Here is a 72,089-nt window from a genome sequence, read left to right as displayed (position 1 = left end):
AGTTACACCACCTCTGACTGATCATTTGAGGGTGCTAGGTTAAAGTGTGGGGAACCAAATGCAGCTCATCATGAAAAGGGCCATGATTGATTAGTAATGTCTGTCAAGGGAGCCAGGTAGCTTGCAGGTGGACCAGAAATTGTCAATTCTAATCTAGTCCAATACTTCTAACACCATGCTCCCCCTTTACATCAAAGGTCAGCAAAACACAACCCAAGGGACAAATGAGGCCTCTTGTCTCTTTCCATAAATAAAGTTTTATTGAAACACAGCTATTACCATTATTTGCATATTTTTTATAGTTAATTTTCTCTATCACCACAAAAATGAATTGCAGAAAAGACTATGTTGTCCACAAAGCCTAAACTAAGCCCTTTCAGAAACTGCTGTTCTAAAGAAACCAAACTGAATTGAATCCAGTCAAGTAATGTGGCATTCATATTTATCTAATATGTGTCGATACTGTATAACTAGTTTTACATGTAAGGTGTGTGTGTATGTGTGTGTGTATGTGTGCCTCTGTCTCTGTCTCTGTCTCTGTCTCTGTCTCTGTCTCTGCCTCTCTCTCTCTCTCTCTCTCTCTCTCTCTCTCTCTCTCTCTCTGTGTGTGTGTGTGTGTGTGTGTGTGTTTGTGTGTATGTGTGCCTCTGTCTCGTCTCTGTCTCTGCCTCTCTCTCTCTCTCTCTCTCTCTCTCTCTCTCTCTCTCTCTCTCTGTGTGTGTGTGTGTGTGTGTGTGTGTGTGTGTGTGTGTGTGTGTGTGTGTGTTCCCATTCATGTCACCATAAAGCTGTTTCCCCTCATGGCCAAAACATGGCTGCCAGAGGCATTCTAAGCTACACTTTTCCTTGTTCATCCCCAGCAAGAGAGAAAGAAAATATGTTCCTCCTTAAGTCTTGTTAAGCCACTTGGGTCATAAGCCTAATCCCCAACTAATGCTGTTTGCTGGGAATATGCAATGCCCAAGTCACTCTGTCAAGCTACTCCTAAACTAGAGATGGCAGCAGCTTCCTTTGAACTGTATGGCCACTAGTGTTCACCACAGTGGCTACTAAATCCTGTAGAGGGACAGTGGTCTCATATTATAAGAGATCACAGAAAGGGAAAGAGAAAATAATGGAGACAGAAAGTTCTGTAACACAAATGTCATAGAAAGGTCTAGAGAATGAAATCCACCTCAAATGTCTGGCTTGTGCAGCTGGCCACTGATTTTTATCAATAAGGTATTGTGTGAGTAGTGTTGGGAAATCTACACTAGCCATCCTCAGTTCTTTCAGACTATCTGAATCACTACAAACCCTTTTAAAAGCACTGTGCCTGCTGGGTGGTAGTGGTATATGCCTTTAATCTCAGCATGGGAAGACAGAGGCAGACTGGCCTCTGTGAGCTCAAGGCCAGCTTGTTCTACAGAGTGAGTTCCATGACCACCAGGACTGTTTCACAGACAAACCCTGCTTTGAAAAACCAAAAAGGAAGGAAGGAAGGGAGGGAGGGAGGAGGAGGGGGGAGGGAGGAGGGAGGGAGGGAGGGAGGGAGAGGAGGGAAGGAAGGAAGGAAGGAAGAAAATACTATGCCTGTGCCCCTCCCCAGAGAAGCCCCCAAAAGATAATCCCCTGTGTGAGTCTTGGGAAATCCCCCAGTTCATAGCCTGAATTGAGAGTGGCTGTTCCCAAGCAAAAGATCTCCTCACCAGCACCCTTGTGTTAGAAATGAAAACCGAGTCCCGCCTAGTGCCCCACTCACCTCAGTGTCCTTCCTTTCCAATAAGTTGTACTTTTGGATCCATGGTTCCCAGAAACTAGGTTATGTTGCTGAAGCTCAGTATTGTCGGAAGCCTGCCCAAATAAAACCCAGAGCGGCACAGGAATCATGGGGAATAAGGAGGATCAGGACCCTTTCCCCAAGTGTGGTACAGTGAAGAGGAGAAACTAGAATCAGGGAAAACAGGCTCCACTTCCTGGCTCCACCTTCTCAGGGTCCTGGGGCACCACTTACATGGATGTGTGTGTGTCTTTTTTATATTACCTGTGTAGAGGGAACAAAAGAATCCATCTCATGCAGGTATGGAGGGGTTAACTTGATCGGAAGGTGGTGGAGAAGAAGATGGGCACTGGAAAGTGTTAGCACCTTTTCAGCAGTGGGGGTCTGATTAAACTCAGAGTCTGGCTGAGAAATCACCCTGCAACTAACTGGAGCCTCAGCCAGAGGGTCTCTGAGGACCAGCAGCTTGTGAATTCACAGTTTGATGAGTTATTATGGTTTTGACTCTGGTTCTTGTAATACATTGGCATCTATCTGAGTAGACTGATCCCAGAAGAGAGCCCCATCCACAGAGGGTTATATAATTCTTCTGAAATTCCTGAAATGTAACTTATCATCAGACTACATAGCTTCCAAGATCATTCATGGTGCAAGGTGGCCATTGTTCCCTCTCTCTAGGTTTGGGTCAATGAGTCACTATGTCCCTACAGTCCCTTTGGGAGCTGAGTTATAGACTTATCTGGAACCTCCATCCCATTGCCCTCCATCTATCTGTGGTGACTGATCATCATGAGCAGAAGACGTGAGTCATGAGGAGCTAGCACAAGTGCACAAGTATGAAGAACTCACTTATTCTTTCAACACCCATCACCAAGAGCTACAACACAGCCATGAGTGGCCTGGGCTGATGATATCAAGAGAGGTTAGGGCCTTAGATCCAGAGACTTGATTCAAGATCATTAGTCAGAAAGCTTAGAACTTACTTGCCTTATGACTCAGAAATATCTTGCCTAGACTTTCCCAGCTGGGTGAAAATAGGTTTCCCCCTTAAGAAGATAATCCAAGCTTTATACATAGGTGAAATAATGAAGTTAAAAACATAAGAATAAAGAATGTTCTCTAAGCATGATATAAGGCTGGGAGTGCCTTTGATTCAAAGTAGTGAAGACAGACACTAGCACTTCCTACATGTCATATGCAGAGATCACATGCAGACATATCACATATCACAATTGTATTAGTTAATATCTGAGCACTGGCTTATCTCAGGTTCTACTCCATGTCTCTTAGGTTAGTCTTAAATTATAAATTATTCAATAATAATGACAATCTATCAAGCATCCACTCTATTCCAGTCTCTGTACAAAATATGAGTGTTCTCTTGATAAATAATGTCATGCTCCTATAAAGGTGGGATAGCATAGGGCACAAATAAGAAAACTAGGAGCTCAAACTGAGGCTCATCCACACAAGAGTAGAGTGAGGACTGGAAACTGTTCAGCCCCAAAGTGCATTTTTTGCCCCCCCCAATGATGGGGCATGTCCTATATGCTGTGAAAATATGCTTCTTTTATTGATTGGTGAATAAAGGCTGATTGGCCAGTAGCCAGGCAGGAGGTATAGGCGGGGCTACTATGTAGGGGAAGCTGTAGCCACGCCTACTTAGGGCTGGCTACAGGTGTGCCTGACCACGCCCTCACAAGCTTGTGAGGGCGTGGTCAGGGGACGTAGGGTGACTGCATTTGCTCTTTCGCTTTCACTTTGCTTCTTGCTGTACAGACTGCTGCCACGCCCGCTGGCTAGGTCGCTCTGTAAGGCTTTTCCCTATTAAATACCCTTATATCTCTACCTGACTCCATATTGGTAATTTCCCACTATACTACTAGACTAAGAATACTGGGGAGAAGACAGAGACAAGAGTCACTAGGGAGATTCCATGTAGCTTCCAAAAGAGAACAGGTCCGGGCATTCTCCAGTAAGCAAAGACTACATGGAGATACATAGATTAATAGAAATAGGTTAATAATTAAAAGAGAGCTAGCCAATAAGAAGTCTGAGTCATTGGCCAAACAGTTTATAATTAATATAGCCTCAATTTGTTTATTTGGGACTAAAGGGCTACAGGACCAGGTAGAACAGAAACTTATGTTTTCAAATGGCACCCAACTTCTGGCAACTATATCCACATAAATCCTGAGAGAGATTGGGAAGGGATTCTAAACACAAAATAACAGAGGCAAGCACGGCTTCTTGATAGCAGCATTTTCTTAGGTGGTCTCTGTTTGCTAGAGGCAAGCAGAAGCATGGTTGCTTTGAGAGAGGCTTCCTGACTCAGCATTAACAGCAAAACTGCATGGTTCTTTTAAGAGACCTTGCTACCAAACAATTAAATGGTGTTTATGGGCTGTGGTTGGCATGCTTCTTGGTGGTGACATGAACCTAGAAACTTCACAGAGTTATGGCAATAAGCATGGCTTCCACTAGTACCTCTGAAATGAAGCTAGATAGACTCTCATAAAGCCAAGGAATAGGGTGTGGCCAGTTGCCACTTTAATTTTAGCAACGCTGTTCAGCAGATTAAATACTTGTGTGATCAGAAAAAGATAGAGATACACAGTAAGACTGATTCAGAGGGGAAAAAACCTCTAAATGGTTTACAGTGTGTTTAAAAATATATGTAGACTTGGAGAGAGAGAAAAGAAAAAAAGACAGAGAAAGTCCTGAAAAATAAAACAGAGTAGCTGGGTCTGGTGGAATATGTCTTTAATCCCAGCACTGCAGAGGCAGAAGCAAGATGATCTCTGTGATTTCAAGGCCAGAATGGTAAACAGAGTGAGTTCCAGGACAACCAAAAATATACCGAGAAACCCTGTCTCAAAAAAATAAAATGAAAAGAAATAGAGTAATTTAAAAAAAGCCATGTAAAGACGGAAACTGCACAGAGTGTCTGGGCACCATATGTTATTGTGTTGTCTTTTAATTGTTTGATTGCTGGGGAAGGAGCAACAACTTTAAAAGACATTTGATTATAAATGCTGCTGGATTAATCCAACCTATATATTTTGAAAATTCCTTGACTTCAAAATTTAAGTCTAAGAACATGTTACATTGGAAAAGAGGTTCTACTTCTGTTTTCACAGAAGGTAAAAAACTGTGGATTCCTTCAAGACTAATATTGTTTGATCAAGCAAGAACCCCTGAAGCAATGGCCCAGGTGATTAAACATCCAAAACAGCTGAGATGATTCAGCCTGAGACTACTACATCCAGGATTTGGACAGGTTTCTGGATTTTCTCAGGATTCCCTTGGGATTGAATGTGCCCCCAAACAGCAAGAAGCAGTTTGGAGAGGATTATGCCAACATTCCCAAATATTGCTTATAAATGTTTGTTTTCATTTAAATGTCATAAATGGTTAATGATTACAGTCAATCTTCGTTTACAGAAAAAGAAGGAGAATATGATGTAGAAATGAATACATTGTGTTGGTATGGTTTATTGATACAAATTTAAGGTCAATTTTGTTATATTATATTTCTACTCTTGTTTAGGTATTGTGTTTATACAGCTCTTTTAAAAATGTAATGTACAGTAAAATACAGATTACAGATAGTAATCTAAATAGTTAAAATTTATGTTAGGTTTTCTAGACATGCAGAGATAAATTTCAAATGAATAGTTATTTTTCAAAACCTTTCAAAGACCTTCAAAATACGACATTTAAAATGGTTTGTTGGGGTTTTTCATGACAAAAAGACACTACTGTTCCTGGCAACACAAATTACATCACAGAGGAAGATGAGCATTGAAAAACTCATTATAGTGTTTGCCTTTGACACAGAAAGACTAGCCATTTGGGCAAGAAACTGCTCTTGCCTGGACTGTTTGACTGTATACTGTATAAACTGGGCATGCAGGATCCACAGGAAAGTGACTGCTGAACTTGCCAAAACAAGATGGGACAATCCTTCAGGGTTCCTGTTTCATGGAAGTGTCTGCAAGACATTCTGCAGGACACAGAGAAAAATGATTGTCAAACTGCCAATACAGGCATGACAGTTTCAAATTTCCTTCTTCACTGAGAAGTCTGCCAGACACTTTAGGCCTATAGACTAAAGATGGATGACCCACCATTACAGAGGAACTTTGGGTGACTGTCCAGGCAGTGAGATGTCTCTGTCAATTCTAGAGTTTATACATTATCCTTCTGAGGTCTTTGATGGAGTTGAAGACAGATAGTTATGGTTATGTTTTCCTTAGTTATGATAAAAGATAAGTTACATATAAAACTCTATATTCACAAAGACAAGATAGATGATAGAATGGTTTCTTTAAATTTTGCCAAATGTTAATGGACTAAATATTATTAACTATAGTTCTTGCTTGATAGCTGTTTTTATTATATATAATTTTACTATGTTAAAGTAAAAAACTTCCATTTTAGTTAGATAGAAAAGAAGAGATGACAGGGCATGCCCTTTTGTATGCTGTGAATATATGTTTCTCGTATTGATTGGTGAATAAAGGCTGATTGGCAAGTAGCCAGGCAGGAAGTATAGGTGGGGTTACCAAACTAGGAATGTTGGGAAGAAGACACAGAAAGAGAGTTTCCAGGGAGATACCATGTAGCCTCAGAAGGAGTAACAGGTCAGCATTCTCCAGTAAGCAAAGACTACATGGAGATACATAGATTAATAGAAATATGTTAATAATTAAGAGAGAGCTAGCCAATAAGAAGTTTGAGCCATTGGTCAAACAGTTTACAATTAATATAAGCTTCAGTGTCTTTATTTGGAACTAAAGGACTGTGGGGTCAGGCAGAACAGAAGCTTCTGTCTTCACCCCAAACTGTAACTTCCCAGAACTTTAACTTTTCTGAGCTCAAAGTACCGAAACACAGTCTTGAACTTAAGGTTTTTGGGTTTCTGATCCATCATAAATTCGCATTTCTGTCTTAACATGTTCCACAGAATAAGAAATGGGGCCAAATGGCTGATGAGGCTGAGCTAGCTCCTTGGAGTTCCAAGGTTTTGGATATCTACTCTGCCAAGAAACTGAGAAGAATCCTAAGGCAAATACGGCAGGTTAGCCTTGTGCCTGGCAACTTGTTGACCACACATCCTCTGGGTACCCAGTGCTGTGAATTAGGTTAATTCTATATTTTATAGCAAATGGAGACCCACAGCCTAGAATGATTTAACCAAGGTCACTTAGCAAGGATGTGACAAGATTTGGAGTAGAACAACAATTTATCTTTCCTATTAGGCTGAAATTCTTTGAGTTCAAGAGCATATTTTGATATATTTGTTTTCCAAGCACTTGTCCCAATTCCTGGAACATACTGAGCTTTAATAATTGGAAGATCATGTTGCTCTTTGACACTAATAATAACCATTCAAGTATGTGGTTGGCATCAGAATAAATACTATATTTTGCATTATTTTTCACTGTTCAAAATGAATCTAAGAGATAAGTTTTAGATGCCCTTTGTATTTGTGTGTGGTGTAGTGTGTTGTATATGTGTGTGGTCCATGCCTGTGGTATCAGTGCCTGTGGAGACCAGAGGAGGATGTTGGGTGTCTTCCCCCATTACTCTGTGCTTAGTTGCTTTGGAACAGCTTCTCACTAAACTAAAGACTAGTTGTTTTAGCTAGGCTGACTAGCCAGAATGCTCCCAGAATCTGCCTCTAACATCCTCCACTGCAGTGTTACAGGTGTTTGCAGCCAGCCCAGATTTGTACATGGGTTCTGGGGATTCAAACTCAGGTTTCCATACCTGCGGAGCAAGTGCTTTCATCCACTGAGCCATCCTCCTGCTCCTTCTATGTACTTTGAAGATAGAGAAACCTATTTGGAGAGACTAAGGTTAAGTTATGAGCACACAGAGAATTTAAGTCTAGGCTCCACCACTGTATGTTACCCAAAAGTCTAGTGGCATGGACTTCACAGGATACATGCTCCAGGTACCATCATCAGGGCTTCCATGAGCACCCATCTACCATGAAATATGAGAAGCTGGGGCTTTCAGGTAAGAACTGTGTTTTCCAGTATTTTCCCAGTATCCTGGGGTTCCCAGAGTCTGAACCATGAATTATTTGAGCTCAGTGTTCCTTGTGAACTATGTTTGTGCCTGATGCATGCTGAGAGCCAGCTGGCTGCCGCCACAGCTCAGATGTCACCTGGAGCTTTCTTGTGAAATAGGTGAATAAATCACATGCACAGTGAAGCCAGACTGTGCCTGTCTGGGTCTGTATCTGATAAGGGGCTCCAAGCAACAGCTGAACTGTGTTCTATTTTCTGCATTGCTGGCTGTGGGAAGGGTGATAAGAATCATCAGATTTCAAAATGGGAAAGCCCATCCGATCTCTTGCTTTACCGGTCAAGGGACCTGGAGCCTTGGGCTAGCATACTGGGTTACAAGATGTGGAAATCCACTGAATTTAACAGAGGGTGATGCATAGTAAGTATGAAAGAGCAGTGTGGAGAATTTATAGGAAAGAAAACTAAGAGTGCTAAAGAACTGGGAAGTCTTCCCTCTTGTGGTAGACACAGGGGTGTACCATACAGATCCCATTCCAAGAAATCCTATGGCTCATCTGAGGGCAACAGCAAACAGCTCACTCAGTTTCTGCCTTAGCTATACAGATCTACCTGGCTCAAGATCCCAGCATAGACTTTCGAGTTAGCACACAGTGATCCAGTCATTTCAACCCCATCAGGGATTCTAATGGGCAAATTCACTCCATATCACCTGGTGGGTTGGCTGAGGCCATCAGACCTTGTTACAATTCTACTTTTCCATGTCCCTAATACTAGTTTTGCTTGTATCTATCCCACACTGCAAACCTAAGTACCTGTGTCAGTATCAGTGGGTAGTCCTCTTTTCCAAACTGGCTGCAGTAACATCTCCAGTCCTCTAGTTTTTCCAGGAACTGACCACTCCCTATTAAACTGCCTTTCTTACTGTAGCTCTTTGAGATAAGAAGCTTCCTTTGACCTATAGTAGCACTGAGCTCATGGCAGGAGTGTCACAGAAGTTCATTAGCTAAATTAGAGAGCCACTGTGTTCTCTTGAGCCAGCTACCTCTCCACTTTGATAGTTTTCACCCTGTCTTCTAAAACAACCATATTGGTATCCTTTTCTTGGTTTGCTGAGGAGCTTAAATGAGATAACTATATGTGCTAAAGACCAGCTGACTTCCTGTCTTTTGGAGTTATGGAAACAGCAAAGGTCAAGGTGGCATGGGAGGTCAATAAAGGTGTGAAAAGGTGTGTGAATAGAGGCTCCTGTGAGCTAGAAGTTTGGGAACATCCTCCTGGTAGAAGCACAGTTAAAACTGGGTCCTAAAGGGTAAAGTTGAACTGTTCTAGCATGTAAGTGGATTCTGAATTCACAATGAAGCAACAATGATGGTATGTGTCATCCCACCTATGAGAGACCCTGTGCTGATGAGAGACCCTTTCCTGGAAGTATTTTAGGTTACAACATCTCAGGACTTGGCACAAACCTTTCAACTGAAGCACTACTTTCCTACATGACAGAAACCCATCATAAAGCTTTGATCTCCCCATGTGTACGGTGGGAAGCTTGAGAGCTGAGTCCAGGCTTCTCTCTGGCTCTGAAACTCTCATGTCCGAAGAGCGACATCAGCCATGGTTCTCCTGACGATTTCAACAAGTGAAAATTATGCAATTTCTTGTGCACACGTGGCCTAGTATTTAATGTTTGAGGCAAAACCTGGAAAGAGGCCTACACTGGTTTAATTGGTGACACAGTTTGGGATGGTAGTCAATAAATATAAAGCTAATCCAGAAAAAGAAAGAGCTGACTCTTGGCTTCTATGGGTCTTACTCATCATCCGTCACAGAGAGAAGATGGGTGAGTGAATAGAGGTGCATAAGAGACCTGACTAGCAACTACCTGACTCTTGTGGGTGAGGACAGCAAATGTGATGCTGAGCCCCTCATGAGCCTGCTCACTGGGCACTCTGTAGGGCTGTGGAATCCAGGCCCATTTCTGCCCATACCAGAATGCCCTCATTATTGACGTCACTCTGTTGTGATAAATGTCTTAATGTGCAAAACAACAAGTCCTTCCCTTCATGAGAGGCATAGATGAAGATCATCCAAGCTAGCTTCAGCAAACTGCCTAAATCTCCAGGATCATTTTGATTTGAGCCTGCACCAGCAATGGGGTGGAGGATAGATGGCAATGGCTCACAAAACACGGCAATGAAGATAATGCAGAGATCACTTATTCTGCAGTCAGGAAACCTGTGGGCACATGCCAGACTCCATCCCAGCAGTTTGTTCTTAGGTTGATGACTATTCCTTCTCAATATGCATTTCTATATTTCAGAAAGGTTCTGGGCTTCTGCATGCTGCAGGATGGGCTCAGGAAGATCAGAGGCCAAAGGGGTGAGCCCTATAAATATTATTAAGCCCCTTGATTTAGGAAAGGTTGTCTTTGATGTCTCATGTCCACAGAGTGCTTGAAAATCTGCAAAGCATGTTACTAGGAATGCATGCTCACATCAGTTATCCCAACAGCCCCATAAAGAGACAGGGAAAACCTTATTATCCCTCTACCCTTTATCTGCTACTCTCATATGGTACTTGGAACACCAAATCTCAACATTTTCTCGGTTATTTATGCACATGTGGAATTTCTCTACACTGAACAGATGCCAGAGCAGGCACCACACAGGGTCTGGTCATCTTGGAACCACCACCTCCATTCCATTCACTGCTCTATAATGGCCATAACTCAGTGAGCAGTCAAAGTAAGAATAGGGGAGGACTTAGTAGAGAGAAGGAGATAGAAAAGTATATGTATGAGCCCCTGTCCTGATTAATTTTCATGAGAGGAGTTAAACTGTTTTCTGGGACATCCACTGGGAACTAAGGACTATTTATGGTTTAGTTAATTAAAATTATGTAAAATTAAAGGTTTCTCATTTTCACTAGCCACGGTCATGTGCTCATGAACCCATGGATTGCTAGTGTCCACTGGATTGCAGAAATACTGATAGGACCCATTCCCCCCATTGTAGAATGCTCTACTGGATAGTGCTAGTATAGGGGTAGGGGCCTCTAATTAAACAGAGCTGGGTTCCTGCCCTGCCTCTGAGATCCATGAAAGTCACTTCTATCCTCAGTATCCATAGATATAACATTGGGATATTCACAGAGAATTGTACCCATAGCTCACTTGCATGTGGACACCTCCTTGTGGTGTTAGCAAAGCTCTAGAGGCTAATGTTTAGACAGTAAGATGTGGTGAGTCAGGAGACAAGAAACCCAAGAAGATGGAACAAACTGTCTCATGTGCAAATCATAACTCCACTCGCCCCCTCCCTAGAAAAACCATTCCACCTATCCAGATCTTACCATCTCTACCTCCCCACTCAAAAAGTCATTATTCCAATTCTCATTATTCCCCTACAGGGAGGATAGAAAGAGAATCTGACTCAAGGACTGGCATACAGCATGTTGTCAAGAACATAAAAACACAGAAGTAAATTATTTTTATCATTATTATGTTTCTGACCTTTTTTTTTCTGTGGCTTTGGAGGCTGTCCTGGAACTAGCTCCTGTAGACCAGGCTGTTCTCAAACTCACAGAGATCTGCCTGCCTCTGCCTCCCCAGTGCTGGGATTAAAGGCGTGCACCACCAATGTCCAGCATGTTCCTGTCTTTTATCTAAACATTTATGCACACTGGGAGCAAGGGGACCAATTTTGAGGGTCCCAATAACGTGCTCTACACAAGACAGGAAAAGTATCTCACGCTACAAATCAAATGATGTTTCTATCCTGGTTAGAAATGGCAGTGCCTCCCCCTCCCCCTGGAAATGGACTCACATCCATTATTACATGAAACCCTTGGGCATCCAGCTGCTCTGATCCACTGCTCTCAGCAGCTATGCTCATGCTAATGGCAGGCCATTCTCAACTTGCTAAGCTTGGTCCTTCTCAAGATCTTGCACTTGGTATTTGTCTATTTAAACTGACTCAAGACCCTCTATCAATGTTCTCCTTCATGTTGACCACCACGGTGGCCCCTTGCTGCCTCTGTCTACTTATTCCCTGCTTGTCTTCATGGCACTCACAGAACACTTCTTCAGATGGTGATTGGCATTCCTCTGTTTCCTTACTCATTAACTAATTCAGTATTTGTCTATTAAAGTATTAATCAATAACTAGAATATATGCTCAAAGAGGTCAGTAACATTATCCTTGCCCTGGACCTAAAACAATGCCCAGAACTTTATAGATTTCTAGTAAATTTCAATATTTAAACAAAACCTCTAGGAGTAATTAGCTGACCTTTCTTTTTTTTAAAATACATGCATTGGCTTGAGTTAAATGTCTGATATCCAAATGTTTCAGTCATTCTTTATTCCCCAAGTATGAAGAATATGCTGTGTGCTCAGTGTCTCACAGCCAATGGAGGAGACATATACCCTTCTCTTATTGTCCTTCGGTGTGCAAATAGGCATGAAACAGAAAACTGTTCTACATTGGCAGAGCTAAGGAATGCAAGATTATAGGAGCCTAGACAAGGAAATGGTATCTTCAGCTCCAGTGAGTCAGAAAACCTTCTCAATGGAGATGATAACACATGAACTTTATCTAAAAGAAGAGTTAGTGTTCTCTCAGGCACTAGGACTCTCCTGACCTAACTGTGTACTCCATGGAGTCTGGATGTTTGGACTCAAAACCTGTCTCTACCAGTCCCAACTGAGGCACAATGGAAAATTCTCTTGTTAATCAAATGTTGTTCATGGTCTCTGTCTGTAAATAGCAGCAATAATATGACATGCTGTCCTAGTTAGCTTTAACTGTTAATTTGACATAGCCTATAATCATCTGAGAAGAAAATTCCCTAGATCAAATTGGCCTATGGGTATGTCTATGAGCCCTGCTTGTAATTGATGTAGGAGGGCACAGGCTACTGTGGGCAGCACCGTTCTCTAGGAAGGTGATTTTGAGCTGTATAAGAAAGAAACTAACTAAGCATAATCCTATGAGGGACCTATCAAGCAGTGTTTGTCCATGGTTTGTACTTTAAGTTCTTGCTTTAGTTTCTGTCCTGACTTCCTTCAGTGGTGGATTGGAACCTGTTAGATGAAACAAACCCTATTCTCCCTAAGTTACTTTTAGTGTTTTATCAAAGCAAAAGAAATCTGAATAGGGCATGTTCCTTATGGGGTTGATTTGATAATTAAAATGAGATGTCCACTAAGAAACACCACTCAATAATATTAATATAAATCCATTTTCTTAGGATATATGAAACTTCCAGAAAAAGTACCAAGGGTTGCAGTGATATCTTGTTCATACTCTAACAAATAAAGCTTGCCTGAAGATCAGAGGGCAGAGCTACCAGTAGTTAACCATAGGGGTTTGGAAGTCTCTATATACAGACAGAGAGAATGGTATGGCTGAGCAGAGAGAGAAATATAAGGCGGGAGAAGACCCAACCTTGGTCTCTTTTGGCTGAGAAGTTAACAAGTAAGAGTTGGCTATGGCTTGTTCTTTTCTCTCTCTGATCTTTCAGCATTTGCCCCAATATCTGGCTTCGGGTTTTATTATGAAGCCCAATTAGAACTCGTGTTACAAAGGGCTGACAGTGCACTGAATTCACATTGTTTAATTGGTTCTTCCACTACACAACACACTGTTTAACACGTTTTTAATGACCTACACAGATAAATGTAAGGATTCCTGTACCATAAAGAAAAAAGAAACAAACAGATAAACTGGATTCAGGGGAACTGCTCACTCCTCTGCAAAAGATCTTCCCACCAACACCAGTGGATGCTAAAGAGCTGCATGCAAATAGTCCTGGTCCTGGTGGCCCTGTACTTCTCTTCCTGCCATATGCAAGCTCCTGAATCTCTGACAGATTCTAGGATAGACTGCATGCTAGAATAGCAGGCCACTGGGCTATGATCTGAGTGGTGCCGAGGCATACACACCTAAGAGATGGAGAAACCTCACTGGGACACAGAATCTTGGAACCACGGGAATCATGGAGGTGCTGGCAGAGACAGGCAGAACTTCTTCATACCAAGTATTCCCAGGAAGCCTACACAAGCCCAGAGAACAGAAGGATGTCATTGTTAATTAACACATGCTTCATACTGGGATTGCAAGGCAGCAGGGGATGGCCTGGGGGCTCTGGGCAAGCCTCAGCACAGGGCTTCACTCTGTAGACCTCAGAGCACAGCTGAGTTTGAGGATGTACAAGGCCGTTAGTATCCTGACCCTTTCCAGCTTGCCATTTCCAAGTTATGGCCCCAGCATTCCTTACTCACTAGCCCAACTATGCGACTAACAGTCTGACCAGACGCTTTGTAAACCTTGTGCTTCTTCACATTAGCCTAGAAGGCTCTTTGCCTCTTCTCTTCACAGGAGCTTCCTACCTTCTCTGGAAGACTCTTCTTTCATCCAGGTTCCCCCGAAAGCTCAAGAGAGAAGCGGACAGAGACTCCATTTCCACACCTCTGTCACCTCAAGCTTTTTTCTCAAGCCCACAAACAAAATGCCTGGTTGGGACAGTGTGCTATTTCCAGGTTACACTGTGTGACCTCCTGTGAAGCAGGTCCTGCGTTAGTGCTGGCAGTCCTGAAGAACAGGAAGTAGCTTTCAGCACTCCAAAGCTGCCCATGCTCCCATTGGACAGCTCTTGCTGGAAATGTATTCCAGTTTTTACCCAAAGCCAGGAGCATCTAACTCAAGTCCTACATAATAATATTCCTCTCCAGACAAGCATGCCAGCCTTTCAGATCTTCCCACTCAGTGGCCACGCCCCGTCAGGTCTGCTTCCCCAGTGCACTCTTTTTTGTTTGTTTGTTTTGTCCTAACAGTCTTTATTTTATTATTTATTTAAATTCTTTAATTACTACTCGTATTTACATATTCATCTCCCCATTCCCTCGCCCTCCCATCCTCCCATGTTCCCCACCAACCCCCAACCCATCCCGAACTCCTCCCCAGGGATAGTGAGGCCCTCCACCAGGGACCTTCAAAATCTGTCATATTGTTTGGGGGAGGGCCTAGGCCCTCCTTGCTGTATCTGGGCTGCAATAGTATCTCTCCATTGGGAATGTACTTTGCTTCCAAAGTACATTTGTGCTCTAGGGTTAAAGACTGGCTCCACTGTTAGAGGTCCCATAGACTGTCTTGGCCTCCTAGCTGGCACCCTCATTCACAGGGCTTTGTTTGGTCCAATGCTGTTTCCCCAGCTTTATGACTAGGGTCTCTACGCTCTCACTAGGTCAGGTCAACTGTTTCTGCAGATTTCTGCAGTACCATCTTGGCTCCTTTGCTCATCCTTCCTCCCTCTCCACAATTGTATTCCAAGGGTGTGGTTCAATGCTTAGCTATGGGTGCCTGTTTCTGCTTCGAATAGCTACTGGATGAAGGCTCTAGGAATGGCAACCAAGGTAGATACCAATCTTATTATAGGGGAAGAGCACCAATGGCATTTTCTCCATCACTGCTTGGATTCTTAGTTGGGGTCATCTCTGTGGATCCCCTAACATTCCCCCTGTGCCAGACCTCTCTCCATACCTGTACTGTCTCCATCTATCAAGGCATCTCCTTTCTTGCCCTCCTCTATTCCTCCCCTGTCTCAGTTCTCTTATTCTCCTCCCCCCTTCTTCCCTTCCACCTCCTTCCTCTTCACCCCTGCCCCATGCTCCCACATTGTTCAGGGGTTCTTGTCCCCCTCCCCTTCTTCAAGGGACCATGCAATCTTCTCTTGGGGTTCTCCTTGTTTCCTAGCTCCTCTGGCAGTGTGGATTGTAGACTGGTAATCCTTTGCTCTATCTATAAAAATCATATATGAGTGAGTACATAATCATTTTGTACTCTTGACTGGGTTACCTCACTCACAATGATTTCTTCTAGTTACATCCATTTGCCTGTGAATTTCAAGATTCCATTGTTTTTTTCTGCTCAGTAGTACTCCATTGTGTAAATGTATCACATTTTCTCTATCCATTCTTCAGTTGAGGGGCATCTAGGTTGTTTCCAGGTTCTGGCTATTACAAATAATGCTGTTATGAACATAGTTGAATATATATCCTTATTGTATGAATGTGCATTGTTTGGGTATATGCCCAAGAGAGAAATTGCTGGATCTTGAGGTAGACTGAGTCCCATTTTCCTGAGAAACTGCCATACTGATTTCCAAAGTGGTTGTACAAGTTTGCACTCCCACCAGCAATGAAGGAGTGTTCTTCTTTCTCCACATCCTCTCCAGCATAGACTGTCATTGGTGTTATTGATTTTAGCCATTCTGATAGGAGTAAGATGGTATCTCAAAGTGGTTTTGAGCTGTATTTCCCTGATGGCTAAGGATGTTGAGAACTTTCCTAAATGTCTTTCAGCCATTTTAGATTCCTCTGTTGAGAATTCTCTATTTACTTCTGCATTCCACTTTTTAATTGCATTGTTTGGTGTTTTGGTGGCTACCTTCTTGAGTTCATTGTATATTTTGGTGATCAGCCCTCTATCAGATTTGGGGTTGTTGAATATCTTTTCCCATTCTGTGGGCTGGTGTTTTGTCTTGCTGACTGTGTCCTTTGCCTTACAGAAGCTTCTCGGTTTCTTAATGGTTGATCTCAATGTTTGAGCTACTGGTGTTATGTTCAGAAAGCAGTCTCCTGTACCAATTTGTTTGAGGGTACCACCTACCTTCTCTTCTAGGAGGTTAAGTGTGGCTGAATTTATGTTGAGGTCTTTGATCCATTTGGAATTAAGTTTTGTGCATGGCGATAGATATGGATCTATCTGAAGTCTTCTACATGTCTGAATCCAGTTATGTGAACACCATTTGTTGATGATGCTTTCTTTTTTAGATTGTATAACTTCAGCTTCTTTGTCAAAAACCAGTTGTTCATAATTATGTGGGTTAATATCATGGTTTTCAATTCGATTCCATTGGTCAACCTGTCTATTTTTGTGCCAATACCAAGCTGTTTTCAGGACTATGGCTCTATAATAGAGCTTGAAGTCAGGGATGGTGATGCCTCTGGAAGTTCCTTTATTGTACAGGGTTGTCTTGGCTATCCTGGGTTTTTGTTGTTTTTCCATATGAAGTTGAGTACTATTCTTTCAAGATCTCTGAAGAATTGTGTTGGGATTTTGATGGGAACTGCATTGAATCTGTAGATTGCTTTTGGCAGGATTGCCATTTTCACTATGATGATCCTACCTCCAAGAGCATGGGAGATCTTTCCATTTTCTGGTGTATACTTTAATTTCTTTCTTTAAAGACTCAAAGTTCTTACTATACAGGTCTTTCTCATTTTTAGTTAGTGTTAACACAAGATATTTTATGTTGTTAGTTGCTATTGTAAAGGGTGATGTTTCTCTGACTTCTTTCTCAGCACATTTATCATCTGTATATAGTAGGGCTACTGATTTTTTTGAGTTAATCTTGTATCTTGCCACTTTGCTGAAGGTGTTTATCAGCTGTAAGAGTTTCCTGATGGAGTTTTTCGGTTCACTTATGTAAACTATCATTATATGCAAATAGTGAAAGTTCTTGATCTCCTTTTGTTGTCTTATTGCTCTAGCTAGAACTCCAAGTAGAATTTTGAAGAAATATGGAGAGAGTGGATAGCCGTGTCTTGTTCCTCATCTTAGAGGAATAGATTTGAGTTTCTCTCCATTTAGTTTGATGTTGGCTGTTGGTTTGCTGTATATTGCTTTTATCATATTTAGGTATGTTCCTGTTATTCCTGATCTCTCCAAGACCTTTATCATGAAGGGATGTTGGATTTTCATCAAAGGATTTTTCAGCATCTAGCAAGGTGATCATGTGGTTTTTCTTTTTCAGTTTGTTTACAAGGTGGGTTACATTGATGGATTTTCATATATTTAACCTTCTCTGCATTCCTGGGATAAAGCCAACTTGATTATGGTGGATGATTTCTCTGATGTATTCTTGGATTTGATTTGCCAGTATTTTGTTGAATATTTTTGCATTGATGTTCATGAGGGATAGTGGTCTATAATTCTCTTTTTTCATTGTGTCTTTGTCTGGCTTGGGTACAAAGGTAATTATAGACTCATAGAAAGAGTTTGGCAATGTCCCTTCTGCTGCTATTGTGTGGAACAATTTGAGCAGTACTGGTATTAGCTCTTCTTTGAATTTCTGGTAGAATTCTTCACTGAAACCATCTGGCCCTGGGCTTTTTTTGGTTGGTAGACTTTTGATGACTGCTTCTATTTCATTAGGGGTTATAGGTCTGTTTAAATTGCTTATCTGTTCTTGATTTAATTTTGGTAAGTGATATCTATCCAGAAAATTGTCCATTTCCTTATATTTTAAAAAATTGTGGAGTACAGGTTTTCAAAGTATGACCTGATGATTCTCTGGATTTCCTCAGTGTCTGTTATTATGTACCCCTTTTCATTTCTGATTTTGTCAACTAGCATGCTCTCTCTCTCTGCCTTTTGGTTAGTTTGGATAAAGGCTTGTCTATATTGTTGTCTTTCTCGAAGAACCAACTCTTTGTTTCATTGACTCTTTGTAGTGTTTTCCTAGTTTCTACTTTATTGATTTCAGCCCTCAGTTTGATCTTTTCCTGATGTCTACTTCTCCAGGGAGAATTTGCTTCCTTTTGTTCTAGAGCTTTCAGTTGTGCTGTTAATTCTCTAGTGTGACTATTCTGCAGTTTCTTCATGTGGGCATTTTTGCTACGAACTTTCCTCTTAGCATTGCTTTCTAAGTGTCCCATAGGTTTGGGTATGTTGTGTCTTCATTCTCATTAAATTCTAGGAAGTCTTTAATTTCTTTTTTATTTCTTCCTTGACCCAGGAATGGTGCAATTGTGCATTATTCAATTTCCATGAGTTTGTAGGTTTTCTGCAATTTGTGTAGTTGTTGAATTCTAACTTTAAAGCACGATGGTCTGATAAGAGACAGAGGGTTATTCCAATTTCTTTTTTTTTAATCACCAACAATGATTTTATTTCATGAAAGTGGTCATAAATGTTTAAATATATTGCTTAAAAAGTAGCTAGTAAGGACATTTATAAATACAGAAAACTTATAAACATAAATCAGGGTTGCATTTCTAACATATGATGATAGCATTATATTCGCGTCTGCCTCCTTGGGAGATATGTTCTTTTTTATCATTTTTTTATTTGAATTAGAAACAAGATTGAATTACATGTCAATCCCAGTTCCCTTCTCCCTCCCTTCCCCCCCCACCTCCCCAACTAAAACCCTACCTATCACATTTGCTACATTGCCGAGTATGTGGTCAATTTTAGAGAAGGTTCCATGTGGCACTGAGAAGAAGGTATATACTTTTGTGTTTGGGTGGAATGTTCTATAGATATCTGTTAAACCAAATTGGATTTTAGTTTGAAGTCTAATTTGTTAGATATTAGCATTGCTACACCAGCTTGTTTCTTGGGTCCATTTGACTAGAAAGTCTTTTCCCAACCCTTTACTCTGAGTGAACGTCTGTCTTTCACATTGAGATGTGTTTCTTGTATGCAGCAGAAGGATGGATTCTATTTTGTATCCATTATGTTAGCCTGTATCTTTTTATAGGCAAGTTAAGACCATTGACATTGAGGGATATTAATGACCATTGATTTTTGGTTCTTGTTTGTTTTGGATTTGTTGGTGGTGGTGTTATTGTGTGTGGATTTCCCCACCTTTTTTTTTTTTTTTTTTTTTTTTTTTGGTGTTTGGTAGAGTGGGATTATCTATTGCCTATGGTTTTTTGAGCATAATTATCTTTGTTGCATTGGAGTTTTCCTTCCAGTAATTTCTGTTGGGGCTGGATTTGTGGATATGTATTGCTTATATCTGGTTTTGTCGTGGAATATCTTGTTTTCTCCTTCTATAGTGATTGAAAGCTTTGCTGGATACAGTAGTCTGGGCTGGCATCCATGTTCCCTTAGCGTTTGTAGAACATCTATCTATGATCTTCTGGCTTTCAAAGTTTCTATTGAGAAGTCGGGTGTAATTCGGATAGGTCTGCCTTTATATGTTACTTGGCCTTTTTCTTTTGCTGCTCTTAATATTTTTTCTTTATTCTGTAAGTTTGGTGTTTTGATTATTATGTGGTGAGGGGACTTCTTTTTGTGGTCCAATCTATTTGGTGTTCTGTAAGTTTCTTGTACTTTCATAGGCATATCCTTCTTTAGGTTGGGGAAATTTTCTTCTATGATTTTGTTGAATATGTTTTCTGTAACTTTGAGCTGAATTTCTTCACCTTCTTCTATATCTATTATTCTTAGGTTTGGTCTTTTCACGGTATCCCAAATTTCCTGGATATTTTGTATTAGGGATTTGTTGGATTTGAGATTTTATTTGGTTGATGACTATATATGCTGTAATGAGTCTTCAACACCTGAGATTCTCTCTTCCATCTCTTGTATTCTATTGGTTATGCTTACATCAGTGGTTCCTGATTGTTTACCCAGATTTTCTATTTCCAGAATTCCCTCATTCTGTGTTTTCCTTATTGTTTCTAATTCTGCTTTCAAACCGTAAACTTGTAAGGAGCTGTTACAAAGTTACCCAGGATGTAAGGAGCCGTTACAAGTTAGTGCGAAGGCGCTGGGTAACTTTGTAACTTTGTAACTTGGTCTCTGCCTCTCCCGTGGCGTCATGTGGTCCGATGAGCTGCAGCCAGTCAGAGGGTGACACGTCCTAGGCAGCGCCTGCCAGCCTATATAAGGGATGGGTTTTTGGGTGTTTGGGGTCTCTGCTCTGTAAGCTTATGCTCTCCCTCTCAAGATGCATTAAGGCTTTACTGCAGAAGGATCCTGAGTGTGCCGTGTCGTTCTTGCTGGCGAGATGGTAGCGTGGAACATAAAATGTTTGAATTGTTTCCTTCACTTGTTTGGTTGGTTTTTCTTGGCTTTCTTTAGATTCTTTAAGAGATTTATTTCTTGACTTTTTTGGTTTGCCTTTTCCTCCATTTCCTGTAATTTTTGCTTGTTTTTTCTTCTAATTCTTTAAGGGATTTTCTTGTTTCCTCTTTAATGGTCTCTATCATCTTCATAAGATAATTTTAAGGTCCATCTCTTCTTCATCCTCTGCATTGGGCTTTTCAGTTCTTGCTGGTGTGGAGTCCCTTGATTCTGGTGGTGTCACATTGGTCTTTCTGTTGTTGAGTGTGTTCTTATTCTGTCATCTTCCCTTCCCTTCTTCCAGTGGGTGCAGGTGGCTCTCTCCCTCTCTCAGGTGGCAGGCAAAGGGCAGAGGGCAGGGGGGGACAAGGGTGAGGTACGGCCAGACTCAGGGTGGGCCTTCCTGCCTGGACAGGTCCACTCTTGTCCAGGAAGAGGCTCAGGAAGAAGTGAGCAGGGAATGATGGGGGAAGTTTGGGACAGAGCAGTGCCCAGACTCGCCTCAGGTTGCAGGTGGAGGGCAGAGGCAGAAGGGGGACAAGGATGAGGTGTGGCCAGAGTCCAGTGCTCTCTTTCTTTTCATCTCAATTACAGTTTGTGAAGCATCAATTTTGTTTCTTGGAAACTTTTGTTGTTGTTAATTTAGTATTTTGAGAATTTTATCCATGAGTACTGTATTTAAATCATTCTACCTCTCCTTCTTCCCCTCCAACTCTGTCCATGTCCCCACCTCCCTCTCAAATGATTGACCTCTTCTTAGTTATTATTGTATATATAATATATTATTTATATAAGAATTAAAGAAAATACAAGATGGAACATAACTAGTGCAAATTCTGGTAGACAGCAGGTTCTCAAATAAGTATGTTTTTTTTTCCACATGGCTAAATGACAGAGTAAATGGAGGCTTTGCGCCCCATGGTCAGGTGACAATGCAGTGATCTGTCTTCTACCCGTTAGGAGTCTATGCTGTAAATCTATGTTAGTATAGCTTAGAACTTCACATATAGTGCTGAGCAGATAAGACATGCATCATTCTAGTTCCAGTAGCTCCTGAGATAGTCACTGAACCGAAATGACAAAACAAATGTAATAAATAATATAAGAGTGAACTTGTAAGTCAAGCAATTGATAGGAGCCCTTAGGAATAAGGGTCCCAAATGACAAGGAGTTGATGGGGACAGCCAGAGTGAGAAATAAAGAAAATGAAAGCAAAAGCTGGGACAAGGAGGTCTTGCATAAGCTGATGGCTTATGTCAAGCAAGTTTGGTAAGAGGTACAGCATCATACATACTATTGCAGGAAGGAAATGGGCAATGATCAGCAGAAAATCAAATCAAACAATATTGGCAAAGAGAACACAGGATACCTCAGAGAGAGAGTTGCCTTAGGACTGAAAACCACAGCCCTTCATGGGAGAAAGTCAGGTTCCCAGGAACTGAAAACTTATCTCTTCTGAGGCCCTGACCATAGCCCCAGCCCCAACCTTGCCAAGTCTGCCCTGGGCAAGGACACAGATCTAGCATTCCCTTTGTCCTTTCATCAGGGACATGAAGAAAGGACTCTGAGAAAGTCTTGGATCAGTCTGGTTTGGATCCCAACAAACAATGAAAGACTTCATGTGAAAGAGGTGTTACATTAGAGAATTGTGTGTGTGTGTGTGTGTGTGTGTGTGTGTGTGTGTGTGTGTGTGTGTGTGCTTGTGTGTGTGTGTGTGCTTGTGTGCATGTGTGTGTATGTGATATGTGATACATATACTAAATAAGAATTATATAGGTTTTGTTACATACCATATTTTTGTATATATATATGTATATATATAATGCATATATATTAACATATATATAGTGGCATACCATATATTCTAATTGGTATACAGGTCAGAAATTTATAGGTTTCATAGGTAACAATGAATATATAACATACTTTCCACAAGTGCATACCTAATTTTAAGCAACATATAAAATTTATGTTCAGTATAACTAAGGTTATTTCTTACCATACAATATGTCACAGCTAGAGTTGAACTGCAGGTATCATATATGGCCACACTGCCCAAAGGAGCCCCTGAGGACAGCAAATGCACAGAAAAGTGGGCAGGGGTAAGGGAACAGAAAACAGTAGAGACTAAGTGTCCTCACTGTATAAAATCAGTAAGACAATTCTAAACTTTCTATGGAAGTACAATGCTCTGATGCAGCAAGTATAATTGAAGAGAGAATAGAGTACAAGAAGCTACATAATTATATTATTTATAAATACACATTAAGTAGAGTGAGCATATTGTTGTAGTGGGGGGCAGACAACCAAACAACAGATTTCAAAAATTCCAAACATAGACACACACATAAAAGATCACATGATTAACCTAGTTCTCATAGTAGAGAAAGGATTAGTGCTGAATTAGTTAACTATTAACATAGGGACAATGAACCTTAAATTCCAATATACACAAAATTCAATTCCTGTTGAATCCCATAGGTCTGAATGTAACAGGTAAATAATTAATAACAAAGCTTATTGAACAACATATAAACCTAGGATAAGCATATGTTTCTTAAGCAAAATACACATTTAACTTTAGTAACATTAAATTTTTATGCTTATTGTAAGAGTGCCTTAGGCTGGAGAATTGGCTCAGCAGTTTTGAGCACTGGCTGTTTTTTTTTTTTTTTCCAGAGGACCCAGGTTCAATTCCCAGCACCACATGGTGCTCACAACTGTCTGTAACTTCTGCTCCAGGAGATCTGACACACATCCCCAGGCAGCAGACACACGGGTATTACACAGACATATATGCAAGCAAAATACACACATAAAATAAATTAAAGTCAGAATGAAAATTTTAAAGATGCCTTTAAATTATGAAAAGAAAAAAAAAAAGACAGAGTGGTCCAGGGAGATGGCTCAGTCAGTAAAGCACATGGTACAAAGCATGGGGACCTTAGTTCAGTTTCTCAATACTCATAAAAAGACAAAAATGATAGCATGAATCTGTAATCCCAGAGTTAGGCAGAGGGAAACACAGATGGATTCCCCAGAGCTCATTGACTAGCCAGGATGGCTAACTGGGTGAGCTCCAGCTTTTGTGAGAGACCCTGTCTCAAAAAAAAAAAAAAAAAGATGGAGAGAGATAGAAAAAAACTGACATCAGTCCCCAGCTTCCACATGAACATTCACACACATATGCATGCAGACTACACACACTAACAAGTATGAATTCAATACACACACACACACACACACACACACACACACACACACACACACGAGATAATAAAAGAGTAAGGAAATTTATCTAAATTAAGCATATTAAAAACAGCTTTTATTAAAACATAACTGCCAGAAATCAATAAGATTGGGACACATAATGGAATTTTTAATAATCAAAATACTTAAGGAAGTATTTCCAAATAGGCCCAGATAGCCAACAATCATGTGTTTAATATCAGGAAATACACATTAAAACCACAATGAGAGGTCACTACATATCCGCAAGAATTAATAAATGAAAACCAAAGAGGAATAAAAAAACTTGACAATCCTAAGCATTACAGCATGTGCAGAGGAGCGAGGGCTTCTGTACCACTGGTACCGATGCAAACTGATGCAACTCTGTAAAACTGGATGTATCCGTTAAGGCTAAACGATGCAGAGACCATGACTGTCTTAGTTAGGATTTCTATTGCTGTGAAGAGACACCATGACCATGGCAATTCTTATAAAGGAAAGATACTTAATTGAGGTTTAGTATACTTTAGATACTTTCAGAGGTTTAGTCCATTATCACCATGGTGGCATGCAGGCAGACATGGTTCTGGAGAAGGAGCTGAGAGTCCTACATCTCAGTAAGTGGTCTGAGACACTGGGTTTGACTTGAGCATATATGAGACCTCAAAGCCTGCCTCCAGTGACACACTTCCTCCAACAAGGCCATACCTACTCCAACAAAGCCACACCTCCTAACAGTGCCACTTCCTATGAGCTTATGGGGGCAACTACATTCAAACTACCACATTGACCAAAACAGTTCAGCATGTAATGAAAGACATGTTATCCAGGGATGCTCAAAGCAACTTTATCCTTAATAATCAGACTCAGGGGATGCTCCAAACACCCCCATACACATAGAATGGATAGTGTACAACACCGAGAAACATTACTGTTCTGCCTCATGCATGCCTCCAATTCCATGATATAATAAGACAAAGAAGCTCAATGCAAGTGAGTCACAACTGTGTTATCCCATTTTAATGAATTATACAAGCACCCATGTGAGTCAGTGGTGAGAGAATCCAGTACCATAGAAACCTTTATAGAAAGGTTGCTTTGGAGGGAAATGAGGGCACCTCTGAGATGCTCTGTTAAAGTTCTCTTGACTATAAGATGGTTACACAACTATATACGTTTGTAAAAAATTCATCAAATTAAAAGTTCAAGCTGGATGATAATAAAAAAGAAAGGATGTTAGGGGTGGAAATGGCTCAATAGTAGAGAGTGCATACTGCTCCCCCAGAGGATTGAGGTTTGGTTCCCAGCACCCATGTCAGATGACTCTTGTTACCTGTAACTCCAGCTCCAGGGGATCTAATGCCCTCTTCTGGTCTCAATAGACATTACACACACACACACACACACACACACACACACACACACACACACACACACACACTTAAAAATAAACAAATAAACCTTTAAAAGAAGAAGAGGTTAATTAAAACCCAAATTCCACACGCATTTATTTTTGGCATTCTAGAATATAAAAATCTATTAGTGGGATATCTCAGTATCAAACATGTGACTTGCAAAAAAATGACAGTAAGTACTGATTTATACTCTATATTAAGTATTCTATAAACAATATGTCATGATCATTTTCCCATTCAATAAACTGCCCATTGTCACATGAAAACAAATGCTTTGTGTGAAAAATGCTGATGTCAGATCAGCTAAAGAGCGTGCTATGGCTGTGCATAAAGGAATGAACAGGGAGTAGCAGAGAAAATGGCTCTCCCAGAACAGTCCCCCCCTCCCCCCAGGAGAAGCACAGAATAAGCAAAGATGTTTCACCAGGGTTTCTCAAAAGTCATTGCTCCTCAGACTCAAGAAGGTTTTTCTACCATTTCCTGTTTGCCACATCCTTACCAAACATATCAAGTACTTACAGTGACACCAGGTCAACATTGAAGACCAATGCCTTCTGCCATAAATTTTCATTTTTCGTATATATTTTCAAGAGTGAAAATATATAAAATTATTTTAAAATGAAAACGATGGAGAAAAGATAGGGAAAATCTTTGGTAAGAAAAGCTTGGGAAACTGTTGAACAAGGTCATTGACTAGCTATGTTTCTCCTCCAAAGTGCTCAGTTGTGGGGTTTATCTAAGTCACATGTTACAGGCATGAGTGACAAAAACAGTGATTGTGAGCATTTTACACAGTTTTCATTAGTTATAGCAGATTTGAATATACTTATATTTCACTCATCAATTTGCTGAGGTGCACATTTATACAGTAATAAAAGTAAGGGCTTCTGTGACACTTACAGGAAGTTGAATGCAAACTGGAATGTGTACCCTGTAACAGAAGTAACAGAGGGTTGTGAGCTGCCATGTGGGTGCTGGGAACTGAACCCTGGTTCTCTAGAAGAACAACCAGTGTTCTTACCTACTGAGCCATTTCTCCAATGCTCCCCTTTAAAATTTTAATTATGTATATGATATGGGGTTGGCTGGGGAACTGTATACATAAATATAGGTGCCTACAAAGCCTAGAAGAGGGTGTCAGATCCCCTGTAGCTAGAGGTACAGGTGTCGTAAGCCACCTAACATAGTGGTGAGAACTGAACCCAGGTCCTCCATAGGAGTAGTATGTGCTCTTAACTACTGAGCCATCTCACTAGGCTGGATGAATCATGGTTTCAGAAGCAGGTTCCAAGGACATTCATGTTAACCACAAACCACAATTACACAGTCCAACATTCTTCCATAAGTGTCTTGGTGAGAACTGAAGGAAACTGAATGAAGAGGTTATACATACAGGCTCTATCCTATCTCTTTAGGATAGAGTATCATAAATCTCAGAAGGGGGCAGCAAAACTGTAAAGTGTGGAGAGACAGAAACATAACCTAGAAAAAGGTTGCAAACTGTACTCTGCTCCAACAGTGTGGCTCCTAGGCCAGGGACAGGAATCAAAAGATTCATCCAAAAGGTAAACTGGATGTCCCTGGTAAAGACTAACAGTCTTATCTGAAGTGCATGCCAAGAGTTCTCACAAACCTCAAGTCCACTGGAATGTTCTGATGGGACAGTGGCTCCTACAAAGAGTCCCCAGCAGAGACAAGGTCTTTTTTTTACACTTCCTGGTATTTTCACTTTTTAAAGCACTCTACAGGTTTTATTTCTCATCTAATGCTTTTCTTTATTGTGCAATCAGTTTCTCAAAAATTCTAGCATCTATAAAGTAACCAAAACTTTAAATACCCCACCAAATCCACTCAATAAATAGGCAAATGAGTTGAACACACAATTCTCAGAGGAAACTATAAAGGGCCAAATATGTGGATAACTCAAGCCCATCACAGTGAAAGTGGGAAAATAAGGATTTCAAAGCCAGACCCAGCTACATAGGGAGCTCCATGACAGCCTGGGCTACACAAGACTATTTCAAATAAAGAGTAAGTAAAAACATGTTCAATAAACACAGAAAAGGTGCTTATCACATATCAGGGGATGCTAACTGAAATTATACATAGATTGCATCTTACTTCAGCTGAAATTGTTTTCATCAGGAAACAGCCGACAACAAATGCCAGTGAAGATGCAGGGAAAGATGACCCCTTATACACTACAGGTCTCTGTACCCCAGAAGTGTTTATAACAGTGTAAAATGATGCAACTACTATGGGAATCAATATGGAGACTCCTCACAAAACTAAAATAGAACTATGTATGATCCAGATGGGAAAATATCTGAGAAGGAATCTAAATTAGCAGTCCCAGAGATGAGCATCCATGTATCCTGCAGCACTGCCCATGATAGCTGAAATATGCAGCATCCTAGACAACCATCAGCAATGAATGGATGAATGGATGAGGAAAATGTACTGTACACACCATGGAGTTTTACTCAGCCATAAAGAATGTCATGATGACATCTGCAGGAAAATGGATGGTGACACCTGGTCAGAGAATAAGGACAGCCTGGGAGGGATCAGAGTCTGCACTCCCCTCGCTGTCAGACAGTGGACTCTACACTTGACTAGGAGCATCGAAAGAAGCTCTTCTTCCATCAACAATCACAAAGTGGGATTGGGGGATAAAGCCATGAAACCCTTTCTCCATGGAAAATGGAAACTTACATGGTTATATTCCCTACCCACAGCAAAGGTTCACTCACTTTGAATTTTTGTATTTCACCAGAAAAGAAAGATACTGGGGTCTGTTTCCAGCAACTAAAGAATTTGTGAGTAGAAAGAATTTGGGGGCACAGGAATAAACATCAGAGTTTTGGAATGAAAGACAGGAACCAAATCTACCCCTGTGAAGCCCCAAACTCCTGTCATCTCATCTACAAGAGAGGCACTGATACCCATATGAGTCCTTATCCGTGAGAGAGGCATAGGTTCCATGTCCCTGTAGAGAGCAGCTGAGTTTGTGGGACTTACTTGACATTTACCTGAGCATTGTGCTAAGAGTTTGTGGTGTCAGAATTTCTAGTCAAAACATAGTAAAACTCCACACAATACAGAGATGGAAAGAAAATGAGCCTAATACAGGGGAGTCTCCATCTGCCCCTATAATTGTGCCCCTGTAATTACAATTAAAGCCAGTCTGAGAATGAAATGCTATGCTAACACTCTCTATATGATTCCAAACTGTGCCCTCAATTTTCTACTCCAAGAGAAAGAACACATGGACTGCATATCAAAAAAAAAAAAAGTCTGCTCAGTAGCTGAGAGTTCAGATTGGATTTAATTCCAAGGTTGATTGGAATGTCAGAGCTAATGATTTTTGTACCCGAAAACTTCAAGTTTGTAATTATCCTAAATACTATGTAAACAGTGTTGAAAAGGACCTAGTTGTCTTTAACTTCAGTTTTCCCCCAAAATTTCCTCAAATTGCTCTCTATGATAACCCCTTTCTGCAATAACTTCAAGTGTATTTGATAGTAGCTAAAATTATGGTGCCTGGCCGTCTATTGAATCTATAAACCAGTCAGTTATTAGCACAGTTACTGGGTCCCCAGGATTGCTTAATTGAAGAGTGCCACAGTTCATTGCCCTAGTATTGGCTGATGCCCATTTAATGACAACTGGAAATGCAGGAGTAAATGTGTCAGGAGGTTAAGAAATACAAAATATGTGAAAGAAGTAAAGAGCTTTAAACTGAGAAGGTGATTAGCTGCCAGCAGCAAATCCAGACTGAAGGAGGAGAGAACTGGAAAGGGGTGATGGCGGTAAGCTGGGGGGGGGGGAGAGAAGAGGGAGGTGATGGAAGATAAAGAGAAGGGAGAAGGGGGAAAATAGAGGAGATGAGGAAGGAGGAACAAGAGGAGGAAGAAGAGAAGGAAAAACAGAGAGGAGGCCAGGGGTGGGAGAAGGAGCAATAGAAGAAAAAAAGACAAGTGTGAGCCAACCTGGCCAACATGCACAATAAACAGAGTTTCTAAAAAGAGCAGGTCTTCTCCCCTATTGTAGGCTGCAATGTCATTGGTATTTGAAGGCCTCCACCATCCAGGGGTTATTTATGGACCTGGGGCTGCAAATCTTTTCCATATGACCTTGACATGTGGCTTACATCCTTTGGGACAGGTTACATGATACAGCCTACAGCCGAGCCTCCATTACAGGCTACTCCCTTCCCACTCTTGCAGCCTTTTCTCCACAGCAGTTGACACTTCTCATGTTAACTTGGAATTCTACTCTGGCAGAGCTATGGGACTGCTGGGGGTCATACAGACCTGCTCTGCCACTCTGAGGAGAAACCAGACCCTGGAAAACAAGGCTTCCTCCCTTCAACCCGGGGAGCTCAGAAAGGCGACAGTTTACCACAGCTGCAATCTAGGCTGAAGAGACGGTAAGTACCTGCATGCCTTTCCCCAGAACCCCAGACCCCCAGCCACCATTCTTCATGCTCTGCCCTGCTTTAGAAGGCAAATAAAGTCTTTGGATTTCCTAGGAGAAAGAATGTTGGGACTGACATTAATTGAGCACTTTCTATGTGCCAGCTGCTATGTGACAATGGTCTCATTTAATTGCCACAAGAGTCCCACAGCACAGGTCCCATCAACCCCACCTCCCTTCCCTCAGTCTCACCTTGTACATCTTCTAGATGGCCTTCTCAAGATCACACGGGTAAGTTCCAGACATAGCATCTAATCATTGGGTAGTTTGCCTCTTAAATGTGGTGCTAGGAGAAGATGTAGATTCCAGAATCAAACTACATTTAAGAAACCCATAAAGTTGTCTTTAAGTCCTGGGGGTTCCTTCAGAAGCATGTGGGTAGTAACAGGAGAATGGAGAAGAAAGATGAGCTGTCCTCATAGGCCGCCTGGGTGTTAACAGACATATTAGGCTAACAACAATGCCTGTAACAAAACAAACTTAGCACTAAGCCATTGAGATTGGAGACTTACTTCTTGGTCACTCCATAGTCCAATCAAACGGTGAACGGGAAGCCTTCTGCAAAGTGATTCAAGGCCCAGATGCCTATCATGTGGGCCACGTGTCCACACAGTGGCAGCCATAAAGGAGAAAGAAAGGAGAAGGTGAGAACAAACCCAAAAGTTCTACCCCCTCCACCATGTTTCACACAGAGTACGAGGGGCCTAGAATGAGGTTTAAGGAAACCATATTATTAGTAAGTTCTTGTGTCACCAGCCATAGTATGCTGTTATAAAAAGGCAAAGGATTAAGTTGGTCATAGTGAGGCAGGAAGATCACAAGTTCATGGTCAGCCTGGACTACACAGTGATACCCTTACTCCAAAGTAAATAGTTTATTAGGAAGAAACGGGCAAGAACTCCCTCAGTAATGTCTGAAGCTGTGGCACTGGCGGAATGAGTTCCACACACTCACTTCTCCCACTTCTGATGGAGTTCACACTAGGCTAAGCATAGAGGCAGAAGCTTAAGGCACGTTCCCATCTGCTAATGCAGAGTCCTTCTTGCATGATCATTCCACTGACAAAGGAGAACCAAATACCACCTGGCTCCTCCTGCACTCTGGACTTTCTGCAAGCAGTTTCTCAACACCGAACCCAGTTGCAGAGATGGGGCTGTATATCCGCACCTTTCATTTCTATCAAAATCTGGTAAATGCAGCCAAGGGAAGGAGAGCACAGGCGTCTTGGAGTTCTTAAGATTATTGACTCAGCCAGTCTGGTCTAAGGGATCTCAGGAAACCAATCCAGGTGGAGGAAATGGGGTGTGTCGACTTCTCAATCAGAATTCTGGATTTCAACAGCACTGAAGCACCTGGGTTTCTGCCCGGAAGATAATTGGGAAAACTTTTCCCCATGGTTCTCATATAAGATAATGGCTTACAGGTTAGAAAATTCAAGTGAAACCTTCAGATACAAAGGGTTGATGTAATAAAATTGATAGTATATTAAAATACAAGGCAAGAAAAAAAAAAAAACACTGGAAGATAAAACATTAACGGAAATCACCAGTCAAGAAATTTGGTTTGGGGAGCTGGCTTTGGTGTTTTGGGTCTTCTGTTGAATCTGCATGGAGACTTTGAGAGCTTCCCAACTGGAGGCAGCACCGCCCCCTACAGGGGATTTGTGGAAATACAGAGACGTTTTGAGTAGACACAAAGGACACACCTGGCATTTGGCTAGCAAAGTCCTGTCCTTGTCCTGTCCTATGGGGAAGATACTCTCCTCCAATAAAGGTAAGGCTGACCTAAGGACACTTCCAGAGTGGGGAAACAAACACCCTAAATTGTATCTTGCTGCTAAGATCAAGTGTCTGTCATGTAAATTGTCTTAACTTTCTGTCGTGACCCAGCTTTAATCCATGACAGCCATGAGGTTCTACCTGAGTGGGGTGTGTGGACCTGGAAGCTCCTATTAACCCAGTGACGATAAAGACCAAACACAGGCATCGTGTCATCTTCAGAGAGCTTTCAGTTCCATGTTGTAGAACTAGAGTCATTTCTTTATTAGCCATCTTTTCTGGTGTTTCTTAACCATCCTGCCATGACCACGAGGGAACCATCTCTCTTTGTTCTCCTCTCTCCTCTGGTCCCTTGCCCCTAACCCTAACCTTCTGTCGCACCTCCGCCCAGGTGAGGGCCTATTCAGATGCTTAGGTTCACAGAGATGCAAATAGGAGGCATATTACCCTGAGGCCATGGTAAACAATAGTAGCCCTACTGGCATTAACAATACAATAGTTTGCCAGAGCTTTCAGGTGCTCCATGTTTAGTGAAACCAAAGGCTGGATCTCAAAATATTCCATAGCAGAAATATTTTGGTCCCCCACAACTTTCTGATTTAGTAGCTAGGAAACTGATAGAGTATGGCAAAATGGGGGTTCACAGATCCTCATGGCTTAAGTCTGAAGAGTATGGATGTTTTCTACCTTTTTTCCCTTTGTCTCACAGACACTCACATGAAAGAGAGAGAGAGAGAGAGAGAGAGAGAGAGAGAGAGAGAGAGAGAGGAGAAAAGAAAAAGAAATTTCAAGCTTCATTAAATTTAAATGAATATTTCCTTCTTATTGTTGCTGTACTTTGTAAGGAATAGATGGTTACTTTAATATCACATTGTTTCAAGACATTTCTCCCCAGGGACCAAAATCCTCAATAGTAAAGGGATATCTTTTACTCATGCTTGTACTCATTCATTTGTTAATTTGAAATAACATTCCCGGTAGCAAATGATACCAGGCACTTACTATTTGCCAGGAGGAGCTTACACAGTCTTTATCCAATTAACCCTCAAACATTGTAGGTGGCTATAATTATCCCATAGTATTGATGAAGGAATTGAGGCTACCTAAGGCTAAGTATCTTAGCCAGAGTCACACAACTAAAAATTCTGTTGAGAGCTGGAGATCTACAAAGAAAAGTCAAGTCCATGAACTCAAAGGAATCAGGCAAATAAGTTAGTAGATACAGAAGGGCAAAGCATGGTCTCTGAAAGGGTTGGAATATCTGTCACCTGTGCCGGGTGACAGCCAGAGCCCAGGAGCTCTACAGAAGAGATCCTGTGCATCTGATGTCCAAGCTGAAGCTAGTGATGGCAGATCAGAGAAGCAAATGCAACAAGGATACCCTGTTGGAAAGCCCTCTTCCTCTCTTCCTCTCTTCCTCTCTTCCTCTCTCCCTCCTCCCCCATTGTGGGATTTGTGTACACTGTATGAACTTTTGGGGGGTTTTATTTTTGCTTTTGTTTTTTGTTGTTGTTGTTGTTGCTGTGATTGATGTAATAAAGAGCTGAATGGCCAATAGCTTTGCAGGAGAGGATAGGCAGGGTTTCTGGAAAGAGAGAGAGAGGAAGAGGAGGAGGAGGAATCTAGGCACACAGATTACACCAGCAAGACACTAGGGAGACACTGAAGAGGGAAGACATACTGTACAGAGTACAGAATAGAGGTAACCGAGCTACATGGCAGGACATAGATTAATAATAAAAAAAAGGAGGTTGATATAAATAATAAGAGCTAGTGGGACAAGCCTAAGCTAATGGCCAAGCTTTCATAATTAATAAGAAGTCTCCATGACAATATTTGGGTGCTGGCAATCCAAAGATAGTCCGACAAGAAAAGCTTGCTCCTCTCTCTCTCTCTCTCTCTCTCTCTCTCTCTCTCTCTCTCTCCATCTCTCTCTCTCCCAATACAGGGGATATTGCAATTTCTTGCTCATCACATCTCTGAACCAGGAAGCAGACAGGCCAAGCCAGAACAAAGGTCAGGGTATAACCCATATGCTCTGCCACATCTAACTAAGCCCCATATCCAAAAGCTTCTACAGTCTCCCAAACAGTGCCACCAGCTGGAGAACAAGCGTTCAAACATATAAGCCTGTGAAGGATGGCATTTCACATTCAAACTATAACATGGAGGATCAGAGAGGACAAGCGCACAGTAAATAACCCAGGGAGCAACTAAATTCATATCCATCCGACTGCAGACTCCAAACACCAGCCAGGCAACCTGCCATGTCAGGAGTGTCATCTACATGGACTCAACCTAGATAGTGTGCATCAACCCCACTGTCCCTGGGACTCCAAGAGGTCCACCATGCCTCCCTGCCCTGTCTGCTACTGTACCTTGACGGCGATGTTTACATGCCAGGGCTTCTCCCCTCATCTGTGTGGTCTGAAGCAGCAAATCCAATGTCAATTCTGTGCACGCTCAATCTCAGTTCAGATAAACCAGTTAGCAGAGTGTGTACGATAAAGCTCTCTGCCAAGTCATAAACTAAGCAGTCAAACAAACAGAGGCAAAATCAAATGAAGATCTAATTAGCATGGTCCAATTACCCAGGCCCCTTCCAGCTAGTCAAGGCTAATCTATAACAAACACCAGCTAAGCAAATAAACTACCTAGTTTCAAGCCTGGGCTTTTCCTTTCTCATTTTGCTCCACAGACACCCTGCCCCCTCCCCCCCCCCACACACACACCCCATCTCATTTCTTTTCTTCTACTCTCCTCTCTCTCTCTGTGTTCCATCATTTTCTGTTCTTTTTCTTCCTTCCTTTCCTACCTTGCTCTCCACCATTTCCTGTTTGTCTGCAGAGTTAAAGGGGGGGGGAATGGTGAACTTTTGTCCACTAGAAACTCAAAGCCCCTTAGACAAGCAGAAATCTGAAAGTGATCTGACTGTCTTTCTCTCCCAACACAGACAATTTTGAGCCTGAAATCACCTCCAACACCTTTTACCAAAAAAGCTAGAGCTGCGGTCCTCCTGGGACACTGGGATTAGCAGTGTCTTTTGCCTTCTCTAATTTTAGTCTCTGTTCCCTAGCAGAGGTGTTGGCTCCTTCCTGACAGGCCAGCAGGAAGGAAGCCTCAGGCATGGCAGGCACTGTCTGGCAAGCATGGTGGGCAACAGACCTAAACCCTTCTTTTCACTCTTTGGCCCCAGCCCCAACTGAAAACAAATAGGGAAGAAAAAAATTCATTCCAAGCAGAAAGCATAATACACCAGTGAGACGAGCTCTTTAATAACGTGAAAATTGAAGCAATTGAGGGATAGCTTTTAATAAACATGCAGTTCACACTGTGAAAGCATGGAAAGTTTCCCCTGTAATGCAGCATGACCACAAAGCCTGAAATGTTGATTCCTTTACATGCAGTTCCTGCTCTTAACTCTCAGGAACCCAGAGGAAATGTGCACTAAGCTGGGAACAGACTCCACCCACCATCCTGAGCCTGAGGTTAGGCAGTCCCATCACCTCGGAATCCCATCTCCCCACCTGTCTTCAACCTATAAAATGTCAACAAACACTCGGCTAGACTCCACCTCGAAGAGTTATGTTGAAAACTAGACAAAACGAACAGGGTCAGACCCAACAGAAAGGCAGTGGAATGGAAGTCAATGGTTGTCTTGGTTTCTTTCACACATTGCCTCCTTTGCTTTGTGATCAAGTTGAAGCCACTTCAGTTCTCTGGGACTTGCATTTTTTTTTCTATTCAAAACTAAGTTAAACTCCTGGGAATGAAAAATGGTACCTCTATTTCTGAAAAACAATTTGACGTTTGTTACGAAATTAGCCATATGCTTATAGTGACTTATGCTAACCCCACTCCTAGCAATCTACCCTGGAGAAATGAAAACTTACATTTGTAAAAGCCAGCATACAATGTTTAGTCAATCCAGCCACAGTCACTTAAAAGTAGGCATAACCCACATGTCCTTTAACAAGGATAATCTAAGGCATTTTGCAGCCATTCAGTAGAATAGCATTTGGCAATAAAAAGGAATTGGCATGTGTAATGACTTCAATGCATGTTGTAGATATTATACTGAGTAAAAGAAGCAAGCCTCAAAAAGGCTGCCTACTGTAGGACTCTCTTGATCTGCCATTCTCTACTCATAGAGAGATGGTTCTATAGTAATGGATGATTAGTGGCTGTCAGGAATGAGAGGAGGTAAGAAGGAATGACTTTGGCAACACTGAGGGATACTTTTGGGATGCTGGCACTATTGACTGAGATGATAGGTGCGCTCGCCTATGAACCTGGGACTCTGCCCTGAAGAGGAGGAGCTGCTCTGTCTGCTTACAGCAAAGAGGTGGAGAGAAGAAATTGAGTGGGAGATAGGAAACAACCCTTACTTGTCCATTTGTTGTTGTTTTGGTTTTTTGTTTGTTTGTTTTTTGGGTTGTTTTGGTTTGGTTTGGTTTGGTTTTGGTCCATAGGTATTTCACCTAGTTTGCACAGCTCAGAAATTACAACTGAGAGGCATAAGGTTGCCTGGTAACTGCTTATACAATACCCCTTCCTACTTCCAACTCTGGGTGCTTTCCAACACACCCCAAAAGGAGATACTTAAAATCCATTCTAAACAGCCACGTGTGTGTTCACAGGAGGAAGCAACTCTATGTGGGTTTGTGTGTACCTTGTTTGGTGTTTTGTTTTGTTTTGTTTTGTTTGCTCCAAGTCCCTATGTCAACCTACTCATATCCCCCCAAATTTTTATATTTTCTTTAAAAAAAAAAAACCAACAGGCCCATGTGCAATTTATTCATTGGAAGCTACTTTCAAAATTATTGCTTATTACTACAAACATATATGTATCGTGCAGGGGACACACATGTCATGGTGTGTGTGTGTGTGTGTGTGTGTGTGTGTGTGTGTGTGTGTGTGTGTGTGTAAGTCAGAGAACAACTTTGTACAATTGGTTTTCTCCACATATTTTTATGTGGGATCTGTGGATCAACTCTGGTTGACAGGTTTGGGTGGCAAGTGCCTTTACCCACTGAGCCATCCTGGCAGTCTAGACAGTACTTTTTAGCTGGCTTGTTTGAGCCAATGATCAGAAAAATAAATTATTGTATAATGTAAAAACTTTATTCATTTGACATATCCTGACTCAGTCATGGTCTGTACTATGACCTCATGTAAGTGATGTGTCCAGCTGACAATTCTCTCCCCATGTCATTTTCTGGCTAATGTCTATACATCCTCCAGAACTCAACAATAGCATCATTTTGATTGGGACATCTCCTGTCCTCCTCCAACAGGCTTGCCTGAGTACTTGCTTGGTGCCCCACCACATTCTACATACTGCCTTATATTGGTGTTAATCATCTTGCCCACTACCATGTGAGCCTTGGAAGCCAAAGGGCAACCCTGAGTCATCCTCCATGGGTCTTAGCACAGCTTAGGGGCCTGCATAGGGCTGGAGAAGTGGCTCAGTGGTAGAGTTTTTGCCTAGCATGCCCAAGGCTCTGGGTTCAATTTCCAGTACTGAAAAAGAACAACAACAAAAGGACAAGAGACTTTATCAATTCATTCAGCAGCTGTTTCTAAGCCCTCTTCCGTGTGTCTGTCAATGTTCTACTGCAAAGAAAACCCCATGGCTATGTCCACATAGAGCTGTTCATCTAAAAGTGAGAGGATAGTGGTATAAACGGTGTGCTTGCTTGCATCCCTGGTATCATAGACATGAAGACAAATTGAAACAGTGAAGGACCACAGCATGAGCATCTCCCCCAGAAAGAAATTTCTGAGCATAGCTCTGAAGAGGACAGAATTTTCCTCAAATTGCTATTCACCCAGTAAGTACTTTTGGAGAACCTCATACCTCCACTGTTTTCTCCCAGTTTTGTAAGCTAATGCCTTCTGTGCCCTTCAGACCTGGCCAAGTATGGGTCCTTCAGAAGTTACGGAGACCCTGGGCCCTTCTGTGGCTGGAACCACTGGGGTTTATCTGCCTTGCCCTGCGGCAGACCTCCTACTCTATTGACTCTGACACTCTGAACAGATCTCAACTAGGCAAGGGGCACTGGGAGGAATTTTGTTTTGGAATCTGAGTTGGTGTTTAGATTTCAAACTAGGGACCTGCCAGTCTGCAGCCATCTGAGAAATTGGCTTCCTTTCATTCATAAAGTGTCCTTTATGCCTCGGAGGTAGCATAAAATATCATTCCATCTTTGCCCTGAAATACTCCTGGCTGGAGCATAAAATGGGCCTTTATGATTGTACATCAAAGGCCCATAACTGTATCCTTTCCTGGACCTTTGATATTTTCATATTTGGCCAGCAAAATTATTATCTCTTCAATCCACAGAGCACTTATTTATTTTGTCGGTAATATCTTTGTTATTGCTTCAGTGATGAGAAGGTTGAGCCTGGAGGCGCCCGGTCTTCTAGAAGCTTGAGATTTGGACAGCCTCTAACTTTTATCTCCCAAAGTTAAGGAACTCACTGTTTTCACTTCTTTGGCCCAGGTCTCTGAAGGGAAATGGCAGACAGCATCTCCCTTAGTAAGTACCTCTAATTTATGCATCTCAGGAGCCAGCCAAGTTCCTGCTCTAGGCTTCCATGGACTATATGGATCATGGAGGCTGGGTGTGACTTGAAAACAGAAGTCAAAACTTCATTATCATTAGGGGTGTGCTGCTCACATTCAAGCCAGAGCTATGGAATAAATAACTCGTCTATGTTCTTTTTAAGATTAGCGTCCTGGAAACCATCTGAACTTCCTCTTGCGTTCACTTAGTTATTCAGGAATTATTTATTGAGGTTCCATGTTGTGTCAAACACTGGAAAGGCCTCACGGGGCAGCAGTCATGAGACAGTTTGTCTCCCAAACTCTTTGTCTGGTTCTCCTTTCTCTTATCCTCTGACCCAAATTCCTCCCGAGTCCTGTGGATTCTGCACCAGCAGGGATTCTCAGTTCCGTCCATGTCTTCATGTCCTCTCCCATGCCTCAGATAAGGAGCTTGATTGCCACAACTGTCCCTTTATAGGGTTCTCATCTGCCACCGTCCCTGCTCTAACCTGTGGGTGCAGCCACACCCCATCAGCCTGAACCTCAAATCCAGTTTTGTGAGAATTCTGCACCAGACCTCTCAGACTCAAAAGCCTTCCAACTCAGGCAGAGAACAGACAAGGGAAGTCACAGGGCAGCAGCGAGGTTAGGGAGACAGCAGAACGTAGAGCTGGAGAGTGAGTGCCACGCCTAAATTAAGGCCCCACATCAGTCAGGTCAAATCCATCTTCCAAGTACCACTAAGCCAGCAGCCTCTGAGCTCTGGCTCAGGGTGAATTCACTCCTGCACTGATCCAGCCTGGCCCAAACCCCATTTGTTCATTCCTCGTTCTGACTCTACAGCATCCCTGATTCTGTCGTGTGTGCTAACTGTATAAAATCGCTTACTTTAGTTCTCCCACAGCTGTATGTGTTCACATCTTCATGCATATGCTCCTGGTATTACGTTTCTCTAAAATTACCCTAATTTCTCACCTAGAAAGTTCAGTTTCGTCTTTTGAAACTTACTCTCCAATACTGCCTCCTCTGGAGGGTCACCTGTGACTACCCGGAGAGAATCTACCACTTGTTCCCTTTCTAACTTCTTTCTTCTGGACAGTTTTCTCCAGCTGCATTTTATCATTTTGCACATTTTGATTGGTAAGCAGAGAAGAAGACATACACAAGCGAATTTCCTGGCCAGCCCTTGTTGGGCGTCTTTGGCACCTCACATTGAACAGGTGCTTCCATAGAACTGTGAGAGCCTGACAGATCAAATCAGCACTGGGTAACTTCACACACATCTCAGTTAAGTATTACAGGAAACAAATGGCCTGAGATTTATGCATTATTATTATTGCACTCATTATAGAGATGGGAAGAGTGGGGCTCAGAGTGAAGAAGCAGTAGCCTAAGGTCATACTTAAGTGAGTTTCAGAGCAGGATTTGGCTCCAAGTCTTTTAACACAAGTAGGACAGCTCACCCTCAACAGTGTGGCCCTTCTGACTCTGAAGTCAGGATCCAGATGCCATGTAGAGTTCTAGAAGTACTTGTGGTGTTTTGCAAATACACTAATTAGTGATAAAGTCAATGATAGTTAATAAAATGAGGTAATTGCAAAAAAAAATCAGAAACTTCAAGGCTCCCTGGAGCATGCTCTACACCATACCAGAGGCCATCATTGTGAGAACACAGCTCTGTAATGCAGGTATCCTGGGTGCGGGCCACAGTGTTGCTGGATGAATTTAAGCAGTGCACTTTTCTTCTTAGACATTTGGAATGTTTACCTTCAAGTACAGGGTCTAGACTCAGTCACAGCTGAGGTCCTTTTCTGCCATTTGTCTCTCTAAGCTCTCACCACCATCTAGAGACCTGGAGAGGTGGCTGGACTTGCATGAGGTTCAGCATATCTATCCAAGGCCAACTGCTGCCTGTCCATCCTCTTGTACCTTTTTCCTTAGAGATGCCAGAGCCTGGAAGGCCAGGGAGCTAATGTCAGGGAAAGCAGCAGTGAGGGAAACTAACTACAGAGCCTGCAAATGTGTGGCTACTATATGAGGGTCTCTCCTTTCCCATCATCCTTGTTCGTGAACTTTAAAATGCAGCACCAAAGAATTCTCAATTCTCCTTAAATTTATTTGATTAGTCTCTTCCTTCTGAGAAGAGGGTGGTTCCCTTTACACAGGAATAATTTACTGGAGTTATAATAGCTTGGAGCCTGCACCATGTCTTCCTACCTCTCAATTCCATACCCAACGCTGGTGATGGAGTCCATGAGAACTACTGGGGTAGGTCCGGCCCTGATCTGGATGATGATAAATGATGACAAAGAGTAGAGAGGAGGGATGAGAAGAAAGGGTGAAGCAGAATCCAAGGACTTAGCTGACAGCTTCACATGGGCAGTAAGACCAGGGAGAAAGATTGAGGCTCATTCCTCAGACCTGGTAGCCATAGTAGTTCTACTTCCTGTGGCAAAGATACACACACACACACACACACACACACACACACACACACACACACACACATAGACACACACACACACACACAGAGAGAGAGAGAGAGAGAGAGAGAGAGAGAGAGAGAGAGAGAGAGAAAGGAGATGTATTTGAGGAGCAGAGGAGATGAACTCAGTTTGGGAAATCATCCATTCCATTTTGTGTTAGTGTAACAGAATATCACAGCTTGGGTAATTTATAAACAGGCGTGTTCTCCTTGCCTCACAGTCCTGAGACTGAGAGATGACACTATCATTTGGTTAGGGCCATCATACTGCATCATTGCATGGTATAAGGGAGAGGGCAAGGGAGTACAGGAACAGGACACCCTCACATTTATAGCAGGCCTACCCTGTGTAATAATGACTCCTTACAACTTAATCACCCCATTTTAATTGTCAACTTTCCACACATGTGAACTAAGGACTAACTTGGATAGTCACCTTGACACCATAACAGATATGCTGACTTACACATAAAATGCCCAAGTATAAAGGTTTGGGAAGTAGCTGCATCCCATTGTGTTAATAACATGATTGCCAAGGTTTAAGTTCTTCCTTCCTAAAACACCCTACCCGATTTGGCCTGTGGAAGAAAATAATTTTTACTCTGTTAACATTGGGCTTGTCCACATGAAGATTTGTAAAATCAAAAAATGAAGGGAAATATCTATCTCTTCCTTGCAGAAATTTTTCTAGACAAAGCAAAGGTCTGCTGTTTGTCCTTCTCTGCCATGAGATGACATATCCCGGAGAGGGACTGCTCTTTCCACTCTGATCCATGAGAAAGACACTGGAGAAGGTCCATGGCCCACCCAAGACAGGAAGAAATATATCTTAGTTGTTTCAAGACACTAACATTTGAGGATCAGTTGTTACTGCAGCCAAACTTAGTTTGAACTAAGTGTCACACCCATCTCCTCACTCAGAAAAAGAAACCAAGGCCTTGAGTAAGAGAAGAAAGTGTCCCAAGCCTTTGGAACCTCCCAATAGCCTGTTTTATTTCTCATATCCATGTAGAAGTTCTCATGTCAACAGTCTTTGTATCCCTTGAAATTAATACGTTAGAAGTGGATACCCTAGTAGCACAGCACAATTTCTTTTAAAAGAAAATAAGTAAAACATTATTTTCTTTTTCTCTGCAGAGGTTTAGTCTGTAGATTTTTCCCCCTGGTTCAAAGAGGGGAAAAAACAGTATCCCAGTCTAGCATCAAAGCCCACGAACATGAGATTTCTTTCCCACCAACTTCCCTCCACAGTGCTGACTTTACACACGGCCATTTCATGTGGCATTAAGGCCAGGTGTGGGAACTTCAGGACAAAACACCATTTGAAAATATTTGTATAGTAGAAGAAAGAACCCAGAACCGGGAGTTGGAGGATAAGTATCTTGCTCATCTGAGCTAAAGCATTGCTATGAGACCTCGGACACTTTGCTTCACCTCTCTGGGCCTCAGTTCCTTTATCCTTCCATGAAGTCCATGGCATGCTTAGTTGTCAGGACTGTTTGAAAATGAAACACGAATCTCCTTGTAAGTGTTTTTTAAAAGACTGGAAGTTGAAAGAGTACATGTGTGGGAGGCGGTTACACAGGGGATTAAGAATTGCCAAGCAACCTCGGGCAAGCAGCCCCCTGGCACAAGCGAAAACCCCAGCCACTTGCTGGAAGTGTTTGTACCATGCCAGGCCACTATGCAGACGTTTGGATGGAGGGAGAAGAAGACTAAGTGCTTCCAGAGTTTGATTTTCCAAAGAAGTCAGATTTCTGGGCACAGGTTCAAGAGCGAAGGGTCCTTGGGGCATAGTCTGCTGTGGTGGTGGTAGAGTTAATCCCTCAGATTCCGACAACGTAATACATGTCTCACCTATGGCCAGAGTCTAGTCACAGTCCACAGTTGTTAACCTGCTCAGAAGCCAAATCTCAGGGAGACTGAGACAGACGTGCAAAATGAAGACCCAATGGTGACTTGGGAAGAAGCAGATGGTATTATTGAAGATGCCCTTTACAAACAGACAGAGGATCATGGAGGAGAAAAGATTATCCCAACCATCCAGAAGAGTGGAGTACAGGCCCACCAGACAACTCAGGATGAACTGGAAATATTATAAACATAGGCCATTTGCCCAAAGTCATGTGACTAATTAGAATACCAGGCCTAGAACTCAAGCTTGGGCTTCCTGCCCAGTCTTCCTTCGGATTCCTGAGTAGCACAGAGTGTTCCTTGTAAGGTAAATGGAAATTTACATTACCAGAGCCTTAAAGACATCCTCTAAAAAGGAGAAGCATATACATAAGTGGGCCAGAAAGAAACCCATGAGTGTCTTCCACGCCATCAAAGAGACCTCTCAGTTCCAGGGTTCCCCTAACCCGCCACCAGCCTGCTCCCTAATTGCCCTCTCCAAAAGAAGCACTGTGCTGAAGAGCTTTGAGGGAAGTCCTGCAGGCCCATTACAGCAAGGGCTGTGGCATCCATAGAGTCATCTAGAGCACTCGCTGCCACTGTTGTAAGCACATTGCTTGAAATAACTCTTTTCCCCAGTCACACCTATGAAGTAAGTGATTGATGATCACTTCTCAACAGCTAATATCCAATGAAATGTATGTCCATGTCCAAAGATTTTAGGAGCCTGAGCAAACAACCTTTTGTGTGTTCAAAAATAATTCATTTAGGAAGGGAATAAACAACTATTACATAGAAAGTGCTGAGTAATAAGTACTAGGCTCTTTCACAACTATTCCACTCTGGTATTGGAGGCAAAAGTCATGTAGACAGTGCTTGGACAAATTGGGTATCTATGTTCGTCTTTCATTTTATTTCTAAAGATAGAGGGGAGAGGATTTGTGATGCCCTCTCCCCAGGGACACCCCATGTCCTCCCCAGGTCCTCCCTAGGCACTCTCCCCCCAGGCACTATCCACAGGTACTACCCATGTCCTCCCCCACCCTTCCCCCATGCCCTCCCCTGCCCTTCCCCCAGGCACTCACCATGCCATTTCCATGCCATTCCCATGTCCTCGTCCCCCCAGACACTTCCCAGGCCCTGGTAGTAGAGTCTGATTCTGTAGTCCCTACAGCACATACACAGGCAGAGAGGAAGAGAAGACCCTTGAAGTTCCCCTGAAATTGATGGATAAGAGTGCCCAGCTAACTCCAGATCTCAGCCTCTCACTGGTCACTCTTGGACTACTGGCACCTTAGGATAGTCTCATCGAAAATGTCCCCATCCAAATGTAATAACTTCCAAAATCTGAAGGATCCGTGCTCTGCCAAAACTAAGTTAATGTTTTATTTATTTGTTTGTTTTTAATTGGTTTCTATCTTCACAAGGAAAACTGATGCTCTCAGACTGATGAGAGCTTCCAAAGGACATCTGGATGTACTGGGTGAGCACTTCCTCCCAGCCCACCTTTGTTTATCATCACAAGCAGCTTCTCCAAGTGGCCCAGAGGAGAGCAGGGTCTGGAAGAGCATGTACCTCTCTCTGGCCCCAGCACCACGCAGCTGTGTCATTTGGAGCCTCTCACTCAATCTCTATGCTGGGATTTATCTGTCCCTTCCCCTTACCTCCATCTGTGGCTTCATTCTCAGTTTCCATTACCCATGGCCAACTGCAGACTAAAACATGTTAAATGAAAAAATTCCAAAGAGAAATAATTCACAAATTAAAAACTATCTTTCATGACAATACATTGCTTCGTTCGATTGCTCTTTTTTCCTTTCTTTGTTTAAATTAGAAACAATCTTATTTTATATATCAATCCCAGTTTCCTCTCCCTCCCATTCTCCCATGCCCCCCACCGACCCCCATCCTATCCCTCTTCTGCTCCACAGAAAGGGTGAGGCCTTCTATGGGGGATCATCAAAGTCTGTCACATCATTTTGGGCAGGGCCTAGGCTCTACCCGTGTGTCTAGTCTGAGAGAGTATCCTTCTATGAGGAATGGGCTCCCAATGTTCATTCTTACACTAGGTATAAATGCTGTTCCATTACCAGGGGCCCCATAGACTACCCAGGCCTCCTAACTGACACCCACATGCAGGGAGCCTGGTTCTGTCTTATTCTGGTTTCCAAGCTGTCAGTCTGGGCTCCATGAGCTCCCCCTTGTTCAGGTCAGCTGTTTCTGTGGTTTTCCCCAGCATGGTCTTGACCCCTTTGCTAATCAGTCCTCCCTCTCTACAACTGTATTCTAGGAATTCAGCTCAATGCTTAGCTGTGGGTGTCTGCTTCTGTTTCCATCAGCTACTGGATGAAGGCTCTAGGATGGCATATAAGGTAGTCATCAACCCCATTATAGGGGAAGGGCATTCACAATAGCCCCTTCCCTATTGCTTAGATTCTTAGTTGGTGTCATCCTAGTGTATCTCTGGACATCTCCCTAGTGCCAGATTTCTCTTTTAACCTATAATGACTCCTCCCTCTATTATGGTATCTCTTTTCTTGCTCTCCTCTATTCTTACCTTAATTAGATCTTCCCGGTCCCTCATGTCTTCCTCCCTCCTCCTCATCTCCCCTTCTATTTTTATAACTTCCTCTCCCCTCCCCCCATGCTCCCAATTTTGTCAGGAGATCTTGTCCCTTTTGCATTCTCCGGAGGACCATGTATGTCTCTCTTAGAGTCCTCTTTGTTTCCTAGCTTCTCTGGCGGTGTGGATTGCAAGCTGGTAATCCTTTGCTCTATGTATAATATCCATATATAAGTAAGTACATGCCATGTTTGTCTTTTTGTGGCTGGGTTGCCTCACTCAGGATGGATTCTTCTAGTTCCATCCATTTGCCCTAGAATGTCAAAATCCCATCTCCCCCCCCCCCCCCTGAGTAATACTCCATTGTGTAAATGCACCACATTTTCTTTATCCATTCTTCAGTTGAGGGGCCTCTAGGTTGCTTCCAGGTTCTAGCTATTACAAAGAATGCTGCTATGAACATAGTTGAACAGATGTCTTTGTTGTACGAATTTGCATCCTTTGGGTATATGCCTAAGAGTGGAATTGCTGGATCTTGAGGTAGACTGATTCCCAATTTCATGAGGAATTGCCATACTGATTTCCAAAGTGGCTGTACAAGTTTGTACTCCCACCAGCAGTGGAGGGGTGCTCCCATTTCTCCACTGTCATTGGTGTTCTTGATTTTAGCCATTCTGACAGGTGCAAGATGGTATCTCAGAGTTGTTTTGGTTTGCATTTCCCTGATGGCTAAGGATGTTGAACACTTTCTTAAGTGTCTTTCAGCCATTTTGGATTCCTCTATTGAGAATTCTCTATTTAGTTCTGTGCCCCACTTTTTAATTGGATTGTTTGGTGTTTTGGTGACTAGCTTCTTGCGTTCTTTATATTTTAGAAATCAGCCCTTTTTCAAATGTGAGGTTGGTGAAGTTTTTTTTTTTTTTCCATTCTGTGGGCTGATGTTTTGTCTTGTTGACTGTGTCCTATAAAAAAAAAAAAAAAACACAGGCTAACAGAATGGATATGAAGACGGAATCCATCCTTCTGCTGCATACAAGAAACACACCTCAACTTCAAAGACAGATGTTATCTCAGAGTTAAGGGTTGGGAAAAGATTTTCCAATCAAATAGACCCAATAAACAAGCAATCCTAACATCTAACAAATTAGACTTTAAACTAAAATCAATCAAAAGAGATGAAGAAGGTCATTTCATATTCATCACAGGAATGTTTCATTAAGATGAAGACTCAATTCTGAACATCTATGCCCCAAATACAAAGGCATCCACATTTGTAAAAGAAAAATTACTAAAACTCAAATCACACATAAAACCTCACACACTTATAGGGGGAGACTTCAACATCCCACACCACTAGACAAGACCACCAGATAGAAACTTAACAAAGAAACAAAAGAACTAACAGAAGTTATGACCCAACTGGGATTAACAGACATCTATAGAACATTCCATCCAAACACAGAAAAGTATACCTTCTTCTTAGTGCCACATGGAACCATCTCTAAAATCAACCACATACTCAGCAACATAGCAAAGCTCAACGGATACAAAAAAAATTGGAATAACCCCCTGTATTGTATGGGACCACTATGGCTTAAGGTTAGAATTCAACAGCAACACAAATTGCAGAAACCCTACAAACTCATGGAAATTGAACAATGCACAATTGAACCATTCCTGGATCAAGGAAGAAATAAAAAATGAAATTAAAGACTTCCTAGAATTCAATGAGAATGAAGACACAACATACCCAAACTTATGGGACACTTTGAAAGCAGTGCAAAGAGGAAAGTTCATAGCACTAAGTGTCCACATGAAGAAACTGGAGAATAGTCACACTACAGAATTAACAGCACAGCTGAAAGCTCTAGAACAAAAAGAAGCAAACTCACCCTGGAGGAGTAGATGCCAGGAAATAATCAAATTGAGGGCTGAAATCAATAAAATAGAAGCAAAGAAAACAATACAAAGAATCAATGAAACAAAGAGTTTGTTCTTTGAGACAATCAACAAGATAGACAAATCTTTATCCAAACTTACCAAACAGCAGAGTGAACATGCAAATTAACAAAATCAGAAATGAAAAGGGGGACATAACAGCAGACACTGAGGAAATCCAGAGAACCATCAGGCCATACTTTTGAAAACCTGCACTCCAAAAAATTCAAAAATTTAAAGGAAATAGACAATTTTCTGGATACATATCACCTACCAAAATTAATCAAGAACAGATAAGCAGTTTAAATAGGCCTATAACCCCTAATGAAATAGAAACAGTCATCAAAAGTCTCCCAACCAAAAACAGCCCAGGGCCAGATGGTTTCAGTGAAAAATTCTACCAGAAATTCAAAAAACAAGCCAACACCAATATTCCTCAAAGTGTTCCACACAATAGAAGCAGAAGGGTCTTTGCCAAACTCTTTTTACGAGACTCTGTCTTATTGTTAGTCATTGTTGTTCTCTTTCTGTGCTTAATCAATAAATTAGACTTTAGCACTGCTATGAAAGGATAAGAAGCCACCTAGTAGAGCACTAGGTCTCAGTACCATCTGCAGCTCCAGGTACCCACTGGGGGTCCTGGGACATATTCCCAGGGATGGTGGGAGTAAGGAAGATGCTGTATGTCAAATGTGAGCATGAAAATACACTAGATGCATGCATCTTTCTATTCTGAAATTGACTGTGTTCAAGAAAAGAGAGGAAGAACCCAATGAAATGTGAGAGCATGTATTCTACTGTAAGCTCTGCCATCACTTTGTTCTACTTCCTTAAACAAGCCCTCATTTTTCCCAAGGTCAGAGAGTAGCTGCATAACAAGTAGCAAACAGTGCACCAGATACTAATCTTAGCCCCTCACATGGACTTTGTGTATCCATCCATATGACCCTACAATGTAGATTTGCTACAACTATTCCAATTAAAAAAAAATGGTTCAGAGAGAGCAAAGAAATAGGCCCAGTAGCTGCCTAGCTGTAAATAACTGGAATTGGTCTCAGTTAGTCTGAAATACAAGACCTCCAAAAACCCTTATGGTTTTGACATTTGATGGTCATGATCCAAAATGGTCTTCCTCCATATTACTTTCCCTTCCCCCATGCTAACCTGTGCTCTAACCCTCTCCTTTCCCGAGCACATGTACTTACTCCCCACCCCACCCCCAGAACTCTGTGTGTGCTTGAGAGACTTTCTATGGCCAACCCTATCCACCTGAGCTCCACAGGAACCCAAAGATTTGGTGAAAGACAGGAAATTCATGTCCCATTTGCAGAGAGAGGGGCCCCACTGGATCTTGGTAATAGATCATAATGTCCATGTCTTCTGAGATCTGTGCCTGAACAGTCCTTGGGTACATATGGCTTCTTCCATGCAATCAAAATCGCAAATTTTGAACAGGGAATTGTGTGCATGTGTGTGCACATGCGTGGGCAAATATTTTGACGACCTGCTATTGCCCTGTGCCTTATTAGGAAATGGCAAATAGCAATGGATAAATGGGTTTGTTCCTGCCCTCAGGAAAGTGAGACACAGGCCATGCTATAAGGAAGATAAACTGAGCAGGCAGGGATGATGAAACTGGGAGAAAGTAATGAGAAGTAACCAGCCAATGGGGTGGGAGACCAAAAGGAAAATTAGACTATGGAGGGCATGATGCATTCAAGAGTAGGGAAAAGCCGGGCCTGCTCCCTTCCTCCAAAAGTGGGGAGATGGCTTCTTACAGAGCTGCTGCGGTGTCCGTATGCCTCATGATCTCAAGTTGTCTGAAGATGCCACATTAATGTTGATGATACAGTGATTCTAGGGAGTTGGAATGCTGCTGATCAGAGTCCTGCTATCTTTAGTCCCCACAGTAGCCATTTTTACCACCTCCCTCTGTATCTGATCTAACATCATTTTAACAAGCAGGTAAGACTCTTATAATGTGTCACTTTGGCATACCCTCGGCTTCTGTCAACTGAAAAGCTCAGAATGTCATCAGAGCATCTGAAACCTACTGCAGAGACTTACCTCATCTCCCCACCAGTGATGCTTGATAAATGTACTCATTTATGACTTTCTCATGTTCTGTAAATATATAAAGCTTATGTAAACACATTCCATAATGGAACATGTCATACAAAGCAACTTGAATCCATGGGCCAAATCATGATCACTCATTTTGGTCTCTGAATAAATTATTTTATTTTATTGGATATACTTATTTATTTCGTGTGCATGTGACTGCATATGTGTGTATATGTACATGCCACAGCACATGTGTGGAGCTGAGCAGACAACTTAGAAGAGTCTGATCTCTCCTCCCATCGTGTGGGTCCCAAGGACCAAACTTAGATCCGCAGGCTTGGTGACGAGCATCCTTCCCTCACTGAGCCATCTCACTTGTCTTAAAATATGTTTTACAACCTGTTATTTACTCCACGATATTTACATTTACTCCTCCAAGCAAACCTGAAAGTCCAATGTCCTCCCCTCTTCAAAATGGAATGATGTGCCCATCAGAGTCTTGGAGCCCTGAATTCAGGTACAGGCTCCACCAGCAGCGAAGGGCACAGCCAGCACTTGATCCCAGGTCTGTCCAAGTCTCCATGTGTGATGTGCTCCACTAAACTGCCTCTCTAAGGTGTTTGGTTGGGAGAAAGGAGAAACCACATGCCCATATTATTCAGGGTTGGTCCTCAGAACAGAGACTCAGTATTGAGAAGCTGGACAAAGCAGGCAGGGAAACTTTATGGCTGTTGAATTTATTAATAAACAATGGGGGTTTGTAGCTTGTCTTCTCACCCCTTCACTTTATTTCCGCAGTAACTCATTTTTATTGAATTTCCTAACTGTGCTGGCCTAAGTACAGAGTGAACACCTTTAACAAATAGTCTCAAGAGAGGACCCAGAATCTGGAGAGCTCAGGCCTGCCCTCTGTCATGACCCCGTGGCCCTCTCAGTCACCTTGGCAGGACGGGAGCCTCACCGAACAATCTGTGGTGGGTTTAAACTGCCAGACCATCAGCAAAGGCTGCATACTGAAAACGAAATCAACGTTTCTTGTGGTTTGGAGGAGGGGTGGTATGGAAGAAAAGGGAAGGGAAGGGGAGGGGAAAGGAGTGGAGAGGAAATACACTCAGGATTACACTTGTGACCCCCTTTTTATTTTTCTGATGCTGTAGAGGAGACAGGAAAAGACAGATCAAGGCTTGATGTCCCAGCAGTTCCCCTGATGGAGAACCCCAGTAATCAAAGGCAGGACCCAACTTCTCCTTGTGCCCAGGAGGGCTGGCACCTGCCTGCGTGTGACATAATATCCTCCACTCTGCAGTCCCTGCTCAGGCCAGCCCTTCACCCAGGTTAAAAGGAAATCAGGCTGTTTGTTCCTCTGCCAGGTTTGCCCCTCAGCTTAGGTTCCCTTCACAGAGAGCCCTTCCCAGCTTTGCCAGGGTCTGGAATCATCTAGTTCCCAAGGGCAACATATAAAATAATTTCAAGTCTTTCCTACTCTTGAACATGAATGTGTCAAGGTTCTGGGATTGGCCACGGCCTGCTCAGAACTGGGACACACCATTTCTCAAATGCAGATTTCACTTACTCCATCATAGCATCTTTCCCTGGAGTCCCCTCTTTATTTCCCATTGAATGTTTGTGTCTTGGCATTCAGGCTGTGAGTTGATTTTTCACTCTGAAGTTCTCCAGGCAGGTAATTTTATTTCCATTACCCCGAGGGGAGGAATGCGTGAAACCAGTGGCTGGCAGTTCAAAGAGAATGGCAGAATGAAATTATGCCGACCCACCTCCCTTCCTGCCTCCCGCCCCCACCCCAACCATTTCTCATCTTGTTTTACAGCAAACCAAACACAAGTCTACATGAGAGACGAAACCTTTGCTAGCATTTGTTAAGCTAAGTGCGCCAAGGGCAACGGCTGCCCCAGACGCCAAGCACATGAACACTCAAGTGCCTCCCCTGACCCCACTCTGGAGTTTGCTTGGAGGTCTGTTTTGGAAAACCATGCAGGTGGGTTAATTTTGTCTCCTACTCAGCTATTTACAAAAATTCCTCCATTATTCTTTTTTTAAAGGCAGAAAACAAAAAGCCTGGCTGGACCTCCAAAGAAGGGTTTTCTCTACTTCAACCAAGTACTCCCAGGGCTGTTTCTCTGAACATTGTATCCCTGGTTCCTCTTTCATCCCTCCTGTCAACATGACTTGAAAGTGTCTGCTGCAGCTGCCTTTGGCTGGCTAGCTTCAGCATCTCAGGGATAGCTACATCTGCAACAACACTCTGATGCCGTGCCAACAGGAGCACCAGAAACACCTGGCATTTTCCAACTTGCCGGGCCAAATCTGGCCATCATTATTTTATCCACTAATTTTGAAATTAATTTCTACAGAGAAGGAGAATTCTATGTTTTAGAGCTCTCCACTTTAAAAGAGGGCACGGAAGGAATGAAAACATGAAATCCTGTTCTGAAGTGGGAGTTAAAACTGTGGATCAGTGAACCTGAGGACTGATCTAATGTCTGTCCCCTCTTAACAGTGATGTGACTTTGGTCGTATAATGGAACTGTTCTGGCCCTTAGATTTTGATTGTAATGGAACCAATGTCATGAGGCACTCTGAAGAAGAGCTAAAGTTGTCATATAAAATAAAATATGTGGTTCAGGCCAGCACAACTAACATTTAGTAGACCTTTGTCATGATCAGTATCAATGTGCTATCATCATTTTGAATCATAGGACCAACACTCTATGAAAATTGGATGCACAGGGAAGTACTCATTGAATATTTGTTAAATAAGTAAGTAAAGAGTAAATGTTAGGAGGAATCTTTAAGATTCTTAACCAGGTCCTTAGAAAACAGTCATTATTTTAATTCACATATTTTTGCATATTTCTAAGTTAATTTTCTGATTTCTAAGTTTTCCAACTGGCATGCATTGATTCTTTCCTAGTTTTATTTAAAAAGTACTTATTTTCTATGTTTACAAACTGCTCTTCACTGCAGACACAGTGAAGACTTCGAATGTTAACACATCTGTATAACTTTGTTCTGCTCTGTGCAATTTTGGATTCATAACATGACATTCATTTCCTAAAGAGGAAGCCACAATGATAGGAGGACTCTTCAATTTTAGTTGAAAAGGGGTCAATTTAATGGGCTCATATTGACAGATATAAGATTATCCATTCCAAGTATGCTTATGTTTATTAAGCTTTATGTGGTAGGGTTTTGCTCATTTTCAATTGTCAGGATGAGAAGCAAAAATCTTTCAAAGCATAAATTCTATTCTTGTATTTCATTAAATGAAATACTTATTGATGCAAACTTAGACCCTGGAGGTATAGAACATTCAAATTTGACACCTCAAAGGGAAGATGATAATTAATGTTCATGAATGTTTATCATGTACCTAACCCAACTAATATTAAAAATGAAATCTACAGTCCTTGCTAAATATTTCAACATGGTACCATGGATCTTAGATAGACAGATGATAGATACAGAGATGATTGATATATAGATATAGATAGATATAAATGGTATAGATATGAAACTTGGAATTCAACTTTTAGCCCCATCTTCCCTAACCTTTGGAGCCAGAGACTGATTTCACTCACCAGTAGCCAATGACTTAATCAACCATGCTTACATAATGAAGGCTAAATAGATACTCTAGAACAAAAATCGGAGTGCCTCCAAGGTGATAAATACACACACATAAACCATGATGCTGATATACCCAGAGAGGCCACCATCACCAGGTGCCTTGCCCTTTGCCCCTCTTTGAATAGATGTTCTTGAATTGTATCCCTTATAATAAAATAGCAGTTGTTAAGTGTAACATGTTTCTAAATTCTGTGGGGTGAATTATCAGACCTGAGGACAGAAATAGAAATGTGGCATCCTGGGATCCTGGACTGACAACAAACATCTAAAATGAAGGCAATCGTGTGCGGTTTAGTCCTTAAATCTGTGACATCTCATGCTAAATGTGGGTAGTTAGCATTAGGCTATGACTGAATTGTAAGATGCTGGCGAACTGGTATTGTAAAGACACATGTATCTTATCAATAAAACAAGCAAAACATTTAAAGGGAACAACAGTTTATCTTAGTCTGTTTTCTGACACTATCGAATACCATAGACTTGGTTGTTTTTACACAGACATTTACTTAGCTCTGGTCTGGAGCTCAGGAAGTCAAACCATACTATTGGCTTTGCTCTGCTCAGCCTTCTTGCTGCATCATAACAGAAGGCACCACGTGGCAAGACAGAGTAAACATGATAGAGAGAGAGCTTGCTTTTTAAAAATAAAGTCATTCACTCATCCACAAATAGATTACTACATCTATGACAGGAAATTTTCATGATCCAGTACCAAGACCTACCTCCAAATACCACTAGTACCGCAAAATACCTGAGCCTGTGTAATATATAAAGAAAAGATTTATTTAGCCCACAGTTTTAGAGACACAAGTCCAAGGAAAGTTGACATTATTTGTTAGTTCTCTGGTGAGGTCCCTTTGGCAATATGGCAGATGGAATGATATGGTGGTCTATTCAAACTGTTTGTCAGAAGACAAGCAGTTCCCTTTGAACTTTCTTTCACTTGTTTTACTGATAAGATACCTGTATCTTTCCAACACAAGATCACCAACATCTTATAATTCAATCATAGCCTAATTCTAACTGGGCACATTTAGCAAAAGGTGGTTTGTCAATGGTGAGACAAGAAGCCAGAGAGATTATCTTCATAACAACTCACTTTCTTAGTATAATAACTAACTGGGGTCCCAAGATGACTGTGTTAATCTCTTCTAAGCAATCAGCTAATCTGGTTATTCCCCCACTAAGTCCCCATCTCTTAAAGAGTCTACCACCTCTCTTACTGCCACACTGGGGACCAAACTACCAACCTATGAGCAGTTATCATACACACTCAAACTTTATATAAACCTTAACTTTCCAACTTTTAAAACATAGCAATGCCCAACATTATGTCTTCTTATGCTGTCTCAATGGGTTTCCAAAGGAGACTCCCCATCTTTGAGTCAACTTACATCACATCAGCTCTACACTATGTTCAATACCTCAGACTCATAGCTGAGCAATGAGTCTGGCTTTCATCAGTTCATGTTTCCAAGCTAAATAGAGTTGAGAACTTTAACCATTGGCCTTTGCCATTAAACCAGATGACTGAGGAACAATGGCTTTTCCTGCATTTCACTGTGTAAGAATTTGTCCATTCTTCAGATCCCTACCGCCTACCCTCCCCAAATGAGTATCCAAAATCCTGAAAATGAATAGGAAGTTGACTTGACCTCAGGTCCATTCAAGGCATTGCTACCATCAATGAAGCCAGAATTTTTGCTTCCTTCATCTGTGTCTTGTGTGTCTATTTTCCAATGAGTCCTACCTATAGGTGAGAATAATTAATTGTCATCTTTGTAACACTGGGGATGTATGAAGTTTTCAGCTTTGATTCCAAAGCTTTGTTTGTTTATGTCCATTATTCTATAAAGTTTCACAATGAGGAAACAGACTTGGGGATAAATATATGTGTGTTAAGTTGGCTTTTGACAAGGTTGTGAGGGAAAAGAAAGGTGTTCTCCACATCCTGCCCAAACCACCTCACGTGGCTTGGAAAGGCCAGAATAGTTCCTGAGAACACTCTTAGTTGCAAAAGAGCATATGCAAGGCAGCCAGCATTGCTTCTATTTGTTGTCTTATATATTTTATGTTTTCTAGGGCTATGGAACCAAGCTCTTTCTAAGCTAAAAAGTGTGTATAAAAAAATGTGTGCCAAACAATACTTTTTCCTAAGGTTTATTTCATTTTCAAAATAAAATAAAATAAAGCCCACCATGGATCAAATGAAATGACCCGATTAAAGACAACCTCTCCCCTCCTGCAAGTCTTTTCATAGCTGTGAGACCTAGATTCCCAAGGTATTATTTTTGACTGTTTTCCTAAATCACCAGTATATTGGAAACATCTGTTAGGTAGGTTGGACGCTACAGAGAAAGTGCCAGAGGTATCTTTTTCCCTCCCCTGTGAGCTGAGGCAGTGCCCAGCAGGTGACCTTGGAGTCTTTGTGATTCGGGAGAGATGCCCCTTAGTTGAAATACACTGTTTGTAAGTGGTTATTATTCTCCCCCTGCTGGAGTGTTGAAATTGAATTTTCTGCCCAGGTGTAGTTAATGAGAGGCTGAGATTCTGAAATCCTCCCACTAAGCCCACCAGGAAAAGGACAACAACTGTCAGTAGCCTTTTCACATGCTGCCTATGTGGCCTTGGTTGCCTTACCAGGTACTCGGGTCAACCATTCAAGGTAGAAATTTTTCTCTAAATCTTACAAGGAAGGATTTAAAATTCAGAGGTGTGAAAAGACAGCTTCTTCCTTTGGTAGCCATGGAGCCTAGTGGGTGGTCGAGAAGGGATTGGGCCTAGGTCTTTGAAAAGAAGACCCCAGACCAAGAAAATCTTACAGAGCATGTGCAAATGTAAAATAGGCAGTCAGCAGGCTACAGACACAGTAAATATTTAGCAAATGTCCAGGGCATTGAACCTTGTGTTTTGATTTAAAGTGAAAGCATCTGAAGAGACCTCATTTCCTCCTGTAAAGCAAGCTTTAGGTGGGGAAAGAGATCTGAGACGCTGTAAAGTGCTGATATGGCTGTTGATCTCCCAAGTTGTCAATGGCCAGGAGAGAGAGGGAAGCAAAGCTGCTCCCTCAGAGCAGTGGTTTTGTGTCTGGAGTGCTTTGGTTGGCTGCGGGAGTTACAGCAGAGATGACGAGATCTAAAACCCCATCTGCCTTTCTTGCACCAACACCGGGAAGTTACTATTGAAAAGCACCAGAAAGTTCCGTGGTCTGAAGACTCATGGTGGGAGGAGCAACCCTATCCTGACCATCATTCTTGGCTTCCTTCTCAGACAGGCCCCAACAGTAGAGTAATTAGACCAAAGACTATGTTTCAGGAAACCCTGCCCCCAGTACCCGGCCCAGACTTGTTCAGAGGCAGCTGCTCTGATGTTAAAATGAAATAGGACATGTAACCAGATTATGGGGAGATCATTGCTATTAATGGCAATAATTACCCTCTGTTCAAGTAGCTTCCTGAAATAAAAACATCAAAGCAACAGCTTCCAACTACTTTACTCAGCCCCCTTGGTGAACCCTTTGGGTCCCCGTATGTTTCTGAGGCATCTGACAAAGAATAGGAAGGGGGAAGAACAGGACAATGCAAGAATAGTTAGTGTTTTGCTGTAAATCAGTGGTTCCCAACCTATGGGTCATAACCCCACAGAGTCCCATATCAGATGTCCTGCATATCAGATATTTACATTACCATTTATAACAGCAGCAACATTAAAGTTGTGAGGTATCAATGAAAATAATGTTACAGTTGGGGTCACCATAACATGAGGAACTGTATTAAAGGGTGGCAGCATTAGGAAAGTTGATGGCCGCTGGTCTAGACTTATATACCAAGTACACAGACTCTCACCTTCCCTGGGGTCATATCATTGAAAGGGAAGGAGAAAAAAGAGAGGGAGGAAGAGGAGGAGAGAGAGGTAGGTGGGTGAGGTAGGTTGACTGGTTCTAACTTCATCCTATGCACAGTTAATATGGTAACATTATCTTTAGGCTAAAAATTTTCAACATTTTTTTACTCTGCATCATTTATTCCTGTGTGCATTCATGCCTGGGTGTGCAGTAGACATCAGAGGACTCCATGATGGAGTCAGATTTCTTCTTCTACTGCATTGGTTCCAAGGATAGAACTCAGGTCATCAGGCTTGAGGACAAGTGTCTTTATCTGTTGAACCATCATACCATGCCCCAAACTTCTTCGAAACAATTGGATGCAATTGGTTCAGTCCATGAAGGTGAGACCAAAGATGTGGACAAATGACACAGTATAGAAATCAATGTTTCAGTATAGAAGGCAATGCAGAGGCAGGGTACTTATGAAAGGCAATGCTGGCCATAGGAAGTATCACCAGTCTCCACACAACTGTTCAAGTAAAGAGAGCCAGGGGCTCTAGATGGGGAGTAGTTATTAGAAATCTTCAAGAATTAAAGACCTGAGAATTCAGTGAGTGGTATGGATATAGACAGGGATGACATTCATGAAGTTTGACAAGCAGCTCAGGCACTGCCCCATCAGAATACACACCAGCCAAACCTAATAGTGGGCCCAACTGCTCGTGGTGACTGACAGCAGCCCAGGCAGGGGTGAAGTGTGGGGGCTGTTTACAGACACCTTTTATTCAGGTGCTTGTCTGAGTGGAAGATTGCTCTAAGAAAGCCCTGGGTTTCCACTCATTTTGGGCTTTGAGTTTTGGCACTGGAAGTGCCAGGGGAAAATAACCAAAATCATTAGGGTCAGAGGCTGGAAGCCCTAGCAGGTCAGGCTCAGCCACCTGTCCCCAAGGGGCCAATTAGACAAGCAAGTGACAGTGAAAATCAGGAAAAGCAACACATATTCAATGAGGTCACACTGGGAAAGGAAACAGAGACCTAATGACCTGCTCCAATCCCTGCAAGTCCATCTTCAGGATCCTGAATGAGATTTGGGTTTAAATAGAGGTCAAAAGGTATGAATAAATAACTAAACTGGCCTGGTCAAGATGTGGCCCTGCCTGTCATCATTGTCTCCGTTCCAATCTCTCACAAGGTGGTCTGACAAGCTGTCACAACTGTGCCAAATCTCTTTCCCTAGGCAAATTCCTCCTCTGACTGTCACCAGGGTCCCAAGTATGAGAATCCTGGAGAAATTCCAATTTCTTGGCAGAGGGTAGAGGGGCGGGGAGGAGGTTCATTACTTCAGTCTTATAGGGAGAGGCAGAGTCACAAGTATCTCTTAAGATCTTTGTTCCTGCCAGGACAGTTGTGTGATGATGAGCCAAATCAGAGCCTGGACTGTAAGAGGTCCCACATGCTACCTCTTGTATAACTATACATTATCCCAAGATCATGCTCCAATGAGATTTCCAAAGATGAAAGACACACAGAGTGAAGCAGGGTCTCCCAAAAACCTATGCTGAAGCCATGGTGTGTTGGCCAACAGCCAGCCAACACTGAGACATGAGTGAGCACAGATAAGCTCAACACAGCCTCCTAGATAATCCTAGATGACTCCTGGCAGTATATGTTGTCCTGCTGTGTGCATTAAGGTTCTATGGTTGTTTGTAACATATCTTTATTATGCTAACAGATAACAAATACACTTACCACTCATATACACCCATGCTTGCCAAAATGCACAATATGCCATGCAATTCTTACCAATGTCCTCGATATAAAGAGAAAAAATATTTAACAGGGAAAATATAGGAGACTATAGTCTCCCAAATACTTGCATACATCATGTGTTCAATTAGGGGATATGTACAAATGAAACAATTGGCTAGACTCCCACCTCTGCTAGCTACTCCGAAGAGTAGCTTCAACACCCAACACTGACATTAGGTATCACTTCATGGTTGACTCAATGTGTTGGGGCTTTAAAGGACCAGCAAATGATGTACCTTTCTTATTGTTATAAAGACAAAGCCAAGCAACACATACAGGAACCAAGCAGATGTAGATTAAAAGTGATCAGTTTGGGAGCTGATAAAAAGGTAGATTAGAGCCAAGCATGATGGCACAGGCCTGCAATGCTAGCACTCAGGTGTCTGAGGCAGGACGATTCTGAGTTCAAAACTAGCCTAGTCTACATAGTAAGACCCTTAAAAATAAATAGGGCTAAAGGTCATAGCTTTAAATAGCTGGATTGGGGAGTATGGGGAGTCAACACTTTGACCTCGATTAAACTCACACCCTGTCAGAAAGGGTTGGCTGATGGGCATGACCAAGAGAGAATAAGACATTGTTCCCATGAAGGCACTAGAAGGGCCTGTCTCCTCTCAGAAACCGAAGTGAGACCAGAATGATGTCTACCCAGAGGCCCTTAGTGTAGGAAGTTAAGGTTTGAGGCAATGAGTTGTGATGATAGTGCATCCCAAGACCCAGATTGCCATGCACCTTCCAATAACGTTGCTGCTCGTTCTGTCCAGGTGTCTTCCCTTGACCTGGCATCCATTGTATTCTCCGAGGCAAAATTCACACCCAATCCTGTTGCTCACAGGTGACACATATCCAGTGGAACCAATAGAATGCTTTTGTGCTTCACAACCTCCAGCCCAAAGTCTGAGCACACAGAATTACCAGAAAGAAGCACTTGGGCCAGAGCTGCCTGAAGAGGTCTAGCAGGTATGCTATGAACTCAATGCTCTACACTTTGTATCCTAAACAAATACAGCCTGAGATGAAGGTGTCACTGGGTTGGTTGTCCTAAGTTTGCTCCCTGCCTGACAGATAGGCATCCTCTTTTCTGAACTCACACACTCTTCCCTCTAGGCACACTTGTCTCCTTCTGTCTCTACAAGGACACCAGTTGTATTGGATTTGGCTTCATTCCAGCAACCAAGTGTTGCCTTAACTCTACAAACCCTCCCCTCAAACTTAATCACACTCTAAAGGACATTAGAAGGTGGTTTTGATAAGGACAAGATGAAGCTCATTTTATTGGCTTGAGTACAAAGCATTTCCCACTGCCCACCTTTGGATACAAAGACACTTCAATACAGACCCTATGTACATCTAAGTACAACAGGACAGACATATCATAGTTGTGTATTCATCCAGAACAGGGAACTTCTCCAGCCAGACTCCAACCAGAAAGAAAAGCCACCACGTTGATCTTAGTCACAAGGGTAGGCTCTTCAGATACAATGGTGAATGACACAGAGTAGACGCCAATGGGTATTTCTGAATAAATGAGTATCATGGCTATCCCTTATGATTAAGCTACATCCTTAGTAGGAAGCAGAGCCTAGCAGAATGCATAACGAAAATGGTCTACAATGAAAAGCTCTCATGGAAGGAGCCCTTACATTTGTTTTCGCCTCTTAAGCAGTCCTTTAACAGAGATGACATAGGCAACAACCATCATTTTCAGAGGGGGAAAAAATCTGAAGCCAAAAGAAAGAAAGGATCTTGGCTAAATTTCCACTATAGGAGAGCAGATCTACAGAAGCTAGGCTACCGCAGGGCAACCATGGCTTTTGAAATGACAGTGAACAGAAACTAAAACTCAAAGCTGATTGCTGGAGAAAATGACACTGGAACTTAGACCACACATCCTGACTCCCCTTGAACTGCGGCTTCCATCACCCCATCTTCCCATGGTGGTGGAGGCTGTCTGAAGCTTTCTGTGCAGACACTGGTCTCATCTTTTTAAAGTCTGAAGTAAAGGGGTGTGTGGGGAGGCAAGTGTTGTTGCTCATGGAATCTAGGCCTCATTACTCATGTTTCTTCCCTCCAGAAGGAAGTCGTCACACATTTAATAATACTCCTTGGCTGGGCTTGCCGAGAGCAGCCAACAAGCAGCTCAAGCATCTGGCATGACCTGGCTGCAGCAAAACATGGGAAACTATGGGAATATTTTTAAGCAGTCACTTGAAAGCAAGGGAGTCACCAAATAGGCTTGGGACAAAGTACACTGAGATCCCTGTGTATATGAGGGGAATGGTCATGCTTCCCAGGCTGAGTTGTGGCACATAGAGAGAGAGCTACCTACAGGTGCTGGCTTTGCCACAGTTGCCATGAGATTTGGAATAGGTAGCTGGACTTCCCTAAATTTCAGCTTTATCATCTATAAAATAGAGATTATAGCAAGGCATACCTTGAAGGATGTAAAAATTTAAATGAACTGATCCACATAAAACTTTGATCACCAAGACCTGGTGCATTAAATACAGCCTGAGGATACTCCAATAAAGGTCCTAGAAGTGACCTAAAGTCCAGTGTGGCCAGCTTATCCCAGACCTTCCTCTATGATAGGCGTACCTTCACAGAGGCACTCATGTTCTAAAGCACCACAGCCACCTTCCTCTTCATCCATTTGTGGCCTCTCCCTTCTGCCCCTATGTTTTACTGAAACACACCTTGTGTTTTTTTGCCAGATTTGATTTCTAACCTGACAGCCTTCTACTCCATCTCATGCTCTTATTCCCAGTAAGAGCTTTTTGAATGGAAGGACAATAGGCCACACTGGGACTAGTTAGAAACAAAACAGAAACAGTTGAGTGGAAGTGAAGGAGGGCTTGGTGGTTTGAGTGACAGATGACCCTCTAGAGCTTCAGGCATTTGAATGCCACTAGCCACAACTGTTTCAGTCATCTTTCCTATAAGACCATTCGGTCCTCTTTCAAATCACACCCAAGTTGACTTCAGAACTGCATGTCTCTCTTTCTGCCTAACACCTCATGGTCATCTTGACTTCTGCCCAGCTCTATTCTTGTGTCTTACGCAATATCTTGGCTCCCTGAAACTCATGTTTGACTAATTTATTTAATAGGCATATTTTCCTGGGACCTGTGTGCCAAGAACTTGCTAGGTACATTGACAGTGGTTTTACTTTAGTTTCCAGGAGTCTGGTAGGAAGGTATGACCTGTCAATCACCAATCAGTAATAAAGCATGGTGCGATCATTCATGGAAGGCTGGGAGATTCATGGAAGGCTTCCAGGAAGAGACACAAATTTTTAAGGAATCATAGAGAGTCAAGTCCCTGATAAGAGACTAGGGAGGAAACGGGTGCATAGAATATGTGTTCTAGACAGTACTGCATGCTTAGGGTAGAACAGGAAATTGCTGGTGTATTCTTGAAGAGCTATGTGCTTTTTCATTCATTGCCACAAATGCATACATTGAAGGACAATATTAGAGAAACACAGGCACAGGATGCTGAAGTGGTCACTTTTGGAGCTGAAGACTCCAAGTGAGGGAGCAATGCCTTCAAAACCATGCCAAGCAGGCACAATGGAAGGCACAGGAATAACCCTGTCTGCCACTGAGTGCCACACCAAAGACCACCCTGCACTCACTCAGATCTGCAGGAGTACATCCCCACCCAGGGGCCACAGAAGGCAGAGGGGTAGGGACTTGACTGGGGGCAAGGGAAGAAGCAGCTTGACCCCTGAAATGACTTTGCAGTCTCGACTTTCCTGAGCACAGCATAGAAAAATAAATCATCCATCATGAAGCAGGGGCCAGGGCTTGCTGCATGATTGTCTAATTAGGTGTAAGATTACACCACAGGCCTGGTTACAGGAGGCCAGCAGGGATCAAATCCAACAGCATCAGACCAGACAAGAACAAGCAAGACCCTGCTCAGAATGAAAACAGGAGGGATGTAAAAGCCAACCCCCATCCCCAGGCCCTGCCTCTCCTCACCCATCAGCTTCCCATTAGAATTTGGTGAGAGCTCTAGAGAGCCGAAGACAAAAGATCCGTTAAGATTTCACGCTCCATGTCATCTCCGGCAAGGGTCTCAGATTACCAACAGGGTAAGTTCTGAAAGAACAAAGGAAATAGACAATGACCATCAACACGATTTACTTTTTTATTAAACATGACTACAAAACAATTGCTATGTGTAAACACTGCTCTAGCTACAGAATACACCAAAGTGATTAGGACACGACCCTCTCTCAAGGAATTCATTGCCACATAGGGAGAATAACTCAAACACCCAGAGTAACTGTTGCTATATGAAGGTTTTTCATTCTTATTGAACAGGTTGGTTTTAAAGGTACAGGGGGAGCATCCAAAAGTTGTCCCAGAAGACAGTGGTTGAAGCCAAGTCTTAAAAAGGTAAGTGGAATTTAATCAGATGATGAAGAAGAAAAAGGTTGCTGGCCTGCAGCTGACACGAGAAAGAGAAGGCATTTTAAGGCAGGACAAAGACCATGGCAACTTAAGTCTATGATTTCACTGATTGTCAGGTAATTGAATTATACATTCTCAAGGGAGAATAGAAAGGAAAGATATGTTACATTAAGCAAATGCATTTAAAAGTTGTATTCCCACTGATACCATAGATTTCTCCACTTTTTAATAGCATAATCCAAGTGTCCTTATGTTGTCTGAACAGTCAATGCACAGGGGTTCTGTACCACCCTCAGATACGATGCAGTGCTTGAGAGTAAGTCATGACCGCAACACACACTCAGCATCTTGGCCTCATTTGGACCTTTATGGGTGGCAATGTATGTTCTAGAAGTATCTGAGAATACTGAAGCTTCAATTGTATTTGAAGCTACTCATAGAGTCCCTCCTATGACTGGATTATGCAATCTCAGAAATGAACTTTTTCTTGGTTTTGTTCTATTTCCTGAATATTCATCCATTTCCTCCAAATCAAAAAAAAAAAAAGGCTAAATGCAGCCTTTATCATCACAGAAACTGAACCATTAGTCCACTAGTTTTACATTTTTTCCACAAAAACATCAAGCTCAAACAAGTGGTTTAAAAGTGAGTTCCTAACAAACCCTTAAGGATCAATGAGCTAATTCTATAGACTCTTTAAGAGAACAGAAAAATGGAGCTGGAGAGATGGCTCAGCAGTTAAGAGAACTGGATGTTCTTCCGCAGGACCCAGGTACCAGAAGACCCAGGTTTGATTCCCAGCACCCAGTTACACTACAACCTCTGTAACTGTAGTTCCAGGAGATCTGATGCCCTTTCCTGGTCTCTATGGGCATGTACCTAGTACATAGACGTACTTGCAGGCAACACACACACACACACACACACACACACACACACACACACACATTAAAAATGGATAAAATCAAAAAATTTAAGAGAACAGAATAAGAAGGATATGCCCTGTTCTTTAGCACTTTTTTATGAATTTGCTAATGTCAAATTCTGACATAAAAATATGGAAATAAAAATTTTATTTTTAAAACAAACACTCAAATATTCTAGAAGATAGCTATACCCACCACTGTGCTGCAAATACCAAACAGGTTCAAATATTCTAAATAATATTTTCAAGCTGGTCCCAGAAATGCTAACATGAAACATGAAATACAGTTTGATGAAGTTTTATGCCAGAAGTATAAATTTGGGTTTGTATTTTAAAAGCCACTAGTTAATTGACCTTTTTAGTAATAAAGAAAAGTATATTACTCTAAATAGAATTTAATGCTTAATAGAGTAAAAAGTATGTAATTGGAAGGTTTAATAAAATCAGGACTACAGAGACACTTCTAAACTTAAATGGAGAATCTATTAATACCTACACCAGTGGTTCTCAGCTTGTGGGTTGCAACCCTTTTGGGGTCAGAATTCACAGATGTCACCTAAGACCATCAGAAAACACAAAGATATTTCCATTACAATTTGTAACAGTAGCAAAATTATAGTTATGAAGTAGCAACAAAAATAATTTTATGGCTAGGTTTCACCACAACATGAGGAACTGTAGAAAACCGTCTTAGCATTAGGAAGATTGAGAACCTCTGACCTTCACTAATGCACACTTGTAGAGACAATGTCAAATACATTTATTAGAAGAAAAGAACAAGACAATGGTTCTCCACTCAGTACTGGTTTTTTGCCTACATAATAAGACAAGACAAAGAAATAAAAATAATAAATTCTCATAAATATTCATTGTTGTCCAGAATCTGAAAAGTGTAAGTTATTATTATTAATAAAAGAGTAAAATCATCGCTGGGCATTGGTGGTGCACGCCTTTAATCTCAGCACTCAGGAGGCAGAGGCAGGCGGATCTCTGTGAGTTCGGGACCAGCCTGGTCTACAAGAGCGAGTACCAGGACAGTCTCCAAAGCCACAGAGAAACCCTGCCTCAAAAAACAAAAACAAACAAACAAAAAAAAAGAGTAAGATCATCAATATGCAAAAGACCTTTGGTGGTTAAAATTAAGGAAACATTTACCTAAAATAAGTAACATTTTAAAAGATCTCATTTATCTAATTATCTAATATAATACAGAGTATTTACATGTAGTGTAGATATACATTATTATATATGATGTCCAGGGAGGAAATTCTAAAATAGTTAGAAAAATATGCAAAAAGCAAAGAGCCAACAAATTACAAAAATAAAAATAGGCTAGAAAGTCATCCAATGGGATAAAATATTTCCTGTGTCCCTGTAAACATCACTCTGAAATCCTTAACAGAAAACAAAGGATTCCCACTAAAGAACTGTACTGAGAAAGTTTCAAAAGCATTGATAACTCATTTCACAATCTAGGGGTTGGGTGTAAATGCACTTTGTAGATGATATTTACTGTTCATCTGTGTGAATGAAATGCACAATAAAGTCACTGTGTGAGCACAAAATCTGAATGTAAGAAGTCATAAAGAAAACATATTGCTTCGCTTTTTAAATACACCCTTTAACGGAGCCATTTTATTTGTTTATTTGTGCTAAGCAGGGTCTCTTTGTACAGCTGAGGTTAGCTTTTCACACATACCTTCCTGTCCTGAGAGTTAGTATTGGGAGCATACACTTAGGCCTGACAATCGCTGCTGATCTAATAGTCACAGATAATACTTTTAACTTACTGCAGGTACTAGTGTCTTAAAATTTCTCTGAAATGTGCTTTCTAAGGGTGGGTAAAGTTTGGGCAGGAATTTTGCACTTGTGTGATAGTCAAATCTATCACTCTAGGTAGCCACATGCTCAAAACCAGGAGACATTTATATAATCGGTTTTAGGCTACGTTCACAGACAGCACCTTGGGACCACTCACAGCTCACACCTCTGTCTGCTCATACATGCATCTGAGAAATTACAAAATGTGTCACTGAAATATTTAGAGAATAAAAAAAAAAAAACCTTCACATGCCGTAAACACGCTGGCCTTATAAAATGGGAGCAGAAAATGGTGGAGGAAAAAGGAAGTGGAAATATAGAGTCAGGACTCTGAGAAGTAAAACTGGAGCTGCATTACAAAGGCATCATGAAATGCTAAGGCCCAGGAGCAACTCTGGTCAAACATTTCACTGAACACCTTTCCTTATAAGCGCATTCCTGACATGTAAACATGTACAAATTACATACAAGCATTTCTCTACCAGCCAACTAAAGATATAAATGTTTCTTTCCTATGACTAAAACATTGTCCTAGACGTCCCCTGCAAAGCTCATGCTCTCCCATAGAGACATCTGCTCTAACACAGATCAATGGCAAAGTCTCCTCTAGTGTTAGGATGGTCATAGTCTCTATTGTCTCAATACCTATCAGATAATGACAGGAATAAGACAATCTTTCCAGCAGTGGGAATATTGAAGGGATGAACATGGTTGCAATGCAAAATGCAAATCGGAGAAAGGCCAAGGAGGGATGGCAGGTATGTTGATAGAGGAATGGGTTTAGATTAAACACACCCTTGCCTCCAGCAACAAGGAAGAGTAGAGTAGGGCAGTTTCAAGATTTATTTCACAAACAACTTGATAGAGCTGCAAAAACAGATTAGGTACTTAAGAAAGAGACTGTTGATAGAAAGAGACTGGGGGTGTTCAGAATCTTGGTAGGTCCTGGCCCCTCTGCTGAGACACAATGCACTAGAAGAGGAGCAGGGATGCAAAGGCACAGGGAAGATGAGCTTGAACCTGTGAAACTGAGGAGTCTAAGACATTATCTGTGTTTGAACCAGAGTCCTGAGGAATGAAGACTGCTAGAAGACTTTTGCTCTTAATTGTTTCTTTTTGTTTTACTGAGGGTAGCTAGATAAGCACTCTATCACTGAGCTACATTCCTAGACACCCCTGCCCCTGTCATACCCTTGTTTTTTAACAAGGGATCCTTAAATGACCCGAGCTGGCCCTGGACACTTTGTAGCCTAGTTTAACCCTGAATTTATGAATTTACCTCAGACCTGCACTAGCGGGTCCTTACAGTATTCTCTCTCTCTCTCTCTCTCTCTCTCTCTCTCTCTCTCTCTCTCTCTCTCCCGTGTGTGTGTGTGTGTGTGTGTGTGTGTGTGTGTGTGTGTGTGTGTGTGTGTGTATGCAAACCACTGTGGTCATGTGGAGTCCAGAAGATAGCTTGCAAGAGTTGAGTCTCTCTACCTTGTGGGGTCTCGGGGCTTAAGGTTAGGTGATCTGGCTTGGCAGCAGGTGCCTTTACCTGCTTAGCCACTTCACTGTCTCCCTTATGTGATTCTTCACTGTCTTCTGTGATTACATGCATTTTACAAGCAATCCAGGTCAGACTTTCTCCAGCACAAGTGAATACATGCATTTCTGCAGAATTTAAATAAAAATTGTCCAAAATAACACTTGTCCCTCCTCTGTGAAATGCACTGTAATATTTTAACTCCATTATTTTCAGTGCCAAGAGTGATCCATAGGCTAGATTTCATGCCACAGAGTTTAGACTCTAGCCAAAGGAAATTGGCTTAAAAAGAACCATTCACTTCAATTACTCAAGTATCATGTCATTAAAAGACACTGGACAGTGGAAGCTGACCAGCTTTGGTTTAAATTCCAGAATTCTAACTGGGTGACCTTGGCAAGTCTGAGTCAAGGATTTCCAATCTGCAAAACTGAAATCATAATAATATGTGTCTCATAGGCTTGTGGTGATGATAAAAACAAATTATTAAGGCATTTCCCTCCAAGAAGCCCACTAATTTCCTGCCAATGGATATCAAAGCTTAGCTACTCAAGCTAAAAATTAGAAGAGAATTAAGATTGAGCACACTTGCTTTACTCAGAGTTAAGGGTGAGCTATGCTGACATCCAGATGCCTTGAAATCTTGTGTAATCGAGATGTCCTGTGACCCAGTAAGGTAATTCTGGGAAGGAAACCATTCCATGTTGTGAAACGCTGGAGATAAGCTGTTTTATTAGCACAGTGGCCCCAGAGGGCGGAAATGAAACAGGATTCTTATTCCTGATGGATATCTTGAAAACATGATGATTAAACATATAATCAAAACAACAAAATCATTGTCTGATGTGTTCAAAACCTGAACAAAGGTTGACAGCTGCATACTCAGAAGCTAAAAGGAAGCATTAAAAAGAAGCAAAGAAAGAATGGCAGTGTTAATAAAGTAAGCACTGGAGTCAAGAAGCATTCTACAATCATATAACTTTGAAACTGGCCACACAATCTCTATCTCTCTCTCTCTCTCTCAGAGTTTACACAAAGTTTATTAAAAATGTCATACTAAACTGGCAACATTAACATTCTTTGTAAAACAAATTTCCTAGGTCTGTGTTTGAATTCTCTGGTTAAGGTTAGTGACAGTGCTAAGATCTCATGACTACAGTAAAGGACTTCATGGTAACAACTCACCAGTCAACAAGGACTCTGGAGAGCAGCTGCTGTGGAGCTATCACTTCCCTAGCAGGAGATGGCAGTAAGCAGTATTCAAGGTCAGTCTGAAGTCACGTATTTTATGGCTAAGACTCTCAACACTAATACAGTATCTGCAGCTAATTTGAACCACACAATCTTGAATGCATGTCTAATATCTGTGCCTCAGTTTGCCAGTATTTCAAACAAAGACTATCCCAGTTACCACTGTGTATCAGTCAGTACTGGACACCTAGCTAAGCAATGGTGAGCATCAAACTAGGAGGAAATGAAAACTGGCACTCAGCACAGAAAGTACACATTCACTAGTAATGCCTGGTGACCAGAGAAAGGTGAGTTTTCCCTATGTCCGTGTTTCCAAATGGACTCTTTCACCCATGCTGACTGGAAGTTTATATCCGTGGGCATCTAATTTTGGTGAAAGTATCTCAATTATTTGCAGGTTGACAGCTCAGTCATTTTTACCAGAATACAATAATTCATAACTTTGTGGATATCATCTTTGAAAACTTTGGAAACAATAGCAGCTCTATATTTTTATTTATTTTCCTTTCTAACACACACACACACACACACACACACACACACACACACACACACACACACATTCTGATACATTGCATTCCTGTATTCAAGACTATGAAAACAAACAACTAGACATAATCGTTTAGGATGGTGACATTTTCTTTCACCTCTTTCCGATTATGGGGTGGATGACATATGCGCTAGTCACACTCCGACTTCAGCTTAGGATGCTCTTTCCCCTCTCCTTCCCCAGGGTAAATTCGCCTTCATCCCACCAGAGTCAACCCAAATCATCTCCTTCTCCTGACTTGACAAGAAACCTCCTGCTGACAGACGCACTCCTCTGCTGCCACATGCCTCTTGCCCGATGACTAAACTTTAGCAAGCAGACACATAAATAAACAAACACCTTTCACTTTCCAGTTCACAGAGTGTTCTATACATTCATTAGGGTTACACTGCTGTAGCAACTAGCTTCACCCCCAAAGTGAGCACTCAACAAAAGATTAATAGATGAATGGAAATGATCTCCGTGGTCCTTCTTATTCTGTTTCTTTTCCCCCCTGCTAGACATTTAACTTCCTATTCATGGCTAATTTTCCATAGTGTAGGTCATTGGTAAAACTCAGCATTTTGCCCTCTGCAGAAGCTGAAGAACTAATGTCCCTCCTCTTCTCACTCCTGGAATTTCTAGAAAAGAACAAGGAAAACAGACTCAACCATCCCAAAGATCCCATTTGACATTGAATTTCAGAGCCTGGTTTTGTAAGTGGTCCTCGGTGGGGGTGGCAGTAGCAAGAGATGTACATGGTCAGAGGTGAAGATGGGCACAGTGCTCCCTGAGATGTGTATTGATTTGGAAAGAACAGTTCCCCCAAAATTGCAAAAGACAGGCTGTCAAGGTCTTGACAGGCCAGCCCATACTCTGCCTTCTGGAGCAGAGGTAGAAGCCCTTTCCTTGGCTGAGGAGGCTACTCTTCATTCCTGACGAATCCATATTCCCTTGTATGAAGAAGATGCCTGGCAAAAAGAAGCCATGTGACAATTCTCTCTCTTCACTACCATCTTCAAGCACAGAATCAAACCCATGGGCTGCCTCTTCAGAGGATAGGAAGAAGAGAATTGCAAAGTCACACCCAAGGGATAAGGACTTACGAAGCAAGAGGAAAGTATAAGAATATAACATGACAGTGCTCCAACCAAAGAGAACATAACACTTCTATGTAAAGTTATCAGTAAGAGGGTCATTCCAGTGATCCTGGACTCACTGTCAAGCTTCAGCACATGAGTGTTGTTGATGGAAACATGAACATAGCAACAACATAAAGAAAGGAAGTTAAGATTCCAGAAATCCTCAGGTAACCATAAGGAAAGAAACTAAAGTCTTGAGGGACCAGAGCTCTAAATGGATTTATCACGTGTACTCCAGTAACCCCTTACTGGTGATTACAATGATTGGCATTCTCTCTTATCAAGATCTTAGGAGCTAGGCTGTCATTGAAAAGTGCTCCAGTGACGTTTCTCTGAAGGGAGAAGTTCCAGGAAAAATGGGGCCTCTCATTCCACTGGGATTTTACCTACAGCTATAAACTAAATGTAGACTTCATACAGGTGGCAATATTAAAATGTCTGTCTAGCAGGGGCCCTTAGAAAATATGGTTAACTTTGGGGTACCCTGGACCCTATATGACTGACATCTCCTCAAGGTTTGTGTTAGTCAGACTTTTGTCTTCATTACAAAATACTTGAGAGAAACAACTCCGAAGAAGGATCTACACTGGCTCATGTTGATCCAGTCCACAGTCAGTGGTTCCAAGTTTCTGTAATGAGAAAAAAGCAAGGCAAAAGGGCATGCCCATGTAACCTTGATCATATTATAGAAGCCAGGAATCAGTCAGTAAGGAGCCAGAGCCAAGGCTTATCTCCTGAAGGCATATGCTTGGTAGCTACTCCCTCCATTTAGGTCCCAACTCCACTTCCCCCATCTACTAATAATGTCATTATATTGGGTCCAGTGACGGATTAATGCCTATTATGCTAGAGCCCTCGGGACACAATCACTTCACAAAAGCCCATCATCTGGCAACTGGATCTTTAACACAGGAGCCTTAGGGGATCAGTTCAGAGTCAAGCCATAACAAGGGTGTGCATAGCTTTGGGTCTCAGGCATGACGATGTACACTAGTGCTGCTACAGTCCTTGAGGCGATTTCCATATCTGAACAAACCCAAAGTGCTTTGAATGGAGAGCCAGCCATATCCCCTTAAAGATGGAGCCACAAGTCACATAAAACATTATAGGCATGCACTATGAATGTTTTTACTACCGCCCCCAAAAGTACCTGTGCCTTCCTAACCTGGCAAATATATCCCCCAGGAATTAATAGGCACTGGTCTTAATTAAAGACTAAATCCTAGGCCTCCAAAACTACTGCAATTTGACAAATAGAGTGAGAGATTAAAGGAGCAAGTTGATAAAAGGAATTTTAATTCAACTTTGTTTCATTGTAAAATGTAGTAAAAACTTCATACTCATCCTATAATTTCTCACTATAGTTCTTGGAACATATTCTTAAGAACTTGCAGAATCCACACACTGGCTTCTTAATCCATGAAAAGGAGATGATCAAGAAATGCCAAAAAGGTCCATGCGGTGGTGGTGCACGCCTTTAATCCCAGCACTCAGGAGGCAGAGGCAGGTGGATCTCTGTGAGTTCGAGGCCAACCTGGTCTACAGAGTGAGTTCCAGGACAGCCTCCAAAGCCACAGAGAAACCCTGTCCCAGCAAAATAGCACATCAGGGACTGTCATGTCCCCTGAAGGCAGGAACCATGGAGATAGGTATAGTCATCAAAGAACTGGAAGATGCAGCAAGATGAACCCTGACTCTACCACCAGTGCCTGTCACGTAATATAAGTCTGGGTATCATTTATATATAAAATATACTGTGCTTACTGCCCAGAGCTTTCAGTGTAGTCATCCCTTAGGAGCACATTAGTTATTAGTGAATTTGTCAGGGTTCTTCAGAGAAAGGGAAAGAGTGGTACACAGGCAGACATATAAGATAAAGGTTGATCTGAGAACTAGCTCATGGGTTTTTGTGGACTGTGTTCAAAGTGTGGAACACAGAAAATCAGTGGCACAATTCAACATATGTCCAAAGACCTGAAAACCAGGACTGATGATGTGACCTTGAGGCTTGGGAACACACTGTGTGCATCTCAAAGGCAAAAGTTGTGTCACCTCAAGGGAGTGGGACTATATCCGCCCTACCCCTGTCTTTTTATTCTGATGAATCTCTTAACAGTTGGACGATGCCCACTCAGATGG

This window comes from Cricetulus griseus, chromosome 2 (assembly GCF_003668045.3).
Source record: "Cricetulus griseus strain 17A/GY chromosome 2, alternate assembly CriGri-PICRH-1.0, whole genome shotgun sequence".
Classification (NCBI taxonomy): Eukaryota; Metazoa; Chordata; class Mammalia; order Rodentia; family Cricetidae; genus Cricetulus; species Cricetulus griseus.
This window is presented reverse-complemented; position numbering follows the sequence as displayed.